At 35.0% G+C, this 72,089-nt stretch overlaps 1 protein-coding gene across 1 annotated transcript; it reads left to right on the forward strand.

Annotated features, from left to right (window-relative positions):
- The first annotated feature begins 43,078 nt into the window (after positions 1-43,078).
- Positions 43,079-51,174, forward strand: LOC139894619 (SNF2 domain-containing protein CLASSY 1-like). Its single transcript, XM_071878017.1, has 6 exons — positions 43,079-43,234; positions 44,527-44,627; positions 44,914-45,167; positions 45,495-46,907; positions 48,498-48,638; positions 48,862-51,174. Exons 2-6 carry the CDS (start codon positions 44,564-44,566, stop codon positions 50,803-50,805), a joined length of 3,816 nt encoding a protein of 1,271 aa, XP_071734118.1. The 5' UTR covers positions 43,079-43,234; positions 44,527-44,563; the 3' UTR covers positions 50,806-51,174.
- Positions 51,175-72,089: the final 20,915 nt, after the last annotated feature.

Here is a 72,089-nt window from a genome sequence, read left to right on the forward strand (position 1 = left end):
GGAAAATGATTTTTATTATGAACATGAAACTATATCCAAAAATTATGGTTAAACTCAAAGTGGAAGTATGTTTTCTAAAATGGTCATCTAGACGTCGTTCTTTCGACTGAAATGACTACCTTTATAAAAACGACTTGTAACTTATTTTTCCGACTATAAACCTATACTTTTTCTGTTTAGATTCATAAAATAGAGTTCAATATGAAACCATAGCAATTTGATTCACTCAAAACGGATTTAAAATGAAGAAGTTATGGGTAAAACAAGATTGAATAATTTTTCTCATTTTAGCTACGTGAAAATTGGTAATAAATCTATTCCAATCATAACTTAATCAACTTGTATTGTATATTATGTAATCTTGAGATACCATAGACACGTATACAATGTTTCGACCTATCATGTCGACACATCTATATATATTTCGGAACAACCATAGACACTCTATATGTGAATGTTGGAGTTAGCTATACAGGGTTGAGGTTGATTCCAAAATATATATAGTTTGAGTTGTAATCAATACTGAGATACGTATACACTGGGTCGTGGATTGATTCAAGATAATATTTATCAATTTATTTATGTACATCTAACTGTGGACAACTAGTTGTAGGTTACTAACGAGGACAGCTGACTTAATAAACTTAAAACATCAAAATATATTAAAAGTGTTGTAAATATATTTTGAACATACTTTGATATATATGTATATATTGTTATAGGTTCGTGAATCAACCAGTGGCCAAGTCTTACTTCCCGACGAAGTAAAAATCTGTGAAAGTGAGTTATAGTCCCACTTTTAAAATCTAATATTTTTGGGATGAGAATACATGCAGGTTTTATAAATGATTTACAAAATAGACACAAGTACGTGAAACTACATTCTATGATTGAATTATCGAAATCGAATATGCCCTTTTTATTAAGTCTGGTAATCTAAGAATTAAGGAACAGACACCCTAATTGACGCAAATCCTAAAGATAGATCTATTAGGCCTAACAAACCCCATCCAAAGTACCGGATGCTTTAGTACTTCGAAATTTATATCATATCCGAAGGGTGTCCCGGAATGATGGGGATATTCTTATATATGCATCTTGTTAATGTCGGTTACCAGGTGTTCACCATATGAATGATTTTTATCTCTATGTAAGGGATGTGTATTGAAATATGAAATCTTGTGGTCTATTGTTACGATTTGATATATATAGGTTAAACCTATAACTCACCAACATTTTTGTTAACGTTTAAAGCATGTTTATTCTCAGGTGAATACTAAGAGCTTCCGCTGTTGCATAATAAAATAAGGACAAGATTTGGAGTCCATGTTTGTATGATATTGTGTATAAACTGCATTCAAGAAACTGATTTCGATGTAACATATTTGTATTGTAAACCATTATGTAATGGTCGTGTGTAAACAGGATATTTTAGATTATCATTATTCGATAATCTACGTAAAGCTTTTTAAACCTTTATTTATGAAATAAAGGTTATGGTTTGTTTTAAAAATGAATGCAGTCTTTGAAAAAAAAATGTCTCATATAGAGGTCAAAATCTCGCAACGAAATCAATTAATATGGAACGTTTTTAATCAATAAGAACGGGACATTTCAGTTGGTATCCGAGCGTTGGTCTTAGAGAACCAGAATTTTGCATTAGTGTATCTTATCGAGTTTGTTAGGATGCATTAGTGAGTCTGGACTTCGACCGTGTTTACTTGAAAAATAATTGCTTAACAAATTTTGTTGGAAACTATATATTTTTAACATGTGAATATTATGTGATATATTAATCTCTTAACGTGTTTGATATTATGTGATAGATGTCTACCTCTAACACAAGTCCCATTGACTCACCTAATAATAATGAAGAGTCAAATGTAAATTGGAATGATTCGTGGACTGCTTCACAAGTTCCCGAAGAGGAACCGGAAGAAGAATCGGAACCGGAAGAAGAATCGGAACCGGAAGAAGAAATAGAACCAGTGGGGGAAATAATAAAACGGTTAAGTAGAAGAAAATCCTCAACCAACCGACCAAAGTTAATTATGGTCAATGGTGTTTCCGCCAAGGAAGCAAAGTATTGGGAGGATTACCAATTCTCCGATGAATCGGATCCCGACAAGAATTCCGATGATGTTATAGAAATTACCCCAATACAATTTAATAAGGCAAAAGAGAACAATAAGGGAAAGGGCATAAAAATTGAGAAATTTGATTCCAAACCCGATGAACTTTATATGTATCATCAACACCCGTATTTCTTAAGTTGTAACAATAACCCGGGAACCTCTAAACCACCAGGTTTTTCTAGACCAATGTGGAAAACGACGGCTCGTATTAGGGGAGCATCATATTGTAGTGACCCGAACTTTTCCATGTTTATATATATATATTAATTGAGATTGATATTTACATGATTAAATGTTTCCAACATGTTAAGCAATCAAACTTGTTAAGACTTGATTAATTGAAATATGTTTCATATAGACAATTGACCACCCAAGTTGACCGGTGATTCACGAACGTTAAAACTTGTAAAAACTATATGATGACATATATATAGATATATATATAGTTAACATGATACTATGATAAGTAAACATATCATTAAGTATATTAACAATGAACTACATATGTAAAAACAAGACTACTAACTTAATAATTTTTAAACGAGACATATATGTAACGATTATCGTTGTAAAGACATTTAATGTATATATATCATATTAAGAGATATTCATACATGATAATATCATGATAATATAATAATTTAAAATCTCATTTGATATTATAAACATTGGGTTAACAACATTTAACAAGATCGTTAACCTAAAGGTTTCAAAACAACACTTACATGTAACGACTAACGATGACTTAACGACTCAGTTAAAATGTATATACATGTAGTGTTTTAATATGTATTTATACACTTTTGAAAGACTTCAATACACTTATCAAAATACTTCTACTTAACAAAAATTCTTACAATTACATCCTCGTTCAGTTTCATCAACAATTCTACTCGTATGCACCCGTATTCGTACTCGTACAATACACAGCTTTTAGATGTATGTACTATTGGTATATACACTCCAATGATCAGCTCTTAGCAGCCCATGTGAGTCACCTAACATATGTGGGAACCATCATTTGGCAACTAGCATGAAATATCTCATAAAATTACAAAAATATGAGTAATCATTCATGACTTATTTACATGAAAACAAAATTACATATCCTTTATATCTAATCCATACACCAACGACCAAAAACACCTACAAACACTTTCATTCTTCAATTTTCTTCATCTAATTGATCTCTCTCAAGTTCTATCTTCAAGTTCTAAGTGTTCTTCATATATTCTACAAGTTCTAGTTACATAAAATCAAGAATACTTTCAAGTTTGCTAGCTCACTTCCAATCTTGTAAGGTGATCATCCAACCTCAAGAAATCTTTGTTTCTTACAGTAGGTTATCATTCTAATACAAGGTAATAATCATATTCAAACTTTGGTTCAATTTCTATAACTATAACAATCTTATTTCAAGTGATGATCTTACTTGAACTTGTTTTCGTGTCATGATTTTGCTTCAAGAACTTCGAGCCATCTAAGGATCCGTTGAAGCTAGATCCATTTTTCCCTTTTCCAGTAGGTTTATCCAAGGAACTTAAGGTAGTAATGATGTTCATAACATCATTCGATTCATATATATAAAGCTATCTTATTCGAAGGTTTAAACTTGTAGTCACTAGAACATAGTTTAGTTAATTCTAAACTTGTTCGCAAACAAAAGTTAATCCTTCTAACTTGACTTTTAAAATCAACTAAACACATGTTCTATATCTATATGATATTCTAACTTAATGATTTAAAACCTGGAAACACGAAAAACACCGTAAAATCGGATTTACGCCGTCGTAGTAACGCCGCGGGCTGTTTTGGGTTAGTTAATTAAAAACTATGATAAACTTTGATTTAAAAGTTGTTGTTTTGAGAAAATGATTTTTATTATGAACATGAAACTATATCCAAAAATTATGGTTAAACTCATAGTGGAAGTATGTTTTCTAAAATGGTCATCTAGACGTCGTTCTTTCGACTGAAATGACTACCTTTACAAAAACAACTTGTAAATTATTTTTCCGACTATAAACCTATACTTTTTCTGTTTAGATTCATAAAATAGAGTTCAATATGAAACCATAGCAATTTGATTCACTCAAAACGGATTTAAAATGAAGAAGTTATGGGTAAAACAAGATTGGATAATTTTTCTCATTTTAGCTACGTGAAAATTGGTAACAAATCTATTCCAACCATAACTTAATCAACTTGTATTGTATATTATGTAATCTTGAGATACCATAGACACGTATACAATGTTTCGACCTATCATGTCGACACATCTATATATATTTCGGAACAACCATAGACACTCTATATGTGAATGTTGGAGTTAGCTATACAGGGTTGAGGTTGATTCTAAAATATATATAGTTTGAGTTGTGATCAATACTGAGATACGTATACACTGGGTCGTGGATTGATTCAAGATAACATTTATCGATTTATTTCTGTACATCTAACTGTGGACAACTAGTTGTAGGTTACTAACGAGGACAGCTGACTTAATAAACTTAAAACATCAAAATATATTAAAAGTGTTGTAAATATATTTTGAACATACTTTGATATATATGTATATATTGTTATAGGTTCGTGAATCAACCAGTGGCCAAGTCTTACTTCTCGACGAAGTAAAAATCTGTGAAAGTGAGTTATAGTCCCACTTTTAAAATCTAATATTTTTGGGATGAAAATACATGCAGGTTTTATAAATGATTTACAAAATAGACACAAGTACGTGAAACTACATTCTATGGTTGAATTATCGAAATCGAATATGCCCCTTTTTATTAAGTCTGGTAATCTAAGAATTAGGGAACAGACACCCTAATTGACGCGAATCCTAAAGATAGATCTATTGGGCCTAACAAACCCCATCCAAAGTACCGGATGCTTTAGTACTTCGAAATTTATATCATATCCGAAGGGTGTCCCAGAATGATGGGGATATTCTTATATATTCATCTTGTTAATGTCGGTTACCAGGTGTTCACCATATGAATGATTTTTATCTCTATGTATGGGATGTGTATTGAAATATGAAATCTTGTGGTCTATTATTATGATTTGATATGTATAGGTTAAACCTATAACTCACCAACATTTTTGTTGACGTTTTAAGTATGTTTATTCTCAGGTGATTATTAAGAGCTTCCGCTATCGCATACTTAAATAAGGACGAGATTTGGAGTCCATGCTTGTATAATATTGTGTAAAAACTGCATTCAAGAAACTTATTTTGTTGTAACATATTTGTATTGTAAACCATTATGTAATGGTCGTGTGTAAACAGGATATTTTAGATTATCATTATTTGATAATCTACGTAAAGCTTTTTAAACCTTTATTGATGAAATAAAGGTTATGGTTTGTTTTAAAATGAATGCAGTCTTTGAAAAATGTCTCATATAGAGGTCAAAACCTCGCAACGAAATCAATTAATATGGAACGTTTTTAATCAATAAGAACGGGACATTTCAGTTGGTATCCGAGCATTGGTCTTAGAGAATCAGAATTTTGCATTAGTGTGTCTTATCGAGTTTGGTAGGATGCATTAGTGAGTCTGGACTTCGACCGTGTTTACTTGAAAAATGATTGCTTAACAAATTTTGTTGGAAACTATATATTTTTAACATGTGAATATTATGTGATATATTAATCTCTTAACGCGTTTGATATTATGTGATAGATGTCTACATCTAGAACAAGTCCCATTGACTCACCTAATAATAATGAAGAGTCAAATGTAAATTGGAATGATTCGTGGACTGATTCACAAGTTCTCGAAGAGGAACCGGAAGAAGAGTCGGAACCGGAAGAAGAATCAGAACCGGAAGAAGAATCGGAACCGGATGAAGAAATAGAACCGGTGGGGGAAATAATAAAACGGTTAAGTAAAAGAAAATCCTCAACCAACCGACCAAGGTTAATTATGGTCAATGGTGTTTCCACCAAGGAAGCAAAATATTGGGAGGATTACCAATTCTCCGATGAATCGGATTCCGACGAGAATTTCGATGATGTTATAGAAATTACCCCAACTGAATTTAAAAAGGCAAAAGAAAATAATAAGGGAAAGGGCATAAAAATAGAGAAATCTAATTCCAACCCCGATGAACTTTATATGTATCGTCAACCCCCAAAGTCCTTAAGTTGTAACAATGACCCGGGAACCTCTAAACCACCAGGTTTTTCTAAACCAATGTGGAAAACGACGGCTCGTATTAGGGGAACATCATATATCCCTAGAAACTTGGCAAAACGAACCAAAACTGAAGAAGAAGAAACAAGCAAGTCGGAATAAGATAGTTGTATTCGTGTGGTGTAATATATGTAATATAGTGTGCTTATGCTTTATGATATATGTAAAAATTGCTTGTATTAATAAGTATTTTTTTATGAATCTAACTCTTGTCTATTTTACAGTATAAAAATACAAAATGGATAGACAACCCAATATTTTAAGAGACCTACCCGGAGACATGATTGATGAAATCTTGTCTAGAGTCGGTCAGAATTCTTCGGCACAACTATTTAAGGCGAGATCAATTTGTAAGACATTCGAAGAACGTTCCAAGAATGCCTTGGTTTATAAAAGGCTTTCGTTCGAAAGATGGGGGATATCACATTGGGAAATCCATAAGTTACGATGTGTTTACTTTGACGCATATATTGCGGGGAACCCAAATGCTATTTTACGCAATGGGTTAAAAAATTATTTTGACTCAATATATCCGAATATTGGACTTCGTGATTTAGAAAAAGCGGCTAACATGCAACATAAAGAAGCATGTTATGCTTACGGATTAGTAATGTTCGCTTCTCACCAAAGTGAGAACAAGAACATCGGGCTACAACTATTAAACAAAACGTTCCCACAAGTGACGGAGTCGGTAATTGGGGTAAGAAATGAGGTTTTTAGATTGTTACGGGACTGTTGGACATTACGTAACCCTCGTCCCTTTGACGATGTTACAACACGCTGTCTTATCAACGGCCATAACGGTTATGTTCCACAAGACCAAGGATGGGAAGTTGTGATGACCCGGAAAATTCTGACCAAATTTAAACATAATCTTGTATGATTAACGTTTTCGACACGATAAACAAAGTTCATGAAGTTAAATCTCAAAATTCTTGAACTATTCAAATACTCTTCGATTGTTCTCAACGATTTGCGAACGATTATATGAAAATAGATACATATGTATATACTATAACTTGAAAACGTATCAAAGTGTTGCGTATATGATACTGTGCATTAACCTAATTGGTTTGATTATCTGATTGATATATTTAACTATGGAGTTAAAAGATAATGCTAAACGATTGAATTAAAGTATATTTATCAGGTCTTTTAATGATTATGATATTATTACGGGTCTCTATGGTGAGGTCCACGTTGATTTGAGAAATTATTCATTTTAACGGTATCCGGAATAAATGGTAAATTGTTTGTTTAAATAACGTAATTTGGACACATACAATAATAAGGAATATTAACTGTTAGAATTGGATACATGAATAACTTGCGATGTGTATTTTAAAACGTGTTTATCAATATTGAAAATATATATTTAATAATATGATTAAATATAATATTTAACTAGATATAAAACGTTTTGGATTTGAATATACTTGATTAAATAATGAAACTTTGATTTATAAAAGTAAATGACCAAAACACTCAAAAGATTAAGTTACACTTTGAGTGGGTTAATTTTACATTAATTTAAGACTAATTTTTGACAAAGGTACGTGTCACAAAATGTAAAGTACTAGTTTTCTCAGCGTACGAAAATGCGTTCAAAAAACCGGAACCGGGACTTAAGTCGAGTGACGACGTACGACTTATCGGGACAAAAATTACAAGTCAACTATGCACATGAATTTAATATAATATATAATTAATTATATAAATTATATATATATATATATAATTAAATATTATGTCGACAAACAAGAAAACAAAAGTTTGTGAGCTGGATCAGAGGGCCATGCGATCGCATGGCATATAGGCACAAAACCCATGCGATCGCATGGGGGTCAGAAATCAGAATTCTTCTATAAATAGCCCAGGTTTCTGGCCGAATTTATCCATCTTTTTCTCTATCCTCTCTACTTATATTATTATTATTATTATTATTATTATTATTATTATTATTATTATTATTATTATTATTATTATTATTATTATTATTATTATTATTATTATTATTATTATTATTATTATTATTATTATTTATATTATTATTATTATTATTATTATTATTATTATTATTATTATTATTAAAATTAATATTATTATTAATAATCCTATGATTATTATTATTAGTATTATTTATACATAAAATATTATGACGGAGTGATGACCAAATGATTTCAAAACGAGTTTTCGAGCAAGCTAGAGCTAAGTAAATAATGGGTTATTGCCAAGGAGGTTATGGGTAATGTTCGGGGGTATATTTGTGAATCAAACCTAGTGTTTATCATCTCTGTTGCATCTACGTACTTTTCTACAATATTGAATCTCAATATTGATACGTAAGCACTCATATTTTATCTTTTATAAATTAATAGTGTATACATACTAGTGCTCGAGTGTATATATTTATACATGCTTGTATACTAAATTTCGTCGTTAAACTATTTATAATCAATCACAAATTAAATACATATATTACTGGTAAAAGGTATATGATATACATGTTTTTGGGAAGCTAACGAAAAATCGATAACTTTTCATTTAGATATCGAATAGTTTCGATGAACGGATTAAAAGATATGATCAACTGAATTATGATTGACGTTAATTGGAATTGCTTTTGAATCTGCAATTAAGATTTAAACAACTTGTTTATAAGATTGATAAATTGAATTTTTGAATATTACCAACCGAGTAAATGAATCCTTATATAAGGTAAGTCTCGTTTTGTTAAACTATTGTCAAAATTGACTTTTGAAACGACTTTGGATAACTTTTGTATGTCGATCTCGAGCATTAGGATTGTGATACACTATGACCTGACCTAGCTTGATAGACATTTATTGACCAACATATGTTCTCTAGGTTGAGAACTACGATTATTTGATATTCCGAGTTTCGGTCACAATACGATGAACAACTATATGTGCTGCTAAGGTGAGTTTCATTTGCTCCCTTTTTAAATGCTTTTGCAATATATATTTTTGGGCTGAGAATACATGCGCTACTTTTATAACTGTTTTTATGAAATGAATACAAATACTAAAACTGATTTTTCGTGAGTTTCATTGATCCCTTTTCAAATGCTTTTGCATTATATATTTTTGGGCTGAGAATACATGCAATTTATTTTAAACGCAATGGATACAAGTACATACTAAATTCTACACTGAGTTTGAACCGAAAATCCCTTAGCTTTGGTAACTGTTAACTGCCAGTTATAAGAACTGGTGGGCGCGAGTAGTAGTATATGGATCCATAGGGCTTGATATCCCCGTCCGAGCTAGAGCACTAGCCTTTTAACGGACGTATGCTATTTGAGAAGCGTACACGTTGGTTTGCGTGTATTATTAAGATGATTATACAAAGGGTATAAATTATATATACGTTAAGTTTAGTTACCAGGGTGCTCAATTTTGTAGAACATTTTGATAAACGTTTCTGGATGAAACAACGGAAATCTTGTGATCCACTTTTATATACAGATTATGCGCAATACTAAAACTATGAACTCACCAACCTTTGTGTTGACACTTGTTAGCATGTTTATTCTCAGGTTCCCTAGAAGCCTTCCGCTGTTTGCTTATATGATAGACAAGCTATATGCATGGAGTCTTACATGGCATATTTTTCAAGAAAACGTTGCATTCACCAAGTCATCACCATGTACCTTATTTTAACTGCATTGTCAACGGAAGTACTATTGTAAACTATTATATACGGTGATTGTCTATATGTAGAAATCATCAGATGTCGAAAACCTTTGATTTAAATATACATTTATGGTGTGCCTTTTCAAAAGAATGCAATGTTTACAAAACGTATCATATAGAGGTCAAATACCTCGCAATGAAATCAATGAATGACGTTTTCGTCCATATGGATTTGGTGCGATCGTCACAGAAGTAATCCTAGAAAAACCAGAATGCATGACTTGTTTCTGGACGTATGAATTACGTGTCTTTATTACCTTTGCTGAACGACTTGTGTACTAGCTAGAATTATCTTCACAACCATCTTGTATCAAATTTATTGTGTGCTATATTTCATGCTATATGTAAAATAAGCGGTATTGTAAGTTTGTAAAATATTGTGTAAAAGTTTGAACGCGAAATATTATTATAACCAGTTTTTCATATAGAATTGTAGTAGTTGAATTGTATATTAGCTAGTAAGTATGAACTTAACGGGTAGGTACTACCCGAATTTAAATTTATAAAACGCTAATATGAAGAAAAAGCTTTTATAAATGAGTTCATATTATGCTACGAAATACTATTAACTACTCTTAATATTCTGTATGATTAACTTGTTCCATTTGACTATTTTGAAGGAAATGGCACCGAATACTCGACACACCGTGAATATGAATGAAGAGGAATTCCGTACTTTTCTAGCTTCAAACATAGCCGCAGTACAGGCTGCGCTACATACCAACAATAACCTTGGATCTAGCAGTACAAGAAATCGTGTAGGATGCACCTAAAAGAATTCACTGCCTGCAAACCTTTGGAATTTGATGGAACCGAAGGACCGATCGGATTGAAACGGTGGACCGAGAAGGTCGAATCGGTGTTTGCCATAAGTAAGTGTACTGAAGAGGACAAAGTGAAGTACGCTATGCATACCTTCACAGGTTCTGCGTTAACATGGTGGAATACCTATCTAGAGCAAGTGGGACAAGACAATGCGTACGCACTACCGTGGTCAGCATTCAAGCACTTGATGAACGAGAAGTACCGTCCCAGAACCGAGGTCAATAAGCTCAAGATAGAACTTAGAGGGTTACGAACCCAAGGATTTGATATTACCACGTACGAAAGACGATTCACAGAATTGTGCCTTTTGTGTCCGGGAGCATTCGAAGATGAGGAAGAGAAGATCGACGCGTTTGTGAAAGGATTACCGGAAAGAATCCAAGAAGATATAAGTTCACACGAGCCCGCCTCCATACAACAGGCATGTAGAATGGCTCACAAACTAGTGAACCAGATTGAAGAAAGAATTAAAGAACAGACTGCTGAAGAGGCCAATGTGAAGCAAGTCAAAAGAAAGTGGGAGGAAAACCGTGATAAGAATTACCAATACAACAACAACAGCAATTACAACAATAATCGCAACAATTATCCCAACAATCGCAACATCAATCGCAACTACAACAAACGGCCCAATAACAACAACAACAACAACAGCAGCAACTACAATAATCATCCCAACAACAATAATAACCGCAACAACAACAACAATCAGAAGCAGCTATGCCAAAGGTGTGAAAAGTATCACTCGGGGTTCTGCACCAAATTTTGCAACAACTGTAAAAGAAATGGTCATAGCGCGGCGAAGTGTGAGGTCTACGAACCAGGGGTTAATAGAACGAAAGGAACAAATGGTGTCGGAACGAGTAATGGCGGAGCAAGTAGTGTCAGAGCAAGTTATGCCAATGTAGTTTGTTATAAATGTGGAAAACCGGGCAACATTATTAGAAATTGCCCGAACCAGGAGAACACGAATGGACAAGGCCGCGGAAGAGTTTTCAATATTAATGCGGCAGAGGCACAGGAAGACCTGGAGCTTGTTACGGGTACGTTTCTTATTGACAATAAATCTGCTTACGTTTTATTTGATTCGGGTGCGGATAGAAGCTATATGAGTAGAGATTTTTGTGCTAAATTAAGTTGTCCATTGACGCCTTTGGATAGTAAATTTTTACTCGAATTAGCAAATGGTAAATTAATTTCAGCAGATAATATATGTCGGAATCGAGAAATTAAACTGGTTAGCGAAACATTTAAGATTGATTTGATACCAGTAGAGTTAGGGAGTTTTGATGTGATAATCGGTATGGACTGGTTGAAAGAAGTGAAAGCAGAGATCGTTTGTTACAAAAATGCAATTCACATTATACGAGAAAAAGGAAAGTGGGAAAACCCCGAAAACTCCGAAACACATACGCCAGTTTTTAGGACTAGTTGGTTACTACAGAAGGTTCATCCAAGACTTTTCCAGAATAGCAAAACCCTTGACTGCATTAACGCATAAAGGGAAGAAATTTGAATGGAATGATGAACAAGAGAAAGCGTTTCAGTTATTGAATAAAAAGCTAACTACGGCACCTATATTGTCATTGCCTGAAGGGAATGATGATTTTGTGATTTATTGTGACGCATCAAAGCAAGGTCTCGGTTGTGTATTAATGCAACGAACGAAGGTGATTGCTTATGCGTCTAGACAATTGAAGATTCACGAACAAAATTATACGACACATGATTTGGAATTAGGCGCGGTTGTTTTTGCATTAAAGACTTGGAGGCACTACTTATATGGGGTCAAAAGTATTATATATACCGACCACAAAAGTCTTCAACACATATTTAATCAGAAACAACTGAATATGAGGCAGCGTAGGTGGATTGAATTATTGAATGATTGAGACTTTGAGATTCGTTACCACCCGGGGAAGGCAAATGTGGTAGCCGATGCCTTGAGCAGGAAGGACAGAGAACCCATTCGAGTAAAATCTATGAATATAATGATTCATAATAACCTTACTACTCAAATAAAGGAGGTGCAACAAGGATTTTAAAAGAGGGAAATTTAAAGGATGAAATACCCAAAGGATCGGAGAAGCATCTTAATATTCGGGAAGACGGAACCCGGTATAGGGCTGAAAGGATTTGGGTACCAAAATTTGGAGATATGAGAGAAATGGTACTTAGAGAAGCTCATAAAACCAGATACTCAATACATCCTGGAACGGGGAAGATGTACAAGGATCTCAAGAAACATTTTTGGTGGCCGGGTATGAAAGTCAATGTTGCTAAATACGTAGGAGAATGTTTGACGTGTTCTAAGGTCAAAGCTGAGCATCAGAAACCATCAGGTCTACTTCAACAACCCGAAATCCCGGAATGGAAATGGGAAAACATTACCATGGATTTCATCACTAAATTGCCAAGGACTGCAAGTGGTTTTGATACTATTTGGGTAATAGTTGATCGTCTCACCAAATCAGCACACTTCCTGCCAATAAGAGAAGATGACAAGATGGAGAAGTTAGCACGACTGTATTTGAAGGAAGTCGTCTCCAGACATGGAATACCAATCTCTATTATCTCTGATAGGGATGGTAGATTTATTTCAAGATTCTGGCAAACATTACAGCAAGCATTAGGAACTCGTCTAGACATGAGTACTGCCTATCATCCACAAACTGATGGGCAGAGTGAAAGGACGATACAAACGCTTGAAGACATGCTACGAGCATGTGTTATTGATTTCGGAAACAGTTGGGATCGACATCTACCGTTAGCAGAATTTTCCTACAACAACAGCTACCATTCAAGCATTGAGATGGCGCCGTTTGAAGCACTTTATGGTAGAAAGTGCAGGTCTCCGATTTGTTGGAGTGAAGTGGGGGATAGACAGATTACGGGTCCAGAGATTATACAAGAAACTACCGAGAAGATCATCCAAATTCAACAACGGTTGAAAACCGCCCAAAGTCGACAAAAGAGCTACGCTGACATTAAAAGAAAAGATATAGAATTTGAAATTGGAGAGATGGTCATGCTTAAAGTTTCACCTTGGAAAGGCGTTGTTCGATTTGGTAAACGAGGGAAATTAAATCCAAGGTATATTGGACCATTCAAGATTATTGATCGTGTCAGACCAGTAGCTTACCGACTTGAGTTACCTCAACAACTCGCGGCTATACATAACACTTTCCACGTCTCGAATGTGAAGAAATGTTTTGCTAAACAAGATCTCACTATTCCGTTAGATGAAATCCAAATCAACGAAAAACTTCAATTCATCGAAGAACCCGTCGAAATAATGGATCGTGAGGTTAAAAGACTTAAGCAAAACAAGATACCAATTGTTAAGTTTCGATGGAATGCTCGTAGAGGACCCGAGTTCACCTGGTAGCGTGAATATCAGATGAAGAAGAAATACCAGCATCTATTTCCAGAAGATTCGTCAACACCTTCAACAGCTTAAAATTTCGGGACGAAATTTATTTAACGGGTAGGTACTGTAGTGACCCGAACTTTTCCATGTTTATATATATTAATTGAGATTGATATTTACATGATTAAATGTTTCCAACATGTTAAGCATTCAAACTTGTTAAGACTTGATTAATTGAAATATGTTTCATATAGACAATTGACCACCCAAGTTGACCGGTGATTCACGAACGTTAAAACTTGTAAAAACTATATGATGACATATATATGGATATATTTATAGTTAACATGATACTATGATAAGTAAACATATCATTAAGTTTATTAACAATGAACTACATATGTAAAAACAAGACTACTAACTTAATGATTTTTAAACGAGACATATATGTAACGATTATCGTTGTAAAGACATTTAATGTATATATATCATATTAAGAGATATTCATACATGATAATATCATGATAATATAATAATTTAAAATCTCATTTGATATTATAAACATTGGGTTAACAACATTTAACAAGATCGTTAACCTAAAGGTTTCAAAATAACACTTACATGTAACGACTAACGATGACTTAACGACTCAGTTAAAATGTATATACATGTAGTATTTTAATATGTATTTATACACTTTTGAAAGACTTCAATACACTTATCAAAATACTTCTACTTAACAAAAATGCTTACAATTACATCCTCGTTCAGTTTCATCAACAATTCTACTCGTATGCACCCGTATTCGTACTCGTACAATACACAACTTTTAGATGTATGTACTATTGGTATATACACTCCAATGATCAGCTCTTAGCAGCCCATGTGAGTCACCTAACACATGTGGGAACCATCATTTGGCAACTAGCATGAAATATCTCATAAAATTACAAAAATATGAGTAATCATTCATGACTTATTTACATGAAAACAAAATTACATATCCTTTATATCTAATCCATACACCAACGACCAAAAACACCTACAAACACTTTCATTCTTCAATTTTCTTCATCTAATTGATCTCTCTCAAGTTCTATCTTCAAGTTCTAAGTGTTCTTCATATATTCTACAAGTTCTAGTTACATAAAATCAAGAATACTTTCAAGTTTGCTAGCTCACTTCCAATCTTGTAAGGTGATCATCCAACCTCAAGAAATCTTTGTTTATTATAGTAGGTTATCATTCTAATACAAGGTAATAATCATATTCAAACTTTGGTTCAATTTCTATAACTATAACAATCTTATTTCAAGTGATGATCTTACTTGAACTTGTTTTCGTGTCATGATTCTGCTTCAAGAACTTCGAGCCATCCAAGGATCCGTTGAAGCTAGATCCATTTTTTCCTTTTCCAGTAGGTTTATCCAAGGAACTTAAGGTAGTAATGATGTTCATAACATCATTTGATTCATATATATAAAGCTATCTTATTCGAAGGTTTAAACTTGTAATCACTAGAACATAGTTTAGTTAATTCTAAACTTGTTCACAAACAAAAGTTAATCCTTCTAACTTGACTTTTAAAATCAACTAAACACATGTTCTATATCTATATGATATGCTAACTTAATGATTTAAAACCTGGAAACACGAAAAACACCGTAAAACCGGATTTACGCCGTCGTAGTAACACCGCGGGCTGTTTTGGGTTAGTTAATTAAAAATTATGATAAACTTTGATTTAAAAGTTGTTGTTCTGAGAAAATGATTTTTATTATGAACATGAAACTATATCCAAAAATTATGGTTAAACTCAAAGTGGAAGTATGTTTTCTAAAATGGTCATCTAGACGTCGTTCTTTCGACTGAAATGACTACCTTTACAAAAACGACTTGTAACTTATTTTTGTGACTATAAACATATACGTTTTCTGTTTAGATTCATAAAATAGAGTTCAATATGAAACCATAGCAATTTGATTCACTCAAAACGGATTTAAAATGAAGAAGTTATGGGTAAAACAAGATTGGATAATTTTTCTCATTTTAGCTACGTGAAAATTGGTAACAAATCTATTCCAACCATAACTTAATCAACTTGTATTGTATATTATGTAATCTTGAGATACCATAGACACGTATACAATGTTTCGACCTATCATGTCGACACATCTATATATATTTCGGAACAACCATAGACACTCTATATGTGAATGTTGGAGTTAGCTATACAGGGTTGAGGTTGATTCCAAAATATATATAGTTTGAGTTGTGATCAATACTGAGATATGTATACACTGGGTCGTGGATTGATTCAAGATAATATTTATCGATTTATTTCTGTACATCTAACTGTGGACAACTAGTTGTAGGTTACTAACGAGGACAGCTGACTTAATAAACTTAAAACATCAAAATATATTAAAAGTGTTGTAAATATATTTTGAACATACTTTGATATATATGTATATATTGTTATAGGTTTGTGAATCAACCAGTAGCCAAGTCTTACTTCCCGACGAAGTAAAAATCTGTGAAAGTGAGTTATAGTCCCACTTTTAAAATCTAATATTTTTGGGATGAGAATACATTTTTGTTGACGTTTTAAGCATGTTTATTCTCAGGTGATTATTAAGAGCTTCCGCTATCGCATACTTAAATAAGGACGAGATTTGGAGTCCATGCTTGTATGATATTGTGTAAAAACTGCATTCAAGAAACTTATTTTGTTGTAACATATTTGTATTGTAAACCATTATGTAATGGTCGTGTGTAAACAGGATATTTTAGATTATCATTATTTGATAATCTACGTAAAGCTTTTTAAACCTTTATTGATGAAATAAAGGTTATGGTTTGTTTTAAAATGAATGCAGTCTTTGAAAAACGTCTCATATAGAGGTCAAAACCTCGCAACGAAATCAATTAATATGGAACGTTTTTAATCAATAAGAATGGGACATTTCACATATATCCCTAAAAACTTAGCAAAAAGAACCAAGTTCGAAAAAGAAGAAACGAGTGAGTCGGAATAAGATAGTTGTATTTGTGCGGTGTAATATATGTAATATAGTGTGTTTATGTTTTACGATGTATGTAAAAATTGCTTGTATTAATAAGTATCTTTTATGAATCTAACTCTTGTCTATTTTACAGTATAAAAACACAAAATGGATAGACAACCCAATATTTTAGAAGACTTACCCGGAGACATGATTGATGAAATCTTGTCTAGAGTCGGTCAGAATTCCTCGGCACAACTATTTATGGCAAAATCAGTTTGTAAGACATTCGAAGAACGTTCCAAGAATGCCTTGGTTTATAAAAGGCTTTTGTTTGAAAGATGGGGGATATCACATTGGGAAACCCATAAGTTACGATGTGTTTACTTTGACGCATATATTGCGGGGAACCCAAATGCTATTTTACGCAACGGGTTAAGAAATTATTTTGACTCAATGTATCTGAATATAGAACTTCATGATTTAGAAAAAGCGGCTAACATGCAACATAAAGAAGCATGTTATGCTTATGGGTTAGTAATGTTCGCTTCTCACCAAAGTGAGAAAAAGAACATCGGGCTACAACTATTAAACAAAACGTTCCCACAAGTGACGGAGTCGGTAATTGGGGTAAGAAATGAGGTTTTTAGGTTATTACGAGACTGTTGGTCATTACGTAACCTTCGCCCTTTTGATGACGTTACAACACGTTGTCATACTATCGGTCACAACGGTTACGTTCCGCAAGACCAAGGATGGGACGTGGTATTAGTAAAACCAGAATGCATGACTTGTTTCTGGACGTATGAATTACGTGTCTTTGTTGCCTTTGCTGAACGCCTTATTTATTAACTAGAATTATCTTCGCAACTACTTTGTATCGAAGTTTTATGTGCTATATTTCATGCTATATGTAAAATAGCGGTATTGTAAGTTTGCAAGTTATTGTATAAAGGTTTGAATATGATATTTTTTTTTTGTTGTGATTAGTTTTTCATATAGAATTGTAGTAGTTGAAATGGTATGTTAGCTACTAAGTATGAACTTAACGGGTAGGTACTACCCGAATTAAAGAGTATAAAACGCTAATATGAAGAAAGAGCTTTTATAAATAAGTTCATATTACGCTACGAAATACTATTGACTACTCTTGATATTCTATATGATTAACTCGTTTCATTTGACTATTTTGAAGGATATGGCACCGACTACTCGACACACCTTGAATATGAGTGAAGAGGAATTTCGTGCCTTTCTTGCTTCAAACATAGCCGCAGTACAGGCTGCGCTACATACCAACAATAACCTTGGATCTAGCAGTACAGGAAATCATGTAGGATGCACCTACAAAGAATTCACTGCCTGCAAACCTTTGGAATTTGATGGAACCGAATGACCGATCGGATTGAAACGGTGGACCGAGAAGGTCGAATCGGTGTTTGCCATAAGTAAGTGTACTGAAGAGGACAAAGTGAAGTACGCTACGCATACCTTCACAGGTTCTGCGTTAACATGGTGGAATACCTATCTAGAGCAAGTGGGACAAGATGATGCTTACGCACTACCGTGGTCAGCATTCAAGCACTTGATGAATGAGAAGTACCGTCCCAGAACCGAGGTCAATAAGCTCAAGACAGAACTTAGAGGGTTACGAACCCAAGGATTTGATATTACCACGTACGAAAGACGATTCACAGAATTATGCCTATTGTGTCCGGGAGCGTTCGAAGATGAGGAAGAGATGATCGACGCGTTTGTGAAAGGATTACCGGAAAGAATCCAAGAAGATATAAGTTCACACGAGCCCGCCTCCATACAACAGGCATGTAGAATGGCTCACAAACTAGTGAACCAGATTGAAGAAAGAATTAAAGAACAGATTGCTGAAGAGGCCAATGTGAAGCAAGTCAAAAGAAAGTGGGAGGAAAACGGTGATAAGAATCACCAATACAACAACAACAGCAATTACAACAATAATCGCAACAACTATCCTAACAATCGCAACATCAATCGCAACTACAACAAACGGCCCAACAACAACAACAGCAACAACAACAACAACAACAACAACAACAGCAACTACAACAGCAACTACAACAATCATCTTAACAACAATAATAACCGCAACAACAACAACAACAATCAGAAGCAGCTATGCCAAAGGTGTGAAAAGTATCACTCGGGGTTCTGCACCAAATTTTGCAACAAGTGTAAAAGAAATGGTCATAGCGCGACGAAGTGTGAGGTCTACGGACCAGGGGTTAACAGAACGAAAGGAAAAAATGGTGTCGGAACGAGTAATGGCGGAGCAAGTAGTGTCGGAGCAAGTTATGCCAATGTAGTTTGTTATAAATGTGGAAAATCAGGCCACATTATTAGAAATTGCCCGAACCAGGAGAACACGAATGGACAAGGCCGCGGAAGAGTTTTCAATATTAATGCGGCAGAGGCACAGGAAGACCCGGAGCTTATTACGGGTACGTTTCTTATTGACAATAAATCTGCTTACGTTTTATTTGATTCGGGTGTGGATAGAAGCTATATGAGTAGAGATTTTTGTGCTAAATTAAGTTGTCCATTGACGCCTTTGGATAGTAAATTTTTACTCGAATTAGCAAATGGTAAATTAATTTCAGCAGATAATATACGTCGAAATCGAGAAATTAAACTGGTTAGCGAAACATTTAAGATTGACTTGATACCAGTAGAGTTAGGGAGTTTTGATGTGATAGTCGGTATGGACTGGTTGAAAGAAGTGAAAGCAGAGATCGTTTGTTACAAAAATGCAATTCGCATTATACGAGAAAAAGGAAAACCCTTAATGGTGTATGGAGAAAAGGGCAACACGAAGCTACATCTTATTAGTAATTTGAAGGCACAAAAACTAATAAGAAAAGGTTGCTATGCTGTTCTAGCACACGTCGAGAAAGTACAAACTGAAGAAAAGAGCATCAATGATGTTCCCGTCGCAAAAGAATTTCCCGATGTATTTCCGAAAGAATTACCGGGATTACCCCCACATCGATCCGTTGAATTTCAAATAGATCTTGTACCAGGAGCTGCACCAATAGCTCGTGCTCCTTACAGACTCGCACCCAGCGAGATGAAAGAACTACAAAGCCAATTACAAGAACTTTTAGAGCGTGTTTTCATTCGACCAAGCACATCACCGTGGGGAGCTCCTGTTTTGTTTGTCAAGAAGAAAGATGGTACATTCAGGTTGTGTATCGACTACCGAGAGTTGAACAAACTTACCATCAAGAACCGCTACCCACTACCGAGAATCGATGACTTATTTGATCAACTACAAGGCTCGTCTGTTTATTCAAAGATTGACTTACGTTCCGGGTATCATCAAATGCGGGTGAAAGAAGATGATATTCCAAAGACTTCTTTCAGAACACGTTACGGTCATTACGAGTTTATGGTCATGCCGTTTGGTTTAACTAATGCACCAGCTATGTTCATGGACCTTATGAACCAAGTGTGTGGACCATACCTTGACAAGTTTGTCATTGTTTTCATTGATGACATACTTATTTACTCAAAGAATGACCAAGAACACGGTGAACATTTGAGAAAGGTGTTAGAAGTATTGAGGAAGGAAGAATTGTACGCTAAATTTTCAAAGTGTGCATTTTGGTTGGAAGAAGTTCAATTCCTCGGTCACATAGTGAACAAAGAAGGTATTAAGGTGGATCCGGCAAAGATAGAAACTGTTGAAAAGTGAGAAACCCCGAAAACTCCGAAACACATACGCCAGTTTTTAGGACTAGTTGGTTACTACAGAAGATTCATCCAAGATTTCTCCAAAATAGCAAAACCCTTGACTGCATTAACGCATAAAGGGAAGAAATTTGAATGGAAGGATGAACAAGAGAAGGCGTTTCAATTATTGAAGAAAAAGCTAACTATGGCACCTATATTGTCATTGCCTGAAGGGAATGATGATTTTGTGATTTATTATGACGCATCAAAGCAAGGTCTCGGTTGTGTATTAATGCAATGGACGAAGGTGATTGCTTATGCGTCTAGACAATTGAAGATTCACGAGCAAAATTATACGACGCATGATTTGGAATTAGGCGCGGTTGTTTTTGCATTAAAGACTTGGAGGCACTACTTATATGGGGTCAAAAGTATTATATATACCGACCACAAAAGTCTTCAACACATATTTAATCAGAAACAACTGAATATGAGGCAGCGTAGGTGGATTGAATTGTTGAATGATTACGACTTCGAGATTCGTTACCACCCGGGGAAGGCAAATGTGGTAGCCGACGCCTTGAGCAGAAAGGACAGAGAACCCATTCGAGTAAAATCTATGAATATAATGATTCACACTAACCTTACTACTCAAATAAAGGAGGCGCAACAAGGAGTTTTAAAAGAGGGAAATTTAAAGGATGAAATACCCAAAGGATCGGAGAAGCATCTTAATATTCGGGAAGATGGAACCCGGTATAGGGCTGAAAGAATTTGGGTACCAAAATTTGGAGATATGATAGAAATGGTACTTAGAAAAGCTCATAAAACCAGATACTCAATACATCCTGGAACGGGAAAGATGTACAAGGATCTTAAGAAACATTTTTGGTGGCCAGGTATGAAAGCCGATATTGCTAAATACGTAGGAGAATGTTTGACGTGTTCTAAGGTCAAAACTGAGCATCAGAAACCATCAGGTCTACTTCAACAACCCGAAATCCCGGAATGGAAATGGGAAAACATTACCATGGATTTCATCACTAAATTGCCAAGGACTGCAAGTGGTTTTGATACTATTTGGGTAATAGTTGATCGTCTCACCAAATCGGCACACTTCCTACCAATAAGAGAAGATGACAAGATGGAAAAGTTAGCACGACTGTATTTGAAGGAAGTCGTCTCCAGACATGGAATACCAATCTCTATTATCTCTGATAGGGATGGCAGATTTATTTCAAGATTCTGGCAGACATTACAGCAAGCATTGGGAACTCGTCTAGACATGAGTACTGCCTATCATCCACAAACTGATGGACAGAGCGAAAGGACGATACAAACGCTTGAAGACATGCTACGAGCTTGTGTTATTGATTTCGGAAACAGTTGGGATCGACATCTACCGTTAGCAGAATTTTCCTACAACAACAGCTACCATTCAAGCATTGAGATGGCGCCGTTTGAAGCACTTTATGGTAGAAAGTGCAGGTCTCCGATTTGTTGGAGTGAAGTAGGGGATAGACAGATTACGTGTCCGGAGATAATACAAGAAACTACCGAGAAAATCATCCAAATTCAACAAAGATTTAAAACCGCCCAGAGTCGACAAAAGAGCTACGCGGACAGTAAAAGAAAAGATATAGAGTTTGAAATTGGAGAAATGGTCATGCTTAAGGTTTCACCTTGGAAAGGCGTTGTTCGATTTGGTAAACGGGGGAAACTAAATCCAAGGTACATTGGACCATTCAAGATTATAGATCGTGTCGAACCAGTAGCTTACCAACTGGAGCTACCTCAACAACTCGCGGCTGTACATAACACTTTCCACGTCCCAAATTTGAAGAAATGTTTTGCTAAAGAAGATCTCACTATTCCGTTAGACGAAATCCAAATCAACGAAAAACTTCAATTCATCGAAGAACCCGTCGAAATAATGGATCGTGAGGTTAAAAGACTCAAACAAAATAAGATACCAATTGTTAAGGTTCGATGGAATGCTCGTAGAGGACCCGAGTTCACCTGGGAACGAGAAGATCAGATGAATAAGAAATACCCGCACTTATTTCCAGAAGATACGTCAACACCTCCAACTGCTTAAAATTTCGGGACGAAATTTATTTAACGGGTAGGTACTGTAGTTGAAATGTCCCGTTCTTATTGATTAAAAACGTTCCATATTAATTGATTTCGTTGCGAGGTTTTGACCTCTATATGAGACGTTTTTCAAAGACTGCATTCATTTTTAAAACAAACCATAACCTTTATTTCATAAATAAAGGTTTAAAAAGCTTTACGTAGATTATCAAATAATGATAATCTAAAATATCCTGTTTACACACGACCATTACATAATGGTTTACAATACAAATATGTTACATCGAAATCAGTTTCTTGAATGCAGTTTTTACACAATATCATACAAACATGGACTCCAAATCTTGTCCTTATTTTAGTATGCAACAGCGGAAGCTCTTAATATTCACCTGAGAATAAACATGCTTTAAACGTCAACAAAAATGTTGGTGAGTTATAGGTTTAACCAATATATATCAAATCGTAACAATAGACCACAAAATTTCATATTTCAATACACATCCCATACATAGAGATAAAAATCATTCATATGGTGAACACCTGGTAACCGACAATAACAAGATGCATATATAAGAATATCCCCATCATTCCGGGACACCCTTCGGATATGATATAAATTTCGAAGTACTAAAGCATCCGGTACTTTGGATGGGGTTTGTTAGGCCCAATAGATCTATCTTTAGGATTCGCGTCAATTAGGGTGTCTGTTCCCTAATTCTTAGATTACCAGACTTAATAAAAAGGGGCATATTCGATTTCGATAATTCAACCATAGAATGTAGTTTCACGTACTTGTGTCTATTTTGTAAATCATTTATAAAACCTGCATGTATTCTCATCCCAAAAATATTAGATTTTAAAAGTGGGACTATAACTCACTTTCACAGATTTTTACTTCATCGAGAAGTAAGACTTGGCCACTGTTGATTCACGAACCTATAACAATATATACATATATATTAAAGTATGTTCAAAATATATTTACAACACTTTTAATATATTTTGATGTTTTAAGTTTATTAAGTCGGCTGTCCTCGTTAGTAACCTACAACTAGTTGTCCACAGTTAGATGTACAGAAATAAATCAATAAATATTATCTTGAATCAATCCACGACCCAGTGTATACGTATCTCAGTATTGATCACAACTCAAACTATATATATTTTGGAATCAACCTCAACCCTGTATAGCTAACTCCAACATTCACATATAGAGTGTCTATGGTTGTTCCGAAATATATATAGATGTGTCGACATGATAGGTCGAAACATTGTATACGTGTCTATGGTATCTCAAGATTACATAATATATAATACAAGTTGATTAAGTTATGGTTGGAATAGATTTGTTACCAATTTTCACGTAGCTAAAATGAGAAAAATTATCCAATCTTGTTTTACCCATAACTTCTTCATTTTAAATCCGTTTTGAGTGAATCAAATTGCTATGGTTTCATATTGAACTCTATTTTATGAATCTAAACAAAAAAAGTATAGGTTTCTAGTCGGAAAAATAAGTTACAAGTCGTTTTTGTAAAGGTAGTCATTTCAGTCGAAAGAACGACGTCTAGATGACCATTTTAGAAAACATAATTCCACTTTGAGTTTAACCATAATTTTTGGATATAGTTTCATGTTCATAATAAAAATCATTTTCTCAGAATAACAACTTTTAAATCAAAGTTTATCATAGTTTTTAATTAACTAACCCAAAACAGCCCGCGGTGTTACTACGACGGCGTAAATCCGGTTTTACGGTGTTTTTCGTGTTTCCAGGTTTTAAATCATTAAGTTAGCATATCATATAGATATAGAACATGTGTTTAGTTGATTTTAAAAGTCAAGTTAGAAGGATTAACTTTTGTTTGCGAACAAGTTTAGAATTAACTAAACTATGTTCTAGTGATTACAAGTTTAAACCTTCGAATAAGATAGCTTTATATGTATGAATCGAATGATGTTATGAACATCATTACTTCCTTAAGTTCCTTGGATGAACCTACTGGAAAAGAGAAAAATGGATCTAGCTTCAATGGATCCTTGGATGGCTCAAAGTTCTTGAAGCAAAATCATGACACGAAAACAAGTTCAAGTAAGATCATCACTTGAAATAAGATTGTTATAGTTATAGAAATTGAACCAAAGTTTGAATATGATTATTACCTTGTATTAGAATGATAACCTACTGTAAGAAACAAAGATTTCTTGAGGTTGGATGATCACCTTACAAGATTGGAAGTGAGCTAGCAAACTTGAAAGTATTCTTGATTTTATGAAACTAGAACTTTTGGAATTTATGAAGAACACTTAGAACTTGAAGATAGAACTTGAGAGAGTTCAATTAGATGAAGAAAATTGAAGAATGAAAGTGTTTGTAGGTGTTTTTGGTCGTTGGTGTATGGATTAGATATAAAGGATATGTAATTTTGTTTTCATGTAAATAAGTCATGAATGATTACTCATATTTTTGTAATCTTATGAGATATTTCATGCTAGTTGCCAAATGATGGTTCCCACATGTGTTAGGTGACTCACATGGGCTGCTAAGAGCTGATCATTGGAGTGTATATACCAATAGTACATACATCTAAAAGCTGTGTATTGTACGAGTACGAATACGGGTGCATACGAGTAGAATTGTTGATGAAACTGAACGAGAATGTAATTGTAAGCATTTTTGTTAAGTAGAAGTATTTTGATAAGTGTATTGAAGTCTTTCAAAAGTGTATAAATACATATTAAAACACTACATGTATATACATTTTAACTGAGTCGTTAAGTCATCGTTAGTCGTTACATGTAAGTGTTGTTTTGAAACCTTTAGGTTAACGATCTTGTTAAATGTTGTTAACCCAATGTTTATAATATCAAATGAGATTTTAAATTATTATATTATCATGATATTATCATGTACGAATACCTCTTAATATGATATATATACATTAAATGTCGTTACAACGATAAACGTTACATATATGTCTCGTTTAAAAATCATTAAGTTAGTAGTCTTGTTTTTACATATGTAGTTCATTGTTAATATAATTAATGATATGTTTACTTATCATAATATCATGTTAACTATATATATAACCATATATATGTCATCATATAGTTTTTTTACAAGTTTTAACGTTCGTGAATCACCGGTCAACTTGGGTGGTCAATTGTCTATATGAAACCTATTTCAATTAATCAAGTCTTAACAAGTTTGATTGCTTAACATGTTGGAAACATTTAATCATGTAAATATCAATCTCAATTAATATATATAAACATGGAAAAGTTCGGGTCACTACAGTACCTATCCGTTAAATAAATTTCGTCCCGAAATTTTAAGCTGTTGAAGGTGTTGATGAATCTTCTAGAAATAGATGCGGGTATTTCTTCTTCATCTGATCTTCACGCTCCCAGGTGAACTCGGGTCCTCTACGAGCATTCCATCGAACCTTAACAATTGGTATCTTGTTTTGCTTAAGTCTTTTAACCTCACGATCCATTATTTCGACGGGTTCTTCGATGAATTGGAGTTTTTCGTTGATTTGGATTTCATCTAACGGAATAGTGAGATCTTCTTTAGCAAAACATTTCTTCAAATTCGAGACGTGGAAAGTGTTATGTACAGCCGCGAGTTGTTGAGGTAACTCAAGTCGGTAAGCTACTGGTCCGACACGATCAATAATCTTGAATGGTCCAATATACCTTGGATTTAATTTCCCTCGTTTACCAAATCGAACAACGCCTTTCCAAGGAGAAACTTTAAGCATGACCATCTCTCCAATTTCAAATTCTATATCTTTTCTTTTAATGTCAGCGTAACTCTTTTGTCGACTTTGGGCGGTTTTCAACCGTTGTTGAATTTGGATGATCTTCTCGGTAGTTTCTTGTATAATCTCCGGACCCGTAATCTGTCTATCCCCCACCTCACTCCAACAAATCGGAGACCTGCACTTTCTACCATAAAGTGCTTCAAACGGCGCCATCTCAATGCTTGAATGGTAGCTGTTGTTGTAGGAAAATTCTGCTAACGGTAGATGTCGATCCCAACTGTTTCCGAAATCAATAACACATGCTCGTAGCATGTCTTCAAGCGTTTGTATCGTCCTTTCGCTCTGCCCATCAGTTTGTGGATGATAGGCAGTACTCATGTCTAGACGAGTTCCTAATGCTTGCTGTAATGTCTGCCAGAATCTTGAACTAAATCTGCCATCCCTATCAGAGATAATAGAGATTGGTATTCCATGTCTGGAGACGACTTCCTTCAAATACAGTCGTGCTAACTTCTCCATCTTGTCATCTTCTCTTATTGGTAGGAAGTGTGCTGATTTGGTGAGACGATCAACTATTACCCAAATAGTATCAAAACCACTTGCAGTCCTTGGCAATTTAGTGATGAAATCCATGGTAATGTTTTCCCATTTCCATTCCGGGATTTCGGGTTGTTGAAGTAGACCTGATGGTTTCTGATGCTCAGCTTTGACCTTAGAACACGTCAAACATTCTCCTACGTATTTAGCAACATCGGCTTTCATACCCGGCCACCAAAAATGTTTCTTGAGATCCTTGTACATCTTCCCCGTTCCAGGATGTATTGAGTATCTGGTTTTATGAGCTTCTCTAAGTACCATTTCTCTCATATCTCCAAATTTTGGTACCCAAATCCTTTCAGCCCTATACCGGGTTCCGTCTTCCCGAATATTAAGATGCTTCTCCGATCCTTTGGGTATTTCATCCTTTAAATTTCCCTCTTTTAAAACTCCTTGTTGCGCCTCCTTTATTTGAGTAGTAATGTTATTATGAATCATTATATTCATAGATTTTACTCGAATGGGTTCTCTATCCTTCCTGCTCAAGGCATCGGCTACCACATTTGCCTTCCCCGGGTGGTAACGAATCTCAAAATCGTAATCATTCAATAATTCAATCCACCTACGCTGCCTCATATTCAGTTGTTTCTGATTAAATATGTGTTGAAGACTTTTGTGGTCGGTATATATAATACTTTTGACCCCATATAAGTAGTGCCTCCAAGTCTTTAATGCAAAAACAACCGCGCCTAATTCCAAATCATGCGTCGTATAATTTTGTTCGTGAATCTTCAATTGTCTAGACGCATAAGCAATCACCTTCGTTCGTTGCATTAATACACAACCGAGACCTTGCTTTGATGCGTCACAATAAATCACAAAATCATCATTCCCTTCAGGCAATGACAATATAGGTGCCGTAGTTAGCTTTTTCTTCAATAACTGAAACGCTTTCTCTTGTTCATCATTCCATTCAAATTTCTTCCCTTTATGCGTTAATGCAGTCAAGGGTTTTGCTATTCTGGAAAAGTCTTGGATGAACCTTCTGTAGTAACCAGCTAGTCCTAAAAACTGGCGTATGTGTTTCGGAGTTTTCGGGGTTTCCCACTTTTCAACAGTTTCTATCTTTGCCGGATCCACCTTAATACCTTCTTTGTTCACTATGTGACCGAGGAATTGAACTTCTTCCAACCAAAATGCACACTTTGAAAACTTAGCGTACAATTCTTCCTTCCTCAATACTTCTAACACCTTTCTCAAATGTTCACTGTGTTCTTGGTCATTCTTTGAGTAAATAAGTATGTCATCAATGAAAACAATGACAAACTTGTCAAGGTATGGTCCACACACTCGGTTCATAAGGTCCATGAACACAGCTGGTGCATTAGTTAAACCAAACGGCATGACCATAAACTCGTAATGACCGTAACGTGTCCTGAAAGCAGTCTTTGGAATATCATCTTCTTTCACCCGCATTTGATGATACCCGGAACGTAAGTCAATCTTTGAATAAACAGACGAGCCTTGTAGTTGATCAAATAAGTCGTCGATTCTCGGTAGTGGGTAGCGGTTCTTGATGGTAAGTTTGTTCAACTCTCGGTAGTCGATACACAACCTGAATGTACCATCTTTCTTCTTGACAAACAAAACAGGAGCTCCCCACGGTGATGTGCTTGGTCGAATGAAACCACGCTCTAAAAGTTCTTGTAATTGGCTTTGCAGTTCTTTCATCTCGCTGGGTGCGAGTCTGTAAGGAGCACGAGCTATTGGTGCAGCTCCTGGTACAAGATCTATTTGAAATTCAACGGATCGATGTGGGGGTAATCCCGGTAATTCTTTCGGAAATACATCGGGAAATTCTTTTGCAATGGGAACATCATTGATGCTCTTTTCTTCAGTTTGTACTTTCTCGACGTGTGCTAGAACAGCATAGCAACCTTTTCTTATTAGTTTTTGTGCCTTCAAATTACTAATAAGATGTAGCTTCGTGTTGCCCTTTTCTCCGTACACCATTAAGGGTTTTCCTTTTTCTCGTATAATGCGAATTGCATTTTTGTAACAAACGATCTCCGCTTTCACTTCTTTCAACCAGTCCATACCGATTATCACATCAAAACTCCCTAACTCTACTGGTATCAAATCAATCTTAAATGTTTCGCTAACCAGTTTAATTTCTCGATTCCGACATATATTATCTGCTGAAATTAATTTACCATTTGCTAATTCGAGTAAAAATTTACTATCCAAAGGCGTCAATGGACAACTTAATTTAGCACAAAAATCTCTACTCATATAGCTTCTATCCGCACCCGAATCAAATAAAACGTAAGCAGATTTATTGTCAATAAGAAACGTACCCGTAACAAGCTCCGGGTCTTCCTGTGCCTCTACCGCATTAATATTGAAAACTCTTCCACGGCCTTGTCCATTCGTGTTCTCCTGGTTCGGGCAATTTCTAATAATGTGGCCTGGTTTTCCACATTTATAACAAACTACATTGGCATAACTTGCTCCGACACTACTTGCTCCGCCATTACTCGTTCCGACACCATTTGTTCCTTTCGTTCTATTAACCCCTGGTCCGTAGACCTCACACTTCGCCGCGCTATGACCATTTCTTTTACACTTGTTGCAAAATTTGGTGCAGAACCCCGAGTGATTCTTTTCACACCTTTGGCATAGTTGCTTCTGATTGTTGTTGTTGTTGCGGTTATTATTGTTGTTGGGATGATTGTTGTAGTTGCTGTTGTTGTTGTTGTTGTTGTTGTTGTTGTTGGGCCGTTTGTTGTAGTTGCGATTGATGTTGCGATTGTTGGGATAATTGTTGCGATTATTGTTGTAATTGCTGTTGTTGTTGTATTGGTGATTCTTATCACCGTTTTCCTCCCACTTTCTTTTGACTTGCTTCACATTGGCCTCTTCAGCAGTCTGTTCTTTAATTCTTTCTTCAATCTGGTTCACTAGTTTGTGAGCCATTCTACATGCCTGTTGTATGGAGGCGGGCTCGTGTGAACTTATATCTTCTTGGATTCTTTCCGGTAATCCTTTCACAAACGCGTCGATCTTCTCTTCCTCATCTTCGAATGCTCCCGGACACAATAGGCACAATTCTGTGAATCGTCTTTCGTACGTGGTAATATCAAATCCTTGAGTTCGTAACCCTCTAAGTTCTGTCTTGAGCTTATTGACCTCGGTTCTGGGACGGTACTTCTCGTTCATCAAGTGCTTGAATGCTGACCACGGTAGTGCGTACGCATCATCTTGTCCCACTTGCTCTAGATAGGTATTCCACCATGTTAACGCAGAACCTGTAAAGGTATGCGTAGCGTACTTCACTTTGTCCTCTTCAGTACACTTACTTATGGCAAACACCGATTCGACCTTCTCGGTCCACCGTTTCAATCCGATCGGTCCTTCGGTTCCATCAAATTCCAAAGGTTTGCAGGCAGTGAATTCTTTGTAGGTGCATCCTACACGATTTCCTGTACTGCCAGATCCAAGGTTATTGTTGGTATATAGCGCAGCCTGTACTGCGGCTATGTTTGAAGCTAGAAAAGTACGGAATTCCTCTTCATTCATATTCACGGTGTGTCGAGTAGTCGGTGCCATTTCCTTCAAAATAGTTAAATGGAACAAGTTAATCATACAGAATATTAAGAGTAGTTAATAGTATTTCGTAGCATAATATGAACTCATTTATAAAAGCTTTTTCTTCATATTAGCGTTTTATAAGTTTAAATTCGGGTAGTACCTACCCGTTAAGTTCATACTTAGTAGCTAATATACAATTCAACTACTACAATTCTATATGAAAAACTGATTGTAATAATATTTCGCGTTCAAACTTTTACACAATATTTTACAAACTTACAATACCGCTTATTTTACATATAGCATGAAATATAGCACACAATAAATTTGATACAAGATGGTTGTGAAGATAATTCTAGCTAGTACACAAGTCGTTCAGCAAAGGCAATAAAGACACGTAATTCATACGTCCAGAAACAAGTCATGCATTCTGGTTTTACTAGGATTACTTCCCATCCTTGGTCTTGTGGAACATAACCGTTATGGCCGTTGATAAGACAGCGTGTTGTAACGTCGTCAAAGGGACGAGGGTTACGTAATGACCAACAGTCTCGTAATAACCTAAAAACCTCATTTCTTACCCCAATTACCGACTCCGTCACTTGAGGGAACGTTTTGTTTAATAGTTGTAGCCCGATGTTCTTGTTCTCACTTTGGTGAGAAGCGAACATTACTAACCCGTAAGCATAACATGCTTCTTTATGTTGCATGTTAGCCGCTTTTTCTAAATCACGAAGTCCTATATTTGGATATACTGAGTCAAAATAATTTCTTAACCCGTTGCGTAAAATAGCATTTGGGTTCCCCGCAATATATGCGTCAAAGTAAACACATCGTAACTTATGGATTTCCCAATGTGATATCCCCCATCTTCTGAACGAAAGCCTTTTATAAACCAAATCATTCTTGGAACGTTCTTCGAATGTCTTACAAACTGATCTCGCCTTAAATAGTTGTGCCGAGGAATTCTGACCGACTCTAGACAAGATTTCATCAATCATGTCTCCGGGTAGGTCTCTTAAAATATTGGGTTGTCTATCCATTTTGTGTTTTTAAACTGTAAAATAGACAAGAGTTAGATTCATAAAAAAATACTTATTAATACAAGCAATTTTTACATATATCATAAAGCATAAGAACACTATATTCCATATATTACACCATACGAATACAACTATCTTATTCCGACTCGCTCGTTTCTTCTTCTTCGGTTTTGGTTCGTTTTGCCAAGTTTCTAGGGATATATGATGTTCCCCTAATACGAGCAGTCGTTGTCCACATTGGTTTAGAAAAACCTGGTGGTTTAGAGGTTCCCGGGTCATTGTTACAACTTAAGGACTTCGGGGGTTGACGATACATATAAAGTTCATCGGGGTTGGAATTAGATTTCTCTATTTTTATTCCCTTTCCCTTATTATTTTCTTTTGCCTTTTTAAATTCAGTTGGGGTAATTTCTATAACATCATCGGAATTCTCGTCGGAATCCGATTCATCGGAGAATTGGTAATCCTCCCAATATTTTGCTTCCTTGGCGGAAACACCATTGACCATAATTAACTTTGGTCGGTTGGTTGAGGATTTTCTTTTACTTAACCGTTTTATTATTTCCCCCACCGGTTCTATTTCTTCATCCGGTTCCGATTCTTCTTCCGGTTCCGATTCTTCTTCCGGTTCCGACTCTTCTTCCGGTTCCTCTTCGGGAACTTGTGAATCAGTCCACAAATCATTCCAATTTACATTTGACTCTTCATTATTATTAGGTGAGTCAATGGGACTTGTTCTAGAGGTAGACATCTATCACATAATATCAAACACGTTAAGAGATTAATATATCACATAATATTCATATGTTAAAAATATATAGTTTCCAACAAAAATGTTAAGCAATCATTTTTAAAGAAAACACGGTCGAAGTCCAGACTCACTAATGCATCCTAACAAACTCGATAAGACACACTAATGCAAATTTTCTGGTTCTCTAAGACCAACGCTCGGATACCAACTGAAATGTCCCGTTCTTATTGATTAAAAACGTTCCATATTAATTGATTTCGTTGCGAGGTTTTGACCTCTATATGAGACGTTTTTCAAAGACTGCATTCATTTTTAAAACAAACCATAACCTTTATTTCATAAATAAAGGTTTAAAAAGCTTTACGTAGATTATCAAATAATGATAATCTAAAATATCCTGTTTACACACGACCATTACATAATGGTTTACAATACAAATATGTTACATCGAAATCAGTTTCTTGAATGCAGTTTTTACACAATATCATACAAACATGGACTCCAAATCTTGTCCTTATTTTAGTATGCAACAGCGGAAGCTCTTAATATTCACCTGAGAATAAACATGCTTTAAACGTCAACAAAAATGTTGGTGAGTTATAGGTTTAACCTATATATATCAAATCGTAACAATAGACCACAAAATTTCATATTTCAATACACATCCCATACATAGAGATAAAAATCATTCATATGGTGAACACCTGGTAACCGACAATAACAAGATGCATATATAAGAATATCCCCATCATTCCGGGACACCCTTCGGATATGATATAAATTTCGAAGTACTAAAGCATCCGGTACTTTGGATGGGGTTTGTTAGGCCCAATAGATCTATCTTTAGGATTCGCGTCAATTAGGGTGTCTGTTCCCTAATTCTTAGATTACCAGACTTAATAAAAAGGGGCATATTCGATTTCGATAATTCAACCATAGAATGTAGTTTCACGTACTTGTGTCTATTTTGTAAATCATTTATAAAACCTGCATGTATTCTCATCCCAAAAATATTAGATTTTAAAAGTGGGACTATAACTCACTTTCACAGATTTTTACTTCATCGAGAAGTAAGACTTGGCCACTGTTGATTCACGAACCTATAACAATATATACATATATATTAAAGTATGTTCAAAATATATTTACAACACTTTTAATATATTTTGATGTTTTAAGTTTATTAAGTCGGCTGTCCTCGTTAGTAACCTACAACTAGTTGTCCACAGTTAGATGTACAGAAATAAATCAATAAATATTATCTTGAATCAATCCACGACCCAGTGTATACGTATCTCAGTATTGATCACAACTCAAACTATATATATTTTGGAATCAACCTCAACCCTGTATAGCTAACTCCAACATTCACATATAGAGTGTCTATGGTTGTTCCGAAATATATATAGATGTGTCGACATGATAGGTCGAAACATTGTATACGTGTCTATGGTATCTCAAGATTACATAATATATAATACAAGTTGATTAAGTTATGGTTGGAATAGATTTGTTACCAATTTTCACGTAGCTAAAATGAGAAAAATTATCCAATCTTGTTTTACCCATAACTTCTTCATTTTAAATCCGTTTTGAGTGAATCAAATTGCTATGGTTTCATATTGAACTCTATTTTATGAATCTAAACAAAAAAAGTATAGGTTTCTAGTCGGAAAAATAAGTTACAAGTCGTTTTTGTAAAGGTAGTCATTTCAGTCGAAAGAACGACGTCTAGATGACCATTTTAGAAAACATAATTCCACTTTGAGTTTAACCATAATTTTTGGATATAGTTTCATGTTCATAATAAAAATCATTTTCTCAGAATAACAACTTTTAAATCAAAGTTTATCATAGTTTTTAATTAACTAACCCAAAACAGCCCGCGGTGTTACTACGACGGCGTAAATCCGGTTTTACGGTGTTTTTCGTGTTTCCAGGTTTTAAATCATTAAGTTAGCATATCATATAGATATAGAACATGTGTTTAGTTGATTTTAAAAGTCAAGTTAGAAGGATTAACTTTTGTTTGCGAACAAGTTTAGAATTAACTAAACTATGTTCTAGTGATTACAAGTTTAAACCTTCGAATAAGATAGCTTTATATGTATGAATCGAATGATGTTATGAACATCATTACTACCTTAAGTTCCTTGGATGAACCTACTGGAAAAGAGAAAAATGGATCTAGCTTCAATGGATCCTTGGATGGCTCAAAGTTCTTGAAGCAAAATCATGACACGAAAACAAGTTCAAGTAAGATCATCACTTGAAATAAGATTGTTATAGTTATAGAAATTGAACCAAAGTTTGAATATGATTATTACCTTGTATTAGAATGATAACCTACTGTAAGAAACAAAGATTTCTTGAGGTTGGATGATCACCTTACAAGATTGGAAGTGAGCTAGCAAACTTGAAAGTATTCTTGATTTTATGAAACTAGAACTTTTGGAATTTATGAAGAACACTTAGAACTTGAAGATAGAACTTGAGAGAGTTCAATTAGATGAAGAAAATTGAAGAATGAAAGTGTTTGTAGGTGTTTTTGGTCGTTGGTGTATGGATTAGATATAAAGGATATGTAATTTTGTTTTCATGTAAATAAGTCATGAATGATTACTCATATTTTTGTAATCTTATGAGATATTTCATGCTAGTTGCCAAATGATGGTTCCCACATGTGTTAGGTGACTCACATGGGCTGCTAAGAGCTGATCATTGGAGTGTATATACCAATAGTACATACATCTAAAAGCTGTGTATTGTACGAGTACGAATACGGGTGCATACGAGTAGAATTGTTGATGAAACTGAACGAGAATGTAATTGTAAGCATTTTTGTTAAGTAGAAGTATTTTGATAAGTGTATTGAAGTCTTTCAAAAGTGTATAAATACATATTAAAACACTACATGTATATACATTTTAACTGAGTCGTTAAGTCATCGTTAGTCGTTACATGTAAGTGTTGTTTTGAAACCTTTAGGTTAACGATCTTGTTAAATGTTGTTAACCCAATGTTTATAATATCAAATGAGATTTTAAATTATTATATTATCATGATATTATCATGTACGAATACCTCTTAATATGATATATATACATTAAATGTCGTTACAACGATAAACGTTACATATATGTCTCGTTTAAAAATCATTAAGTTAGTAGTCTTGTTTTTACATATGTAGTTCATTGTTAATATAATTAATGATATGTTTACTTATCATAATATCATGTTAACTATATATATAACCATATATATGTCATCATATAGTTTTTTTACAAGTTTTAACGTTCGTGAATCACCGGTCAACTTGGGTGGTCAATTGTCTATATGAAACCTATTTCAATTAATCAAGTCTTAACAAGTTTGATTGCTTAACATGTTGGAAACATTTAATCATGTAAATATCAATCTCAATTAATATATATAAACATGGAAAAGTTCGGGTCACTACAGTAGTGACCCGAACTTTTCCATGTTTATATATATATATTAAATAAAATTGTTATTTACATGATTAAGTGTTTCCAACATGTTAAGCAATCAAACTTGTTAAGACTTGATTAATTGAAATAGGTTTCATATAGACAATTGACCACCCAAGTTGACCGGTGATTCACGAATGTTAAAACTTGTAAAAACTATATGATGACATATATATGGTTATATATATAGTTAACATGATATTATGATAAGCAAACATATCATTAAGTATATTAACAATGAACTACATATGTAAAAACAAGACTACTAACTTAATGATTTTGAAACGAGACATATATGTAACGATTATCGTTGTAACGACATTTAATGTATATATATCATATTAAGAGATATTCGTACATCATAATATCATGATAATATAATAATTTAAAATCTCTTTTGATATTATAAACATTGGGTTAACAACATTTAACAAGATCGTTAACCTAAAGGTTTCAAAACAACACTTACATGTAACGACTAACGATGACTTAACGACTCAGTTAAAATGTATATACATGTAGTGTTTTAATATGTATTCATACACTTTTGAAAGACTTCAAGACACTTATCAAAATACTTCTACTTAACAAAAATGCTTACAATTACATCCTCGTTCAGTTTCATCAACAATTCTACTCGTATGCACCCGTATTCGTACTCGTACAATACACAGCTTTTAGATGTATGTACTATTGGTATATACACTCCAATGATCAGCTCTTAGCAGCCCATGTGAGTCACCTAACACATGTGGGAACCATCATTTGGCAACTAGCATGAAATATCTCATAAAATTACAAAAATATGAGTAATCATTCATGACTTATTTACATGAAAACAAAATTACATATCCTTTATATCTAATCCATACACCAACGACCAAAAACACCTACAAACACTTTCATTCTTCAATTTTCTTCATCTAATTGATCTCTCTCAAGTTATATCTTCAAGTTCTAAGTGTTCTTCATAAATTCCAAAAGTTCTAGTTTCATAAAATCAAGAATACTTCCAAGATTGCAAGTTTACTTCCAAGTTTTCTAAATCCATTCCAAGTAATCATCCAAGATCAAGAAACCTTTGTTACTTACAGTAGGTTATCTTTCTAATACAAGGTAATAATCATAATCAAACTTTAATTCAATTTCTATAACTATAACAATCTTATTTCGAGTGGAAATCTTACTTGAAATTGTTTTCGTGTCATGATTCTGCTTCAAGAACTTTCAAGCCATCCAAGGATCCTTTGAAGCTAGATCTATTTTTCTCATTTCCAGTAGGCTTATCCAAGGAACTTGAGGTAGTAATGATGTTCATAACATCATTCGATTCATACATATAAAGCTATCTTTTTCGAAGGTTTAAACTTGTAATCACTAGAACATAGTTTAGTTAATTCTAAACTTGTTCGCAAATAAAAGTTAATCCTTCTAACTTGACTTTTAAAATCAACTAAACACATGTTCTATATCTATATGATATGCTAACTTAATGATTTAAAAACCTGGAAACACGAAAAACACCGTAAAACCGGATTTACGCCGTCGTAGTAACACCGCGGGCTGTTTTGGGTTAGTTAATTAAAAACTATGACAAACTTTGATTTAAAAGTTGTTATTCTGGAAAAATGATTTTTATTATGAACATGAAACTATATCCAAAAATTATGGTTAAACTCAAAGTGCAAGTATGTTTTCTAAAATGGTCATCTAGACGTCGTTCTTTCGACTGAAATGACTACCTTTATAAAAACGACTTGTAACTTATTTTTCCGACTATAAACCTATACTTTTTCTGTTTAGATTCATAAAATAGAGTTCAATATGAAACCATAGCAATTTGATTCACTCAAAACGGATTTAAAATGAAGAAGTTATGGGTAAAACAAGATTGGATAATTTTTCTCATTTTAGCTACGTGAAAATTGGTAACAAATCTATTCCAACCATAACTTAATCAACTTGTATTGTATATTATGTAATCTTGAGATACCATAGACACGTATATAATGTTTCGACCTATCATGTCGACACATCTATATATATTTCGGAACAACCATAGACACTCTATATGTGAATGTTGAAGTTAGCTATACAGGGTTGAGGTTGATTCCAAAATATATATAGTTTGAGTTGTGATCAATACTGAGATACGTATACACTGGGTCGTGGATTGATTCAAGATAATATTTATCAATTTATTTATGTACATCTAACTGTGGACAACTAGTTGTAGGTTACTAACGAGGACAGCTGACTTAATAAACTTAAAACATCAAAATATATTAAAAGTGTTGTGAATATATTTTGAGCATACTTTGATATATATGTATATATTGTTATAGGTTCGTGAATCAACCAGTGGCCAAGTCTTACTTCCCGACGAAGTAAAAATCTGTGAAAGTGAGTTATAGTCCCACTTTTAAAATCTAATATTTTTGGGATGAGAATACATGCAGGTTTTATAAATGATTTACAAAATAGACACAAGTACGTGAAACTACATTCTATGGTTGAATTATCGAAATCGAATATGCCCTTTTTATTAAGTCTGGTAATCTAAGAATTAGGGAACGGACACCCTAATATTTTTGGGATGAGAATACATGCAGGTTTTATAAATGATTTACAAAATAGACACAAGTACGTGAAACTACATTCTATGGTTGAATTATCGAAATCGAATATGCCCCTTTTTATTAAGTCTGGTAATCTAAGAATTAGGGAACAGACACCCTAATTGACGCGAATCCTAAAGATAGATCTATTGGGCCTAACAAACCCCATCCAAAGTACCGGATGCTTTAGTACTTCGAAATTTATATCATATCCGAAGGGTGTCCCGGAATGATGGGGATATTCTTATATATGCATCTTGTTAATGTCGGTTACCAGGTGTTCACCATATGAATGATTTTTATCTCTATGTATGGGATGTGTATTGAAATATGAAATCTTGTGGTCTATTGTTACGATTTGATATATATAGGTTAAACCTATAACTCACCAACATTTTTGTTGACGTTTAAAGCATGTTTATTCTCAGGTGAATACTAAGAGCTTCCGATGTTGCATACTAAAATAAGGACAAGATTTGGAGTCCATGTTTGTATGATATTGTGTAAAAACTGCATTCAAGAAACTGATTTCGATGTAACATATTTGTATTGTAAACCATTATGTAATGGTCGTGTGTAAACAGGATATATTAGATTATCATTATTTGATAATCTACGTAAAGCTTTTTAAACCTTTATTTATGAAATAAAGGTTATGGTTTGTTTTAAAAATGAATGCAGTCTTTGAAAAAAACGTCTCATATAGAGGTCAAAACCTCGCAACGAAATCAATTAATATGGAACGTTTTTAATCAATAAGAACGGGACATTTCAGTTGGTATCCGAGCGTTGGTCTTAGAGAACCAGAATTTTGCATTAGTGTGTCTTATCGAGTTTGTTAGGATGCATTAGTGAGTCTGGACTTCGACCGTGTTTACTTGAAAAATGATTGCTTAACAAATTTTGTTGGAAACTATATATTTTTAACATGTGAATATTATGTGATATATTAATCTCTTAACGTATATATTGTTATAGGTTCGTGAATCAACCAGTGGCCAAGTCTTACTTCCCGACGAAGTAAAAATCTGTGAAAGTGAGTTATAGTCCCACTTTTAAAATCTAATATTTTTGGGATGAGAATACATGCAGGTTTTATAAATGATTTACAAAATAGACACAAGTACGTGAAACTACATTCTATGGTTGAATTATCGAAATCGAATATGCCCCTTTTTATTAAGTCTGGTAATCTAAGAATTAGGGAACAGACACCCTAATTGACGCGAATCCTAAAGATAGATCTATTGGGCCTAACAAACCCCATCCAAAGTACCGGATGCTTTAGTACTTCGAAATTTATATCATATCCGAAGGGTGTCCCGGAATGATGGGGATATTCTTATATATGCATCTTGTTAATGTCGGTTACCAGGTGTTCACCATATGAATGATTTTTATCTCTATGTATGGGATGTGTATTGAAATATGAAATCTTGTGGTCTATTGTTACGATTTGATATATATATAGGTTAAACCTATAACTCACCAACATTTTTGTTGACGTTTAAAGCATGTTTATTCTCAGGTGAATACTAAGAGCTTCCGCTGTTGCATACTAAAATAAGGACAAGATTTGGAGTCCATGTTTGTATGATATTGTGTAAAAACTGCATTCAAGAAACTGATTTCGATGTAACATATTTGTATTGTAACCCATTATGTAATGGTCGTGTGTAAACAGGATATTTTAGATTATCATTATTTGATAATCTACGTAAAGCTTTTTAAACCTTTATTTATGAAATAAAGGTTATGGTTTGTTTTAAAAATGAATGCAGTCTTTGAAAAAAACGTCTCATATAGAGGTCAAAACCTCGCAACGAAATCAATTAATATGGAACGTTTTTAATCAATAAGAACGGGACATTTCACAGACTGTAATCGAGAAGCCAGAAAAGCATAATGACGAACATCTCCCGCAGAATAAACACCAAGCCCTCCAAATGCAAATGGCAAGGTGGCAAGCCGCCACTGCCAATCACCAAACCCAGGCCCTGAAGCAGTAACAATACGCTCCAAGGAAGATCGAAGGGCTCCATCGAAAGCGCGTTGAGCCGCCTCAAATATACTAGGAGGACAAGTACGCAAGGTAAAGTAGAGTTTAGAAACTCCCGTACATGCCCTAAGCAACAACAACTCACACTGAGGATCATCAAGCTTAGCAACCTTATCCATAAGCGCAATGGACTTGGTCACCCTTTGCATCACCAGTTCACTACTAAAACCAAGATCGGAACTTGCGGGGGCCCCAAGCAACTTAACACCATTTAAAGGTCGAGCAATATTAGGAGGAAAGACACCTACTTGCCTGCTGCGAGGGTCCTCCGTAGGCCAGAAAATTTCTGTTTTTTCAACGTTGAGATGAAGCCCAAAACGAGGCCCATCCCCCATAATCAATTGCAAAACCTTCCCCACCACCAAAGTGTCCCCAATAATAGTGCCATCATCCAAATACCACGCCTGAAGACAAACCTCAAAATTATCTCTGATTTTAGAAATCAAGGGTTGTAAGACCAAAGCAAAAAGTAGCGAACCAAGGGGATCACCCTGTTGCACCCCTTGAGAAGACCAAGTTACTATTTATACTACTGAATAAGTACGACTTTCGCCCCTCAAGTATATTGACAAAAGTCTTCCTTGGGAAAAAAGGATATGTTAAGGAACAAAACGACCAAAATCTTTGTTGATATTAGTATACATGTAAACGGCCAAAAATGCATATGTTAAGGAACAAAATGACGAAAATCTTTGTTGATGTTTGTATATATGTAAATTGATCGATTTAGTTAACATAGTGGAAAAAGTTAACATAGGATGATCTGTATTTTTCATTTTTTGAGAAGCATGTAATGAATTTCTTTAAATGAAAAGTACAATAAAATAAAAAGGAATAAACTACATATCATCATCATTATATTTATTTATATTATTCATTAACTAAAGTTAGAATATAATAAAATTTATGAATAAGAATATTACAATTAAAGTTGGAATACTTTCAATATTACCCAGTAATATTTGAGTAGAAATTTTTCCCCGAATCACATAAAAATATCCATATAAAGAATAAGAATAACAATCGACATAATTAACTTCTTCCTTATTAGATCAAATATCTCAAATTCAAACAACAATATTCTCATCCCACTTGTAGAAACAATACAATGGTTATCACATGCATACATTTCATTGATATTACGTAATAACACGTAAACTTTGAAGGATGTAAAGATACTATTTCCAAACTAATAAAGTCAATATTACACTCTTGCATATTTACTAGGCTGATCTCACAACTAACAACTTATCCGGACCATCCGATTCACTTACAACCACCACAATAACAAGTCTACACCTACTTTCTTTTTATTTTTTTATAATGGTTTAATTTTAATTTTTTACGTTGTACACTTTTTCTTACATCCCTCCAACCCTAAATATATCGACTATAATTTTTAGGATGGATTAAATAGTAATATTGAACAATTAAACAGGACGAATGAAGTATTAATTAATAATTCACTTTTCAGGTGTATTAATTTTAAAATGAACATTTAAATCGAAACCAATAAAATAAAATATACTGTAATATAACACAATAATTTTAGTTAATATTATAATACAATTAATATAATTTAAAATGTATTTTTAAAGAAGAAAAGGAAAGTTTTAAAATTTAATCCCGTGAACAGTTGCAACAATCTTATGACATTATATTATATAATAATAATAATTGTAATTGTAACAATAATAAATAATAAATTATGAATAATCATAACAATAATATTAGTAATTATTAATAATAATAATAATAAATACTCGTATAATAAATCTACTCCAAAAATACGGAGTATACAATATATATATTTTTAATATATAAATATAAATATAAATATAAATATAAATAAATTAAATAAATATTATTATTATTATAAATTATTATTGAATATTGAGGGGGATGATTCTCACACACACTTTTTTGATCCTCACACACCTATTTTAACCTTTTACTCTTCTAATAATACTCAATTGGTGTGTGAGGATCAAAAAAGTGTGTGTGAGAATCATCCGCCATTGATATAGGGAGTAGTAATTTATATTTAATATTTTTTAAGATTTGTATTCACTCCATTCCCCAAAACTTTACAGAATTCACAATTTTCATGAATTATGGTGCTCTGTTTCTATGTGTTTCATGCAGATATGAGTAAGAAAAAGTAGACAGTACACTCCAAATATCGAGATTCACTGCCCACAATATATAAAGTACTCCCTATTTATTTTCATAATATTTCTCTTTCCACCGATTAACCATTTTCATTCCGTCGTTCGTGCAACCATTTCTGATGCTTCCGTTCACATCATCGCCGTAATTACAGGTTACTACTATAAACTTATGTTTAATTTAATTTAATTACACTCATTTTACATCAATTAGTTATCGTTATTGCAGGAATTAGTTGTTTAATTTGTTTAATACTGACTGAATTCGGTTATTAGAAGCTTTATAATTACAGTTAGCTCTGATCACTATTTGTTAACGCCTATTGAAATTGAATTTGTGTTTTGATTAGTATTCTGAATTGTTGTTGTGAGATTATTTTAATTTAGTACATGATTTGGTGATATCAATTTGTATTGTGTGGCTGTTGTTGGTAGTTGCAAACTTGTAAAAAGTTATTTTGCTTATTTTGTTCTGGTTTAAAGCAGAATAGACTTATTTTATTCCATTTCTTGCAATCTTAGAAAAACATGATGTTGTTGAAACTTTTCTAATTTTGCTAAGACAAAGGAAAAAAGTTGATAATGCACTTTTTATAGGAATGTTAAATAGTAAATTGTTCTTTTCTCCTTATGGCTTTTAATGGCAAAATCGTTCCGTTGATCGTTTAACTTTCTAACTAGGAAGGTATAATCAACTAAATGTGGAATAAATTTGATTGTATCTATGGCTTTTTTTCCCTTTAATGTGCCAAAACTGCACGAGATGTTAATAACAATATGTATATTGTACTCCCTGTTTGTAATGGCATTAGTGTTCAGAGCATAAGTAAGTTAGTTTTTACATTAAAACTTATTATCAAGAAACACATGATAACCTTCATAATGGGGGTCTTTATGACCTTTCCGAACTGCTAATTGATCGATATACTGAGCAATGACTATCATTGAAAATTTGAAATATGGATTCTTATTTTGGACTAGAGGCCTACAATATTTGATGTTTGGATTAACAAATCATGTGGTGATTACGTTTATTATGCATTAAACAACTAATATTTGTTGTAGTCATATATTTCACTTGTGGACACCGCTCACTTGGATCTTGATTCGAGATGCATATGTCAAATTATGTAGTAGGTCTCGGTGGTTTTTGTAAGTTTGTTTAATGTCGAGGCTTTATATGGTCAATTTGTTTTGGATGTAATTGTCAAACTCTTTCGTCCTTTTGATTAAAAGTTAGTTTAGTTTTTAACACATTCTTGTTTTTCGCCAAATAAGAGAGTGTGAGAATAGTAGGAACATTGGATAAGTATTATTTTGTTATCTTCAATAATGTTAATTATACTTTACACATGAACACGTCCTTTTTAGGAAATGTACCTATTTTGTTATCATCACGATAGACTTCTAATACTAATACTAATACTAATCTAATTTCAAATCCCAGGTGGATGAATTAGCAACGTTCTGCGTCGGCTTTTGAAATGAACGTGAAGAAGAGGAAAATAATTAGTTTACATCAAGACACACATCAATTTGATCCGCTCCGTGAGTCTCATTTTAAAGCTTTTTTTTTTTTTTTTTTTTTTTTTTGCTGTTGACACCTCATCTTTATTTTATTGAGTATGTTATATAGTAAATAATAAATAATAAGTATGAACATAGAAGCTATATACTATGAGTTATAAGGCAAAGCAGTAGCAAAATATATGAGTTGATCAATTCATTCTATAAATTTACACCATTAAGCTTTGCACCGAAGAAAAGAGATATTTAAGGGACCTAATTTTTATTGATATCTACAAGTTAATGTGTTTTCTGATTTGATGATCAGCTTTCGAATCGTACTGGTGTGGTTCATGGATGCCCGTGGAGCGTCTACGAATCAAAAATGGAGTTGTTAGCATGTTTATCGTACATAACGGTGAAACAACTGAAGAAACGATTCCCGTATCAGACATTCGAATAAGGTCAAGAAAACCAAATTTGGCTGATTGCACGTGCTTTCTAAGACCTGGAATAGATGTTTGTGTGCATTCCGTTTATCATCCTCCAGATGAAGAATCAAGTGACGAGAATTCAGAACCAGTTAGTCTCTTTATATCAAAACTAATCTTGTAGTTTTTAACACTTTTTGAATGAGTTTTTCACCCTTAAAAGTGTAAATATAAGTTAGAAGTGTGCTAAAAAATAGCGTCCAAAATTTTGATGCGTGGAAAAATGTGGTGTCAAAAATTTGAAGTGTTATTAACTTTTTGACACTTTTAAGTGTCACTGGATTTTTCTTTTTGACGCTTTTAAGCTTCAAAAATATTGTAGGCATCAAAATTTAAACCTTTTTATTTTATTTTATTGTAGTGTATTAAAATTAACACCGTGATATTTAGCATTTCATGTAACTTGCAAATTTTACAGGTATGGGTTGATGCTAAAATAAACTCAATAGAGAGGAAGCCGCATGAAGAAGATAAATGTGTTTGTGACTTCCATGTCAACATCTATATAAAGCAAGGTCCGGTTGGTTTAATTAGAAAAGCGATTAATAAAGAAATCAAAACGATACATCTTGATCAGATGGCCATCCTTCAAAAACTTGACGGAAAACCTTGTGAAAATACGCATTATCGTTGGAACCAATCTGAAGACTGCAATTCACGTCGGAATTTTAAACTACATACTGGGAAATTTGCCTCAGATATATCATGGTTGCTCGTTACGTCTGTTTTTAAACAGCTTGTTTTCGATGTTAGATCTGAGGATAACCAGCTCGTGTATCAAATTTGGGATGGTGATGATGAAAAAAGTCAACCTAATTCTGAAGTTCATTCGAATGCGATTAACTTCAAATTAGAAGATGGAAATTCGGTTCCGGTTGTTTTCCCGTTTAGTCAAATTAAACTGAAAGAGGAAAAGGAGGTTTTTGGTAATGCGGATGATTTTGCGTCATCAAACTTTGATTTCGCGGGCTTGCGTAGGTCAAAGCGTAGAAATATACAACCCGAAAGATATCTAGGTGATGATGATGTGTCTGAATCAGAAGTTGATTTGTCTCGTATTGGATTATACAGACCAGGAAGAAAACCGAAATACGAAGAAGTCCCGGTAGCGTTTTCGATCCAGGATGATCATTCTATAAAAGACGAAAATAAGGTTGATTACTTTCGAAAAATATACAAAGAAGAAGGTTATCTCGGAAAACAAAACGAGACTAGCAAATCAAAAGAGGTTCGATCAGAAGTACCTTACAAAAAAGAAATCGGGGAACAAAAATATCCTCGCTCTACGGCTTCTCAATCTCGTTCATCGAGGCCTTACGTGTATGCCGATTCTTATAAACCCGAGGCTTCGGATGATGAAGGAGGGGATGCTGGTGACATATGGGCTAAGTATTTTAATATGAAGAGTTCTTCTAAAATCGGTAATAGAAAATATAAAGCTCCGATGATTAGTCCATATGACAGTACGGGAGGTCTTTGGAAAGGTAATATGGTGCGTAAGCGAGGCCGTTTCAAACGGGGTTGTTCGGGGAAGGAGAGTGTGTTTGATTCGAAAAGTTCTTTAAAAAAATCGGTTGCTGCGAGTATATATAGAGAGTTGATGAGTAGGTGCATGAGGAATATAGATGCATCGATGACTATCGAACAGCCAGCTGTCATTGATCAGTGGAATAAGTTTCAGACAGGGGAATTGGATCAAGTGGAGAAGAAAGATGTACCGAAAAAAGAAGTGGAAGAAGACGAAGAGATGACGGAAGAAAAAGAACTTGAAATGTTGTGGAGGGAAATGGAATTAGCACTGGCTACAACGTATCTTATGGAGGAAACAGAGGTGCGTTTTTTTTAATTAAGTTAAGATGCTTATAAGAATATGGTGAGTTTTGGTTCTGTATTCTAGGAAAGATAACGTTTGTTTGTTTACCTCGCATACAATGGTGAACCATTCAGAGATTCAGCGGTTTGTTTTTGACCTATGAGTGGCATATGATGCTGAATGGTTCAGCATTGAACTATGAACCATTCATAGTTGAAACACTCTCTTAACCAATGATCACTTATATTTTATGTAATATCATCCTTAAATTATATCAAGAACACTTATCAAACAATTATATTTTTTTTGGAAAAAGGGGACGGTACCCCGGAGAATTTTATACCATCAAAAAACGAAAAGTACATGGGGGGATGATTTTTAGTGAACCATCCGAAACACTATTACACTTTCTACCAAACTAGAAAGCATAGAAAATAAAACATTCACCATAATTCATCCCTATACCAATAAAAGACAAAGTCTATACAATCACCAATACCATTTCTATAAGACCTATGACTCATAACCAATTGAAGAACCACCTGCAAGAAATGACATTTTAAATTCAAAACACAATGCATACCTTTATACTTCAAAGTGATCCATATCCTTGGGCATGACTCTAAAGAATCCTGTTCTTGATCTTTCAAATCTTTTATCTCTTTAATCTTAGACTCCCTTTGACTTTGCTCCAAAAGACACACCAACATTTCCAGAATGGGATACCTACAAAATTTAACAAACAAAAAAACCAAGTAACAATATAATGTTCTAATTTTATACATATTCCTTAATATTCCTAACCAATGACCACGAACATTTTGACTAATATAAGTCAAACCTGCATATAACCAAAATACCCTATACCACAAGATCCACCTACATATCCAGCAGTAAATTGACTCAACCATTTAAACTAGTATTTATTTGAACCATGACACTCTCCATACCAAAATTCCAAATACCAGCTGCATTTCTGACCTGATCTGAGTTGTTTATCTTAAGACCCTCTAGCCTTAACCTAATCACTTCTTGAATAACACTACAAACAACATCAACAGTTCTTCGATCACCTTTAAAAATTCTGAAATTTCTTTCCTGCCAAATGAAGTATATAATTGCAGCAACCACCAATCTTCCAATAATACTCCATATGGATTTGTTACATGGGATTTTAACAAAATGATCAATAAGATCATCCCATGTCAGTTGGCCTTCAATAATATTGACTTTTTTTTTTTTCATGTAAAAGGTTATATAGTTCATTCAGAATAATTATCAAAACATGTTATTGTCATTCAGATCCAATTCATTTAGATCATTTGATCAGAATAATTATCAAAACATGTTATTGTCATTCAGATCCAATTCATTTAGATCATTTGAACCATTCATATATGAATCATTTAGCGCTTAATCATATGCAGAATTCTGACAAATTATAGTGATTATCTTATATAAAGTGGAAAGGAAATAACTCCCTTGTACTGCTATATATAAAGAGAATATGTACTATGATGTGAACCTTGTGAGTGTAGCTGTTGAACGCAAGTAGATTAGTAATATCTTTCATTGAGTCACATTTGAAAATATTCTATTTATTTTCAGGGTGTCCATGATGAAATGCAGACACCTAAAAGCCAGGAAAAGAGATGTCAACATGATTACAGACTCAACGAACAATTTGGGATTATTTGCCTGTTATGTGGTCATGTCAGATCCGAAATAAAAGACGTTTCACCAGCCTTTGTGAGTTCATTTATCATTTCACTTAATTTTACCGTTGGAAAATTTGGGCAGCTTGGGTAACTGGTTAACAATGGGTTTGGGTTGAAATGGGTCATATTTTAGAATTTTAGTACAGGGTAAAATGGGCTGAGTTGTCTATCTTATATCAACAAATAATTAGTCAATATATGATTATATGAACTACATTATAAATTTTAATTTATAATGTTATATGATTTTACAGCTGCCAGGCGTAGTCTATACGCCTAGCAAAGAATCACGTGTAGAAGATGAAACAGATGATACTGTGGAAAATGTAGACACGCGTCTAGAAATTGTCACCCGCCCTGCTTCAACCAAGATGGCTGTATCAGACGATAAAGAGAACGCAAACGTGTGGGCCCTGATACCCGACCTCAGAGACAAATTACGGTTTCACCAAAAACGAGCATTCGAATTTCTATGGAGAAATCTAGCCGGTGCTATAGTTCCAGCCGAAATGGAAGCCGCTAAGAAAAAACGAGGCGGTTGTGTTATTTCCCATACTCCAGGAGCCGGTAAAACATTACTCATAATCTCGTTTCTTGTCAGCTACTTAAAACTGTTCCCCGGGTCCCGCCCGTTAGTCCTCGCTCCAAAAACAACTTTATACACTTGGTACAAAGAAATCATTAAATGGGAGATTCCAATTCCGGTGTACCAAATCCACGGTGGTCAGACATACAGAGAACAAGTTCTCCGTAACAAACTTAAACTTGCTCCGGGCCTTCCTAGAAACCAAGACGTGATGCACGTGTTAGATTGTTTAGAGAAGATACAAAAATGGTTAACCACACCGAGCGTCCTACTTATGGGCTACACGTCGTTTTTAACGCTAACCCGTGAAGATTCAAATTATGCTCACCGACAATACATGGCCCGCGTGCTTCGTCAATGTCCGGGAATTGTAATTCTCGATGAAGGACATAACCCGAGAAGCACAAAATCTAGACTACGAAAAGGTTTGATGAAAGTTGAGACCCCGTTGCGTGTGCTCTTATCCGGTACCCTGTTTCAGAACAATTTCGGTGAATATTTCAACACGCTAACGTTAGCCAGACCCCGGTTTGTAAACGAAGTGTTAAAAAAACTCGATCCGAGGTACAAGAGCCGAAAGAAAGGAGTTATTTCGAAATTTTCACTTGAAAACCGCGCGAGAAAACTGTTTGTTACGAGTGCAGAGCAAATTAACTCGAGCGTTCAAAAGGATAGGCAACAGGGGTTAAGCATTCTAAGAAGTTTAACGAGCAAGTTCATCGATAACTACGAAGGTGGTAGCGCTGAAAATCTTCCGGGTCTCGAATGCTACACGCTCATGATGAAATCGACCACCATTCAACAAGACATTCTCACAAAACTTCAAGAACAACGACCGATTTACAAAGGTTTCCCATTAGAGCTCGAGTTGTTAATCACTCTAGGATCGATACATCCGTATTTGATAAAAACGACTGCGTGCGCGCGTCAGTATTTCAAAGAGGAAGAACTTTTAGCCCTCGAAAGTCTCAAGTTTGACCTAAAACTTGGATCGAAAGTCAGATTCGTTATGAGCTTAGTACCGCGTTGTCTACTCCGAAAAGAAAAGGTTCTTATCTTCTGCCACAACATTGCTCCAATCACTCTGTTTCTAGAAACGTTTAATCGGTTCTACGGTTGGAAAAAAGGCGAAGAAGTTCTCGTTCTTCAAGGCGACCTCGAGCTATTCGAACGAGGACGTGTAATGGATAAATTCGAAGAACCGGGGGGCCCGTCGAAGGTCATGTTGGCTTCGATTAACGCTTGTGCTGAAGGAATTAGTTTGACCGCAGCTTCTCGGGTCATATTATTGGATTCGGAATGGAATCCTTCGAAGAGCAAACAAGCGATTGCTCGAGCTTTCAGGCCTGGTCAAGATAAGGTTGTTTACGTTTATCAGTTGCTAGCGCAAGGGACTTTAGAAGAAGAGAAACATAGCCGGACGACTTGGAAAGAATGGGTGTCGAGTATGATATTTAGCGAGGAACTGGTCGAAGATCCGTCTCATTGGCAAGCACCGAAGATAGAAGACGAGTTGTTGAGAGAGATCGTTGAGGAGGATCGTGCTTCGTTATTCCATGCCATTTTGAAGAACGAGAAGGCCTCGAATACGGTGGTTAGAGGTAGAGAGTAAGGTTTGATTCTCTCTTTGAGGTTTCGGTAATGTTTTCTTAAACTATGGTTTCGAATGTTTGTTTGTTATGGTCGTGTGTTACTCCCTCCGTCCCAAAAAAGAAGAAGACTGTTTGTTTATTATGGTTGAGTATGTGTTACTCCCTCCGTCTCAAAAAATCAGAGCTTTATGGAGTTCTTTATGGAATCTTTATGAAGTTCTATGTTTAAGTTTATTGTATGTACAAGTTCCTATCAAGCATTAGCTTATTGGTACTGGACTTATTCCCTGAATGGTACTGTAATAATTAAGTAATAAACTATGGTTGCTTAAAATAATTTGCTCTTCTTGTCTGAAGGGTTGTATGACATGATGTTGGTTGTAATAATATGTGAATTTTTAATTTCTACATCTTACCAATATTATTTTGTCTCATTCTATATACTGTTCGCTTGTTTGATACACACAGGGCTGTAACAGAACAAGGGAACACTTGCATAACGTTCATTTTAACTTTTGTTTGATCGATCAATTAGCTATATGTATATGTTTTTTACTCCCTAGTTATACAATTAACTTGCTATTTGCACATAAACGAATAATTATTTTAATGATGAAACATAATGGACATTAAAAACTTACATGATTGATCAAGAATAGTACGATAGAGTATACGACTTGAGTGCAAATTGAGATTATATGAAGTGTTGTAAATCTCCTTATTTCTTCCCGATATCTCCAGATTTCATTTTTAGAAGGCAACCGAGACAAGATGTCCATCTCCCCAGATTTCCGATCAATGGGGTCAAACTTGGTCAAAGCCACGATTTCTCGAATTTTCTCGTAAGATCTCATCTCATAATTTCTCAGATTTTCTCACTCATTTTTTCGGATTTTTTTTGTAAAATATCGTAATAATGTAAATAAATATTCATATATTTATTTATGTATATAAATTTATACTAAAAACACTAAAAGTCAATGTAAGTCATCGTCCGAGATCTCCCCGAGAATTTTCCGAGATGCCGAGGTCTCCCAAAAAATGTTCAAACGAGATCTCTTCAAGATCCGAGTTCTCCAACCTTAATTATATGTCAGTAGAATGGATCGATTGTTAACTCTCAGAAAATCGTGCTGACCCGGTCGAGATTTGAAATATGTGACGGTGGTAAACAATCAATAGCTAAACTCTCACATGATGAGAATCTAACTACGCGATTACAAATTCTGGCAAGGATTGGTCACAATTTGATCGGAGCACTACTAATATTCAACATGCTGAATTGATTTTAGCAGAGTAAATTTATGGTGAGTGAAAGATGTTCAATGAATGGCATTCGATGCTTATTTATAGGAGGCAAATCACTGGGTCGGTCACTCAATCTTTGATCTTTACCCGATCTCGATGAAAAAAATAAGATCTTGAATTGTGCTGACGTACAATTCGCATGTGTAACTAACTTTCCTAATAAAGGGGGCTTACTTGGCACGCACACTCCAACGTGTGAAATGTCCCGTTCATATTGATTATAAACGTTCAATATTAATTGATTTCGTCGCGAGGTTTTGACCTCTATATGAGACGTTTTTCAAAGACTGCATTCGATTTTAAAACAAACCATAACCTTTAAAATATTACGACGATTATCAAATAATGATAATTTAAAATATAGCGTTTTTCACACGACCATTACATAATGGTTTACAATAATATTACACATCAACATAAGTCTTCGAATGCAGTTTTTAAACAATATTATACAAGCATGGACTTCAAATCTTGTCCTTAATTTAGTATGCAACAGCGGAAGCTCTTAATAATCACCTGAGAATAAACATGCTTAAAACGTCAACAAAATTGTTGGTGAGTTATAGGTTTAACCTATATATTATTAAATCATAATAATAGACCACAAGATTTCATTTTTATAACACATCTCTTATCAGGCATTTCGCAAACTGCATAGAGATAAAAATCATTCATATGTTGAACACCTGGTAACCGACGTTAACTTAATGCATAGAATATCCCCAAAACAGAACCTCTCGTCTGTATAATAATCTCGAAGTACTAAACCATCCATAACCTGAATGGGGGTTGTTAAGCCCAATAGATCTATCTTTAGGATTCGCGTCAATTAGGGGCCATTTCCCTAATTCTTAGGCTACCAGACTTGAATGGCGATATTCGGTTTAATAATCCAACCATAGAATGTAGTTTTGCGTACTTGTGTCTATTTTGTAAAACATTTATAAAGCTGCATGTATTCTCATCCCAAAATATTATATTTTAAAAGTGGGACTATAACTCACTTTCACAGATTTTTACTTCGTCGGGAAGTAAGACTTGGCCACTGGTCGATTCACGAACCTATAACAAATATGTACATATATATCAAAGTATGTTCAAAATATATTTACAACATTTTTTAATACGTTTTAATGATTTAAATATTTTCAGTCAGCTGTCCTCGTTAGTAACCTACAACTAGTTGTCCATAGTTAGATGTACAGAAATAAATTGATATATATTATCTTGACCCAATCCACGACCCAGTGTATACACGTCTCAGGCTAGATTACAACTCAAAGTATATATATTTTTGGAATCAACCTCAGCCCTGTATAGCTAACTCAAACATTACTGCATATAGAGTGTCTATGGTTGTTCCAAATAATATATATAGATGGGTCGATATGATATGTCAAAACATTTGCATACGTGTCTATGGTATCCCAAGATTACATAATATATTAGAATACATGTATAATACAATATAAGTTAGCTAGGATATGATTTGTATAGATTTGTTACCAATTTTCACGTAGCTACAACAAGTAAAAATATCCAATCTTGTTTTACCCATAACTTCTTCGTTTTAAATCCGTTTTGAGTGAATCCAATTGCTATGGTTTCATATTGAACTTAAGTTTATGAATCTATACAGAAAAAGTATAAGTTTATAGTCAGAAATACAGGTTACAAGTCGTTTTTGTAAAGGTAGTCATTTCAGTCGAAAGAACGACGTCTAGATGACCATTTTGGAAAACATACTTCCATTTTGAGTTTAATCATGATTTTTGGATATAGTTTTATGTTCATAAGAAAAATCATTTTCCCAGAAGAACAACTTTTAAATCAAAGTTTATCATAGTTTTTAATTAACTAACCCAAAACAGCCCGCGGTGTTACTACGACGGCGTATATCCAGTTTTACGGTGTTTTTCGTGTTTTCAGGTTTTAAATCATTAAGTTAGCATATCATATAGATATAGAACATGTGTTTAGTTGATTTTAAAATTCAAGTTAGAAGGATTAACTTTTGTTTGCGAACAAGTTTAGAATTAACTAAACTATGTTCTTGTGATTACAAGTTTAAACCTTCGAATAAGGTAGTTTTATATATATGAATCGAATGATGTTATGAACATCATTACTACCTCAGGTTTTGTGGATAAACCCACTGGAAATGAGAAAAATATATCTAGCTTCAAAGGATCCTTGGATGGCTTGAAAGTTCTTGAAGCAGAATCATGACACGAAAACAAGTTCAAGTAAGATTTCCACTCGAAATAAGATTGTTATAGTTATAGAAATTGAATCAAAGTTTGAATATGAGTATTACCTTGTATTAGAAAGATATCTTACTGTAAATAAGAAAGATTTCTTGAGGTTGGATGATCACTTTACAAAATTGGAAGTAAGCTAGCAAACTTGGAAGTATTCTTGATTTTATGAAACTAGAACTTATAGAATTTATGAAGAACACTTAGAACTTGAAGATAGAACTTGAGAGAGATCAATTTGATGAAGAAAATTGATGAATTAAAGTGTTTGTAGGTGTTTTTGGTCGTTGGTATATGGATTAGATATAAAGGATGTGTAATTTTGTTTACATGTAAATAAGTCATGAATGATTACTAATATTTTTGTAATTTTATGAGATATTTCATGCTAGTTGCCAAATGATGGTTCCCACATGTGTTAGGTGACTCACATGGGCTGCTAATATCTGATCATTGGAGTGTATATACCAATAGTACATACATCTAAAAGCTGTGTATTGTACGAGTACGAATACGGGTGCATACGAGTAGAATTGTTGATGAAACTGAACGAGGATGTAATTGTAAGCATTTTTGTTAAGTAGAAGTATTTTGATAAGTGTCTTGAAGTCTTTCAAAAGTGTATAAATACATATTAAAACACTACATGTATATACATTTTAACTGAGTCGTTAAGTCATCGTTAGTCGTTACATGTAAATGTTGTTTTGAAGCCTTTAGGTTAACGATCCCGTTAAGTGTTGTTAACCCATTGTTTATTATATCAAATGAGATGTTAAATTATTACATTATCATGATATTATGATATATTAATATATCTTAATATGATATATATACAATTAAATGTCGTTACAACGATAATCGTTACATATATGTCTCGTTTCGAAATCATTAAGTTAGTAGTCTTGTTTTTACATATGTAGTTCATTGTTAATAACTTAATATACTTAATGATATGTTTACTTATCATAATACCATGTTAACTATATATATATCCATATATATGACATTATATAGTTTTTACAAGTTTTAACGTTCGTGAATCCCCGGTCAACTTGGGTGGTCAATTGTCTATATAAAACCTATTTCAATTAATCAAGTCTTAACAAGTTTGATTGCTTAACATGTTGGAAATACTTAATCATATAAATATCAATTTCATTTAATATATATAAAAATGGAAAAGTTCGGGTCACTACAGTACCTACCCGTTAAATAAATTTCGTCCCGAAATTTTAAGCAGTTGGAGGTGTTGACGTATCTTCTGGAAATAAGTGCAGGTATTTCTTCTTCATCTGATCTTCTCATTCCCAGGTGAACTCGGGTCCTCTACGAGCATTCCATCGAACCTTAACAATTGATATCTTGTTTTGCTTGAGCCTTTTAACCTCACGATCCATTATCTCGACGGGTTCTTCAATGAATTGTAGTTTTTCATTGATTTTAATTTCGTCTAAAGGAATAGTGAGATCTTATTTAGCTAAGCACTTCTTCAGATTCGAGACGTGAAAGGTATTATGTACATTGGCGAGTTGTTGAGGTAATTCAAGTCGGTAGGCTACTGGTCCGACACGATCTAAAATCTTGAATGGTCCAATGTATCTTGGATTTAGTTTCCCCCGTTTACCAAATCGAACAACGCCTTTCCAAGGCGAAACCTTAAGCATGACCATCTTCCCAATTTCAAATTCTATATCTTTCCTTTTAAGGTCCGCGTAGCTCTTTTGTCGACTCTGAGTGGTTTTCAACCGTTGTTGAATTTGGATGATTTTCTCTGTAGTTTCTTGGATTATCTCCGGACCCGTAATCTGTCTATCCCCAAATTCATTCCAACAAATTGGAGATCTGCACTTTCTACCATAAAGTGCTTTGAATGGTGCCATTTCGATACTCGAGTGGTAACTGTTATTGTAGGAAAATTCTGCTTATGGTAGATGTCGATCCCAACCGTTTCCAAAATCAATAACACATGCTCGTAGCATGTCTTCAAGAGTCTGTATCGTCCTTTCGCTCTGCCCATCGGTTTGTGGAAGATAGGCAGTACTCATGTCTAGACGAGTTCCCAATGCTTGTTGTAATGTCTGCCAAAACCTTGAAACAAATCTGCCATCCCTATCAGAGATAATAGAGATTGGTATTCCATGTCTGGAGACAACTTCCTTCAAATACAGTCGTGCTAACTTCTCCATCTTGTCATCTTTTCTTATTGGCAGGAAGTGTGTTGATTTGGTGAGACGATCAACTATTACCCAAATAGTATCAAAACCACTTGCAGTCCTTGGCAATTTAGTGATGAAATCCGTGGTAATGTTTTCCCATTTCCATTTCGGGATTTCGGGTTGTTGAAGCAGACCTGATGGTTTCTGATGCTCAGCTTTGACCTTAGAACACGTCAAACATTCCCCTACGTATTTATCAACATCGGCTTTCATACCTGGCCACCAAAAATGTTTCTTGAGATCTTTGTACATCTTCCCCGTTCCAGGATGTATTGAGTATCTGGTTTTATGAGCTTCTCTAAGTACCATTTCTCTCATATCTCCAAATTTTGGTACCCAAATTCTTTCAGCCCTATACCGAGTTCCGTCTTCCCGAATATTAAGATGCTTCTCCGATCTTTTGGGTATTTCATCCTTTAAATTTCCCTCTTTTAAAACTCCTTGTTGCGCCTCCTTTATTTGAGTAGTAAGGTTATTGTGAATCATTATATTCATAGCTTCAAAGGATCCTTGGATGGCTTGAAAGTTCTTGAAGCAGAATCATGACACGAAAACAAGTTCAAGTAAGATTTCCACTCGAAATAAGATTGTTATAGTTATAGAAATTGAATCAAAGTTTGAATATGAGTATTACCTTGTATTAGAAAGATATCTTACTGTAAATAAGAAAGATTTCTTGAGGTTGGATGATCACTTTACAAAATTGGAAGTAAGCTAGCAAACTTGGAAGTATTCTTGATTTTATGAAACTAGAACTTATAGAATTTATGAAGAACACTTAGAACTTGAAGATAGAACTTGAGAGAGATCAATTTGATGAAGAAAATTGATGAATTAAAGTGTTTGTAGGTGTTTTTGGTCGTTGGTATATGGATTAGATATAAAGGATGTGTAATTTTGTTTACATGTAAATAAGTCATGAATGATTACTAATATTTTTGTAATTTTATGAGATATTTCATGCTAGTTGCCAAATGATGGTTCCCACATGTGTTAGGTGACTCACATGGGCTGCTAAGATCTGATCATTGGAGTGTATATACCAATAGTACATACATCTAAAAGCTGTGTATTGTACGAGTACGAATACGGGTGCATACGAGTAGAATTGTTGATGAAACTGAACGAGGATGTAATTGTAAGCATTTTTGTTAAGTAGAAGTATTTTGATAAGTGTCTTGAAGTCTTTCAAAAGTGTATAAATACATATTAAAACACTACATGTATATACATTTTAACTGAGTCGTTAAGTCATCGTTAGTCGTTACATGTAAATGTTGTTTTGAAGCCTTTAGGTTAACGATCCTGTTAAGTGTTGTTAACCCATTGTTTATTATATCAAATGAGATGTTAAATTATTACATTATCATGATATTATGATATATTAATATATCTTAATATGATATATATACAATTAAATGTCGTTACAACGATAATCGTTACATATATGTCTCGTTTCGAAATCATTAAGTTAGTAGTCTTGTTTTTACATATGTAGTTCATTGTTAATAACTTAATATACTTAATGATATGTTTACTTATCATAATACCATGTTAACTATATATATATCCATATATATGACATTATATAGTTTTTACAAGTTTTAACGTTCGTGAATCCCCGGTCAACTTGGGTGGTCAATTGTCTATATAAAACCTATTTCAATTAATCAAGTCTTAACAAGTTTGATTGCTTAACATGTTGGAAATACTTAATCATATAAATATCAATTTCATTTAATATATATAAAAATGGAAAAGTTCGGGTCACTACAGTACCTACCCGTTAAATAAATTTCGTCCCGAAATTTTAAGCAGTTGGAGGTGTTGACGTATCTTCTGGAAATAAGTGCAGGTATTTCTTCTTCATCTGATCTTATCATTCCCAGGTGAACTCGGGTCCTCTACGAGCATTCCATCGAACCTTAACAATTGATATCTTGTTTTGCTTGAGCCTTTTAACCTCACGATCCATTATCTCGACGGGTTCTTCAATGAATTGTAGTTTTTCATTGATTTTAATTTCGTCTAAAGGAATAGTGAGATCTTCTTTAGCTAAGCACTTCTTCAGATTCGAGACGTGAAAGGTATTATGTACATTGGCGAGTTGTTGAGGTAATTCAAGTCGGTAGGCTACTGGTCCGACACGATCTAAAATCTTGAATGGTCCAATGTATCTTGGATTTAGTTTCCCCCGTTTACCAAATCGAACAACGCCTTTCCAAGGCGAAACCTTAAGCATGACCATCTTCCCAATTTCAAATTCTATATCTTTCCTTTTAAGGTCCGCGTAGCTCTTTTGTCGACTCTGAGTGGTTTTCAACCGTTGTTGAATTTGGATGATTTTCTCTGTAGTTTCTTGGATTATCTCCGGACCCGTAATCTGTCTATCCCCAAATTCATTCCAACAAATTGGAGATCTGCACTTTCTACCATAAAGTGCTTTGAATGGTGCCATTTCGATACTCGAGTGGTAACTGTTGTTGTAGGAAAATTCTGCTTATGGTAGATGTCGATCCCAACCGTTTCCAAAATCAATAACACATGCTCGTAGCATGTCTTCAAGAGTCTGTATCGTCCTTTCGCTCTGCCCATCGGTTTGTGGAAGATAGGCAGTACTCATGTCTAGACGAGTTCCCAATGCTTGTTGTAATGTCTGCCAAAACCTTGAAACAAATCTGCCATCCCTATCAGAGATAATAGAGATTGGTATTCCATGTCTGGAGACAACTTCCTTCAAATACAGTCGTGCTAACTTCTCCATCTTGTCATCTTTTCTTATTGGCAGGAAGTGTGTTGATTTGGTGAGACGATCAACTATTACCCAAATAGTATCAAAACCACTTGCAGTCCTTGGCAATTTAGTGATGAAATCCGTGGTAATGTTTTCCCATTTCCATTTCGGGATTTCGGGTTGTTGAAGCAGACCTGATGGTTTCTGATGCTCAGCTTTGACCTTAGAACACGTCAAACATTCCCCTACGTATTTATCAACATCGGCTTTCATACCTGGCCACCAAAAATGTTTCTTGAGATCTTTGTACATCTTCCCCGTTCCAGGATGTATTGAGTATCTGGTTTTATGAGCTTCTCTAAGTACCATTTCTCTCATATCTCCAAATTTTGGTACCCAAATTCTTTCAGCCCTATACCGAGTTCCGTCTTCCCGAATATTAAGATGCTTCTCCGATCTTTTGGGTATTTCATCCTTTAAATTTCCCTCTTTTAAAACTCCTTGTTGCGCCTCCTTTATTTGAGTAGTAAGGTTATTGTGAATCATTATATTCATAGCTTTTACTCGAATGGGTTCTATGTCCTTTCTACTCAAAGCGTCGGCTACCACATTCGCCTTCCCCGGGTGGTAACGAATCTCAAAGTCATAATCATTCAACAATTCAATCCACCTGCGCTGCCTCATGTTCAGTTGTTTCGGATTAAATTTATGTTGAAGACTTTTGTGGTCGGTATATATAATACTTTTGACCCCATATAAGTAGTGCCTCCAAGTCTTTAATGCAAAAACAACAGCGCCTAATTCTAAATCGTGTGTCGTATAATTTTGCTCTTGAATCTTCAATTGTCTAGACGCATAAGCAATTACCTTCGTTCGTTGCATTAATACACAACCGATGCCTTGCTTTGAGGCATCACAATATATCACAAAATCATCATTCCCTTCAGGCAATGACAATATAGGTGCCGTAGTTAACTTTTTCTTCAACAATTGAAACGCTTTTTCTTGTTCATCATTCTATTCAAATTTCTTCCCTTTATGCGTTAATGCAGTCAAGGGTTTTGCTATTTTGGAAAAATCTTGGATGAATCTTCTGTAGTAACCAGCCAGTCCTAAAAATTGGCGTATATGCTTCGGAGTTTTAGGGGTTTTCCACTTTTTAACGGTCTCAATCTTTGCCGGATCCACCTGAATACCTTCTTTGTTCACTATGTGACCGAGGAATTGAACTTCTTCCAACCAAAATGCACACTTTGAAAACTTAGCATACAGTTTTTCTTTCCTCAACAACTCTAGCACTTTTCTCAAATGTTCTTTGTGCTCTTGATCATTCTTTGAGTAGATAAGTATGTCATCAATGAAAACAATGACAAACTTGTCGAGATATGGCCCATACACACGGTTCATGAGGTTCATGAACACAGCTGGTGCGGTAGTCAATTCAAACGGCATAATCATAAACTCGTAATGACCGTAACGCGTTCTGAAAGCAGTCTTCGGAATATCATCCTCCTTCACCCGCATTTGATGATACCCAGAACGTAAATCAATCTTCGAATAAACTGACGAGCCTTGTAATTGATCAAATAAGTCGTCGATTCTCGGTAGTGGGTAACGGTTCTTGATGGTAAGTTTGTTCAACTCTCGGTAGTCGATACACAACCTGAATGTACCATCCTTCTTTTTGACAAACAAAACAGGAGCTCCCCATGGTGATGTACTTGGTCGTATGAAACCACGCTCTAGAAGTTCTTGTAATTGGCTTTGAAGTTCCTTCATTTCGCTGGGTGCGTGTCTGTATGGTGCACGAGCTATTGGTGCAGCTCCCGGTACAAGATCTATTTGAAATTCAACGGATCGGTGTGGAGGTAATCCCGGTAATTCTTTCGAAAATACATCGGGAAATTCTTTTGCGACGGGAACATCATTGATGCTCTTTTCTTCAGTTTGTACTTTCTCGACGTGTGCTAGAACAGCATAGCAACCCTTTCTTATTAACTTTTGCGCCTTCAAATTACTAATAAGATTTAGCTTCGCGTTGCGCTTTTCTCCGTACACCATTAAGGGTTTTCCTTCTTCTCGTACAATGCGAATTGCATTTTTATAACATGTGATCTCTGCTTTCACCTCTTTCAACCAGTCCATGCCAATTATCACATCAAAACTCCCTAACTCAACTGGTATCAAATCAATCTTAAATGTTTCGCTAACCAGTTTAATTTCTCGATTCCGACATATATTATCTGCTGCAATTAATTTACCATTTGCTAATTCTAGTATAAACTTATTATCCAAAGGCGTCAATGGACAACTTAATTTAGCACAGAAATCCTTACTCATATAGCTTATATCCGCACCCGAATCAAATAACATAAGCAGATGTATTGTCAATAAGAAACGTACCCGTAACAAGCTCCGGGTTTTCCTGCGCTTCAACCGCATTAATATTGAAGACTCTTCCTCGGCCTTGCCCATTATTATCCCCCTGATTTGGACACATATTTTTGTAATGGCCCTTCTTCCTTCATTCGAAACCGGTAATGTCTGCATAACTTGTTCCGGCATTATTTGTTCCCTTAGCCATTGATCCGTAGATTTCACACTTTGTCGCACCATGGCCCTTTCTATTATACTTAGTACATACTGTTGTACAGAGCCCAGTTGGATGGTATCCTTCACATCTCTGGCAGAATTTCTGTCTCTTGTTGTTATTGTTGGGATTGTTGTTGTTGCGGTTGTTATTGTTGTTGAAACGGTTGTTGTAGTTGTTGCTGGGTTGGTTGTTGTTGTTGCGTTTGTTGTTGCAAAAATTGGTGCGATTGTAGTTATGATTGTTGGGTTGATTATTGAAATTGTGACCCTTGTCACTGGTTTCTTCCCATTTCCTCTTGACTTGTTTCGTATTGGCTTCTTCGGCCGCCTGTTCTTTAATCCTTTCCTCAATTTGATTTATAAGTTTATGAGCCATTCGACTTGCCTTTTGTATAGAGGCGGGCTCGTGTGAACTTATATTCTCTTGGATCCTTTCCGGTAACCCTTTTACAAATGCGTCGATTTTCTCTTCTTCATCTTCGAACGCTCCCGGACACAATAGGCACAACTCCGTGAATTATCGTTCGTACGTGGTAATATCAAACCCTTGTGTTCGTAACCCTCTAAGCTCTACCTTGAGCTTATTGACCTCGTTTCTGGGACGGTACTGCTCGTTCATTAAGTGTTTGAATGCTGACCACGGTAGTGCGTAAGCAGCATCTTGTCCCACTTGTTCGAGATAAGTATTCCACCATGTTAACGCAGTACCTGTGAAGGTATGCGTGGCGTACTTTACCTTATCTTCCTCAGCACATTTTCTTATAGCAAACACAGATTCGACCTTTTCGGTCCATCGTTTCAGTCCGACTGGTCCTTCAGTTCCATCGAATTCCAGAGGTTTACAGGCAGTGAAAGCCTTGTAGGAGCATCCTACACGGTTTCCTGTGGAGTTAACTCCACTGCTAGACCCTGAGTTATTGTTGTTTTGCATTGCAGCCTGTACTGCGACTATATTTGCTGCAAGAAAAGCACGGAAGTCTTCCTCACTCATATTCAAGTTCTGACGAGTAGTGGGTGCCATTTCCTTCAAAAATAGCCAAAAGAATTAAGTTAATCATGTAGAATATTAAGAGTAGTCAATAGTATTCCGTAGCATAATATGAACTCATTTATAAAAGCTTTTTCTTCATATTAGCGTTTTATAAGTTTTAATTCGGGTAATACCTACCCGTTAAGTTCATACTTAGTAGCTAACATACAATTCAACTACTACAATTCTATATGAAAACTGATTATAATAATATTTCACATTCAAACTTTTATACAATATTTTGCAAACTTACAATACAGCTATTTTACATATAGCATGAAATATAGCACATAAAAACTTTGATACAAAACAGTTGCGAAGACAATTCTAGTTAATATGCAAGTCGTTCAACAAAGGCAATAAAGACACGTAATTCATACGTCCAGAAACAAGTAATGCATTCTGGTTTTACTATGACTACTTCCCATCCTTGGTCTTATGGAACATAACCATTGTGACCATTGACAAGACAATATGTTGTAATGTCGTCAAAAGGACGAGGGTTTCGTAATGTCCAACAGCCCCGTAATAATCTAAAAACCTTGTTTCTCATCTCAACTACCGAGTCCATCACTTGTGGGAATGTTTTATTTAAAAGTTGCAACCCAATGTTCTTTTTCTCAATTTGATGAGAAGCGAACGTTATTAACCCGTAAGCATAACATGCTTCTTTATGTTGCATGTTAGAAGCTCTTTCTAACTCACGAAATCCTATGTTGAGTGTGATGACCCGGAAAATTTCGACTAATTTAAACCAATTCTCTATATGATTTAATACTATGTAAATATACATATATATATGTATGTATATATATATATATATATATATATATATATATACAAGTAAAAATGACTTTGCTACAGTAAAACACTATTTTGCTACAGTAAAACACTATTTGCTACAGTGAAACCGTATTTTGCTACAGTGATACCGTGAAAACGACTTTGCTACAGTGATTTGCTACAGTAAACACTATTTGCTACAGCATATTTATGATAAAAAACAACTCAATATAAGGCAACGTCGCTGGGTAGAGTTGTTAAACGATTACGATTGTGAAATCCGTTACCACCCCGGAAAGGCTAATGTTGTAGCTGATGCCCTAAGTCGAAAAGAAAGAGTAAAACCTATTAGGGTCCGAGCTTTGAATATTACAATTTGTACCGATCTCACAAAGCAAATTCAAGCAGCACAGTTAGAAGCTTTAAAAGAAGAAAATGAAAAAGGCGAAATGAGCAGAGGGTTAGAAAAACAGCTTGAAGTAAAAGTCGATGGAACCCTGTATTTTGCTGGTAGGATATGGGTACCAAGACATGGTAACCTAAGGCAACTAGTACTAGATGAAGCACACAAAACGAGGTACTCAATTCACCCAGGAAATGGAAAAATGTACCACGATCTTAAGAAGTTCTATTGGTGGCCTAATATGAAAATAGAAATTGCTACTTATGTAAGCAAATGTTTAACGTGTGCAAAGGTCAAAGCTGAGCACCAAAAGACGTCAGGATTACTGCAACAACCAGAAATTCCGCAGTGGAAATGGGAAAGAATAACCATGGATTTCATTACGAAATTGCCAAGGACTGCAAGTAGTCATGATACTATTTGGGTGATAGTTGATCGTCTAACTAAATCAGATCACTTTCTACCAATAAAGGAGACAGACAGTATGGAGAAATTAGCACGCCTATATTTGAAGGAAGTAGTTTCCAGGCATGGTGTACCCATCTCTATCATATCTGATCGCGACACCCGATTCACATCACATTTCTGGCAGTCATTACAAAAAGCATTGGGAACTCGATTAGATATGAGCACCGCTTATCACCCACAGACAGATGGTCAAAGTGAAAGAACAATACAAACATTTGAAGACATGTTACGGGCATGCGTGATTGACTTTGGAACCAGTTGGGATCGATACTTACCGTTGGCAGAATTTTTATATAATAACAGCTATCATACGAGCATCAACGCAGCGCCATTTGAAGCACTTTACAGTAGAAAGTGCAGATCTCCTATCTGTTGGAGTGAAGTAGGAGAAAGACAACTTACTGGACCATAAATTATTCATGAAACCACCGAAAAGATCATTCAAATATAACAGCGATTGAAAACGGCCATGAGTCGCCAAAAGAGTTATGCTGATGTAAGAAGAAAACCGCTAGAATTTCAAGTGGGCGACAAAGTCATGTTGAAAGTGTCACCCTGGAAAGGCGTAGTACGATTCGGTAAACGAGGAAAGTTAAGTCCTAGGTACGTAGGACCCTTTGAAATCACAGAAAGAGTTGGAGCAGTTGCTTATCGATTAAAGCTACCGCAAGAACTTAGTAGTGTTCACGACACATTTCACGTGTCAAATTTGAAGAAATGTTTAGCTGAAGAGGATGTCGTAATTCCTCTTGACGAAATACGAATCAATGATAAATTCCATTTTGTCGAAGAACCTGTTGAAATCATTGACAGTGAGGTCAAACAATTAAAACAAAGCAAAATACCGATAGTTAGAGTTCGTTGGAACGCTAGACGAGGATCCGAGTTTACTTGGGAACGTGAAGATCAAATGAAGCAAAAGTGGATCCTCGTCTAGCGTTCCAACGAACTCTAACTATCGGTATTTTGCTTTGTTTTAATTGTTTGACCTCACGGTCCATGATTTCAACAGGTTCTTCGACAAAATAGAATTTATCATTGATTCGTATTTCGTCAAGAGGAATTACGACATCCTCTTCAGCTAAACATTTCTTCAAATTTGACACGTGAAATGTGTCGTGAACACTACTAAGTTCTTGTGGTAGCTTTAATCGATAAGCAACTGCTCCAATTCTTTCGGTGATTTCAAAGGGTCCTACGTACCTAGGACTTAACTTTCCTCATTTACTGAATCGTACTACGCCTTTCCAGGGTGATACTTTCAACATGACTTTGTTGCCCACTTGAAATTCTAGCAGTTTTCTTCTTACATCAGCATATCTCTTTTGGCGACTCATGGCCGTTTTCAATCGCTGTTGTATTTGAATGATCTTTTCGGTGGTTTCATGAATAATTTCTGGTCCAGTAAGTTGTCTTTCTCCTACTTCACTCCAACAGATAGGAGATCTGCACTTTCTACCGTAAAGTGCTTCAAATGGCGCTGCGTTGATGCTCGTATGATAGCTGTTATTGTATGAAAATTCTGCCAACGGTAAGTGTCGATCCCAACTGGTTCCAAAGTCAATCACGCATGCTGGTAACATGTCTTCTAATGTTTATATTGTTCTTTCACTTTGACCATCTGTCTGTGGGTGATAAGCGGTGCTCATATCTAATCGAGTTCCCAATGCTTTTTGTAATGACTGCCAGAAACGTGATGTGAATCGGGTGTCGCGATCAGATATGATAGAGATGGGTACACCATGCCTGGAAACTACTTCCTTCAAATATAGGCGTGCTAATTTCTTCATATTGTCTGTCTCCTTTATTGGTAGAAAGTGAGCTGATTTAGTTAGACGATCAACTATCACCCAAATAGTATCATGACTACTTGCAGTCCTTGGCAATTTCGTAATGAAATCCATGGTTATTCTTTCCCATCTCCACTGGGGAATTTCTGGTTGTTGCAGTAATCCTGACGGCTTTTGGTGCTCAGCTTTGACCTTTGCACACGTTAAACATTTGCTTACATAAGTAGCAATTTCTGTTTTCATATTAGGCCACCAATAAAACTTCTTGAGATCGTGGTACATTTTTCCGTCTCCTGGGTGAATTGAGTACCTTGTTTTGTGTGCTTCATCCAGTACTAGTTGCCTTAGGTTACCATGTTTTGGTACCCATATCCTACCAGCAAAATACAGGGTTCCATCGGCTTTTTCTTCAAGTTGTTTTTCTAACCCTTTGCTTATTTCGCCTTTTTCGTTTTCTTCTTTTAAAGCTTCTAACTGTGCTGCTTGAATTTGCTTTGTGAGATCAGTACGAATTGTAATATTCAATGCTCGGACCCTAAGAGGTTTTACTCTTTCTTTTCGACTTAGGGCATCAGCTACAACATTAGCCTTTCCGGGCTGGTAACGGATTTCACAATCGTAATCGTTTAACAACTCTACCCAGCGACGTTGCCTCATATTGAGTTATTTTTGATCAAAAATATGCTGAAGACTCTTATGGTCGGTGTACACTGTACACTTGGTGCCATATAGATAGTGTCTCCATATTTTGAGTGCAAAAACTACTGCTCCAAGTTCTAAATCGTGCGTCGTATAGTTCTTTTCATGAATTTTTAGTTGTCGTGAGGCATATGCGATAACTTTTGTGCGTTGCATTAATACACATCCTAAACCCTGGCGCGAAGCGTCACAATAGATCACGAAATCATTATTTCCTTCCGGTAATGACAAAATGGGTGCAGACGTTAACTTCTTCTTTAATAACTGGAATGAGGATTCCTGTTCCGTGGACCAATCATACTTCTTTCCCTTTTGAGTCAATGCAGTTAAGGGTTTGGTGATTCTAGAGAAGTCTTGAATGAATCTTCGGTAGTAACCAGCAAGACCTAAGAATTGGCGAATTTGTGTTGGAGTCTTCGGGGTTTCCCATTTACTAATGGCTTCGATCTTGGTGGGGTCAACTTTAATTCCATGTTTACTGACAACATGGCCCAAAAATTGTACTTCTTGTAACCAGAAATCACACTTCGAAAATTTTGCGTACAATTCTTCTTTCTTGAGTATCTCCAGTACCAGTCTTAAGTGTTGCTCATGTTCTTCCTTGTTCTTCGAGTAAATCAATATGTCGTCGATAAAAACAATGACAAATTTGTCTAAATACGGTCTACAGATGCGATTCATTAGATCCATGAATACTGCTGGAGCATTAGTTAATCCAAAAGGCATGACTAGAAACTCATAGTGACCGTAACGGGTTCTGAACGCGGTTTTAGGAACATCTTCTTCCTTCACTCTCAGCTGATGATATCCGGAGCGTAGATCAATCTTAGAATAAACACTTGATCCTTGCAATTGATCAAACAAATCATCAATCCTCGGTAATGGGTACTGATTCTTGATCGTTAATTTGTTTAATTCTCGGTAATCTATGCACATTCTCATAGATCCATCCTTCTTCTTGACGAACAGAATAGGAGCACCCCAAGGTGAAAAACTGGGACGAATAAATCCACGGTCCGATAATTCTTGCAACTGGTCTTGTAATTCTTGCATTTCTGAAGGTGCAAGTCTATATGGAGATCGGGCTACAGGTGCAGCTCCTGGTATGAGATCAATCTGGAATTCTACACATCTGTGTGGAGGTAGCCCCGGTAATTCTTCTGGAAATACTCCGGGATATTCTCTTACAACCGGCATGTCATTAATGCTTCTTTCTTCAGTATCGATCTTCTTTACGTGTGCCAGAATAGCATAACAACCTTTTCTTATAAGTTTCTGGGCCTTCATACAGCTGATAAAGTTCAGCTTTGAGTTGCTCTTCTCCCCATAAATCATTAATGACGTTTCATCCTTACGAGGGATGCGGATTGCTTTCTCAGCGCAAACAACTTCCGCTCTTGTTTTGGACATCCAGTCCATGCCAACGATTACGACAAAACTTCCTAATTCTACGGGTATCAAATCAATTTTGAAGATTTCACCAGCGAGATTCATTTCGCAACCATGGCAAATTTTATCGGCTTTTATCAGTTTACCATTAGCTAATTTTATAGTATATTTATCGTCTAGAGGTAATGATGCACATTTTAGTTTAGAACTAAAGTCTTTACACATATAACTTCTATCAGCACCCGTATCAAACATAATAGAAGCTAGTTGATTATTAACGGTAAACGTACCCGTGACAAGATTAGGATCCTCACGTGCTTCACTGGCACTAACATTAAATGCCCTCCCACGGGCGGGTTCTTTGTTCTTCTCCTTATCAGGGCATTGATTTATAAAGTGATCAGACTTCCCGCATCCAAAACATTTCTTGACATCGGTCAGTTTTGTCTTTACTTCAGAAACGGTGGCATAACAATCTTTCGCCACATGTCCTTTCTTGTTGCACTTATCACAGACCACTTGGCAATAACCTGCATGATGTGTGTAACATTTTTTGCAGAACGGATGGGGTCCCTTATAGTTTGGACTTGCAGTTGCCCCATCTTGTTTACCTTTAAAAGTTTCTTGTTTCTTCAGGTGAGTACTTTTGCCCTTATAGTCTTCCCATTTTCTCTTTCCTTCAGTTGTCTTGACTTCGGTAATTGGTGCCTTAATCAAACTCTCTGTGATCTGGTCCATGAGTTGGTGTGCCATTGTCATGGCTTCCTGCATCGTATTCGGTTTGGACGATGTAACATTTCCTTTGATATTGATCGATAAACCGTCAATATACATTTCTATCTTTCGTTTCTCATTTGGCACCAATTCGGGACACAACAAGGCTAGTTCCATGAAACGCTTTTCATAGTTATTGAGATTCGCGCCGATAACCTTCAGATTACGTAACTCAGATTCCATTTTTCTGATCTCGTTTCGAGGACAGTACTCCTCGATTAGCACCTTTTTCAGTTCTTCCCAAGAGATATCATATGCCGTATCTATTCCTTCTGCTTTAGCATAATTGTTCCACCAAGTAAGTGCACTATCTTGCAACGTGCACGAAGCATACTTTGACTTGTCTCCATTTGCACAATTACTGATTTTGAAAACGGACTCCATCTTTTCAAACCATCGGGTTAGACCGACTGGTCCCTCAGTTCCACTAAACGTCTGTGGTTTGCATCCTTGAAAAGTTTTGTATGAGCATCCGTTTCGTGAATTTGTGTTTACGGCTGCTGCTTTGGCTGCTGATTCGGCTGTTGCTTTTGCTGCCTCGGTTGCAGCAATTCTTTCATTCACACGTTTCTCGACTAGTTGCTCAAACTCAGCATCCGACATTTGAGACATGTTTCTTCAATAAACACAACAGATATAATTTAATCATATAGAATGTTATAGGTAAAATGAGTTGTCAATAGTTAATCGTAGCATATTAATAATATGAACCAATTATTATAAAAGCCTTTTCTTCTTATTAGCATTTTATAATTATTTCTAGGGTATTACCTACCCGTTAAGTTCATACATAATAGCTAGTACAAGGAATTAACTACTAAAATCCTAATAATATTCCACTATGAAAAATTATAGCGAGTTACTACATTATTATGTAATAATAATAATAAGAAGTAGTAATAATACAAATAATCATTCCATGCATTTATTATTAATAAACTAAAATAATACAATACCATACAATACTGATATTTTACATATGCTTATTTTACATAACAAGATAGAGTAGCACACATAAGCAATAAAATAGCGCATGGAAGATTTATGGTTGCGAGGTCGTTTATTCAGAACTATAAGAAACTTCTTCCCATTTGGTTCTCTCTGCTAATTGTTTGTGTGCACATGGTCCGACAGACATTCTGGCAGTGTATTTTATTTTTGGTTGAGGTTTTGAGGTACCCGTTGCCTCAGTGGGTTTAATACAATAAGGGTGGTTACGGATCGAATGGTCATGTTCCTTTTTAATAATTAAGGACTTTTTATTATTGTGGTTGTTTTTATTATCTATAGCAAGTTGGAATTTCTCCTTAGTGATCTCTTTTATTTCATTAGCGAAATCCTCCGCCTTACTGATCTCGTCTGATGACGAACTGTCTGAGTCATGTGTAGGAGAATATGATGACGAACTGCGAGAATATGTACCAGTGGTCATGAACCGAAATCTGCCAGGCGTAATCGGCACAACCCGCCCGTCGGCGGTATATCTGGACCAATGTCCATATTTGTTTAGAAATGGACGATCCTCGTTTACTCCAGGGATCATGGGTCCATGCCAACGATACTGTGGCTCCGGAAAACTAAAGCTGGGTGGAGCTGGAACCTCCTCTGGGTTTACCGGGAGTTGAGATTCCCCGGCTAACACAATTTCTTCTTTAATAGGTATTGGAACGCCCTTTTCAGTTGTGGATAGAATAGATTCAGTGTCCGATTCTGAGTCGTACAAAATGATAGGATTAGAGGAAGTCATCTATCACATAATTGAAACAACAATTACGTTAGCATATAAATATATCACATATAATGTTTTTGACCAAATAATAAGCAAAAATCAGTAAAAACATATATGGTCATAGTTCAGACTCACTAATGCATCCTAACAATTATCAGTTAAACACACTAATGTAATTTCTGGTTCCCTATGACCTCAAGCTCGGATACCAACTGTAACGACCCGTCAAAATCGCTATTGACGCAGCATGTTAATCATTGATTCCACAGTGAGATTTTGACCTCTATATGATACGTTTTGATAAAATATTGCATTCATTAAAATAAGTGACTTTCTAAACATAGAAAGTTATAAACATGTGGGCGAGTGCTTAGGTATAAGCAAAACCCCAAAATACATAAGTTTTTAATTTACAGGTTGACTTCACAGTCCAATTATTTATTACACAACGCAGTTTTATTTTGAATGCAATAAACTTTGTACAAAGCATGAGAGACTCCATGCAGGCAACAAGCACATCACAGCGGAAGCATTCTAAGGACCTGAGAATAAAACATGCTAAAAAGTCAACACGAATGTTGGTGAGTTATAGGTTTAATTGCTCGAGTCATAAACATATATAAAGATAGACCACAAGATTTCATCAAAAGTTTATCAATAGATTCTATGTAACAGAGCACCCTGGTAACTAAACTTAACGCTATAGTGATAATTACCTCATTCGTTTTAATACACGCAAACCAACGTGTCTTAAACTCAAATAACATACGTTCGTTAAAAGGCTAGCGCTCTAGCTCGGACGGGGATGTCAAGCCCTATGGATCCATATACAATTATTCGCGCCCACCAGTCCATATCCTATGTACTGGCAGCTACTAGTTACCAAAGTTAAGGGATTTTCGGTTTAACTTAGTGTAGAATTTTGTATGTACTTGTGTCTTATTGCGTTTAAAATAAATTGCATGTATTCTCAGCCCAAAAATATTTAAAGTATTTAAAAAGGGAGACTCTAACTCACGGTTCAATATTGAGACTCAATATTGTAGGCAAATTGCGTAGACGTAATGATGGTAGACGACTGTATAGTTAGTCTTGGATTCAAGAACAATACCCCGAACAATACCCAAT

Source organism: Rutidosis leptorrhynchoides, chromosome 2, assembly GCF_046630445.1.
Source record: "Rutidosis leptorrhynchoides isolate AG116_Rl617_1_P2 chromosome 2, CSIRO_AGI_Rlap_v1, whole genome shotgun sequence".
Taxonomy (NCBI): domain Eukaryota; kingdom Viridiplantae; phylum Streptophyta; class Magnoliopsida; order Asterales; family Asteraceae; genus Rutidosis; species Rutidosis leptorrhynchoides.

Excerpts from the sequence above, each read along its gene's own strand:
- LOC139894619 (XM_071878017.1), top strand. The coding sequence starts at position 44,564 with ATGAACGTGAAGAAGAGGAAAATAATTAGTTTACATCAAGACACACAT. Across the intron at positions 44,628-44,913 it reads ACATCAATTTGATCCGCTCC|CTTTCGAATCGTACTGGTGT; the intron begins GTGAGTCTCATT and ends TTTGATGATCAG. Across the intron at positions 48,639-48,861 it reads AAGACGTTTCACCAGCCTTT|CTGCCAGGCGTAGTCTATAC; the intron begins GTGAGTTCATTT and ends ATGATTTTACAG.